Source organism: Oryx dammah, unplaced genomic scaffold, assembly GCF_014754425.2.
Source record: "Oryx dammah isolate SB20612 unplaced genomic scaffold, SCBI_Odam_1.1 HiC_scaffold_22, whole genome shotgun sequence".
Classification (NCBI taxonomy): domain Eukaryota; kingdom Metazoa; phylum Chordata; class Mammalia; order Artiodactyla; family Bovidae; genus Oryx; species Oryx dammah.
This window is the reverse complement of record NW_024070206.1, coordinates 8,223,928-8,295,789: the sequence shown is the minus strand read 5'-3', so window position 1 is coordinate 8,295,789 and position 71,862 is coordinate 8,223,928. Positions and strand designations below refer to the sequence as shown.

At 37.2% G+C, this 71,862-nt stretch overlaps 3 protein-coding genes across 5 annotated transcripts in view; 2 read left to right on the top strand and 1 right to left on the bottom strand.

Annotated features, from left to right (window-relative positions):
• Positions 1–20,674, top strand: part of POLI (DNA polymerase iota) — a 24,906-nt gene extending 4,232 nt beyond the window's left edge. The window contains exons 3-10 of one of the 2 annotated variants that reach the window (XM_040264455.1): positions 887–1,051; positions 4,815–4,967; positions 6,730–6,966; positions 7,873–8,051; positions 8,862–8,950; positions 11,285–11,415; positions 16,499–16,704; positions 18,277–20,674. In XM_040264455.1, coding sequence (XP_040120389.1) covers positions 887–1,051; positions 4,815–4,967; positions 6,730–6,966; positions 7,873–8,051; positions 8,862–8,950; positions 11,285–11,415; positions 16,499–16,704; positions 18,277–19,092 — 1,976 coding nt within the window. In that variant the 3' untranslated portion in view covers positions 19,093–20,674. The remainder of the gene's footprint in view (positions 1–886; positions 1,052–4,814; positions 4,968–6,729; positions 6,967–7,872; positions 8,052–8,861; positions 8,951–11,284; positions 11,416–16,498; positions 16,705–18,276) is intronic. The other variant, XM_040264456.1, reaches the window with a different exon arrangement.
• A 6,574-nt stretch (positions 20,675–27,248) lies between these two features.
• STARD6 (StAR related lipid transfer domain containing 6) lies at positions 27,249–44,343 on the bottom strand. The gene is made up of 6 exons (XM_040264216.1): positions 44,254–44,343; positions 44,012–44,061; positions 40,647–40,773; positions 37,131–37,248; positions 33,527–33,620; positions 27,249–27,450 (listed from the first exon to the last, which is right to left on the bottom strand). The coding sequence occupies exons 1-6, from the start codon at positions 44,341–44,343 to the stop codon at positions 27,249–27,251; spliced, it is 681 nt and encodes a 226-aa protein (XP_040120150.1).
• A 3,062-nt stretch (positions 44,344–47,405) lies between these two features.
• On the top strand, positions 47,406–69,204 carry CUNH18orf54 (chromosome unknown C18orf54 homolog). Of its 2 annotated transcripts, none has more exons than XM_040264453.1 (9): positions 47,406–47,612; positions 48,204–48,300; positions 50,362–50,684; positions 51,948–52,733; positions 53,072–53,222; positions 55,746–55,848; positions 62,040–62,171; positions 62,527–62,597; positions 67,739–69,204. In XM_040264453.1, the coding sequence occupies exons 3-9, from the start codon at positions 50,408–50,410 to the stop codon at positions 67,809–67,811; spliced, it is 1,593 nt and encodes a 530-aa protein (XP_040120387.1). In that variant the 5' UTR covers positions 47,406–47,612; positions 48,204–48,300; positions 50,362–50,407; the 3' UTR covers positions 67,812–69,204. The 2 variants fall into 2 exon arrangements, with proteins under 2 accessions (XP_040120387.1, XP_040120388.1); XM_040264454.1 differs by having other exon boundaries at positions 47,437–47,612; positions 48,234–48,300.
• Positions 69,205–71,862: the final 2,658 nt, after the last annotated feature.

Sequence of the window (71,862 nt, the reverse complement as noted above, 5' to 3'; positions counted from 1 at the left end):
TGAAATGTTCGTTTGCCTGTTTATAATGTGAGAATTTTAGAAAACAGTTTTAGCAATTATAAGTCACTGGTAAATTAGAAGTTTTAAGCAGTGTGTAGATGATCATAATTTAATCTTTTTGATAAGGAGGGGGCTCATAATGCCACTTCACTGTCTAATCTTTTCTGTAGGTTACTGTGAAGAGAAGTTCAGTCATTAGAACATTTACTGGGGGAGATTACTAATAACTGTTGTAGGTTGGCACTTGTAACAGAACATAGCTTTATATTAATTGGGAAGTTATTCAGAAGACAAGTTAGATTTTCTAGTAGTGACCAGTAGTTAATTGTACTCAGTTACTTTCATCTGCCTTACTTTTGGTAAAACATGGCCTAGAGTTATATATAAAGTTATATAGAGTTAATTCAATGTAATTTGGGTTTTTATTGTTGGAAAAAAATCCTGGAAGGACTTTATCTGTATCTTTTTGCTGAAGACTTCATAGAATTGTTGATTTGTGGTAAAAGTGAAAGTGTTAGTTGCTCAATCATATCTGATTCTTTGCAACTGCATGGACTATAGCTTGCCAGGCTTCTCTGTCCATGGAATTCTCCAGGCAAGAATACTGGAGTGGGTAGCCATTCTTTTCTCCAGATCATCTTCCCAACCCAGGGTTCGAACCCAGGTCTCCCACATTGCAGGCAGATTCTATGCTATCTGAGCCACCAGGGAAGCCCCTGATTTGTTAAATTGTACTTCATAGAACTTTGATGGATGAAGGCTATATTTTTTAACTGAGATAGAGCTTTTTATTCTTATCAAAACATTGTATTATAACTTACAATTGTAATATGGAATAAGTAAATTTTAATTTTCAATTTTCTCAAAAAATGTTTGTTTTTTATAGGGGTTCAGCAGAAATATTTGGTGGTTACCTGCAACTATGAAGCTAGGAAACTTGGAGTTAAGAAACTTATGAGTGTCAGAGATGCAAAAGAAAAATGTCCACAGCTAGTATTAGTTAATGGAGAAGACCTGACTCGTTACAGAGAGATGTCATACAAGGTTACAGGTACAGATTATGGGCAATATACTTTCAGCATTAAATTTAATATAGGATGCCTATTAACTACATGATCGTTCAGTAAGTGTAAAGTGCATAAGTCAGTTTTCTTATTTGGGGGCTTTCTCATTAAAAAAAATTTATATGAGAATGACTTAATATGTCATGAGTAAATGGTGAAAGAAACATATAGTTGGAAGGAATTGAACTCAGTCATGGGTGATGTTTATATAAATATGAGAAAATGTAAAAAAAATTTAAAGTGAGAAAATGGAAGAAGATAAACCGAAGAAAATCAGATAAATTTAAATGCAAGCTTGAATGAATTGTGAAGAAATATGCTGTACTCTAATGTACTAATGGTAGTTGAGAGAGACTTCTGTAACGTTTAACAAAAAACAATTTGTTAGGAACTGTTAGCAAAGATAATGAGTATATTAGTTTTTTTTTTTTTTTTTTTTTAGATTTTTATGTATGTATTAGATATTTCAGTGTGGATAAACTCCCCCTTACTAAGGTTTGGATTTGAATCTTGCTGTTTTAGTAAATTATAGGAAAAATGAAACCATACATGTACTGGCATATGGCAAATAGATATCATTTTAAAGTGTATAAGAATCAGCTTGTTACTTGTTTGCTATTATTTTTATTTGTTCTTTTGTTATTTGTAGCAGTTTTCAGATGCAAGGGTTAAATATACTATCCCAGAGCTCTTACAAATTAATGAGGGAACAAGTGAAATGGACAAAGGATATGAATAGGCAGTTGACAAAAAGCAAACTGGACAATGTGAAAATGGGATGCTTAAATTCATTGGTACTAAAAATAAGAAAGTGAGAAAAAGTAGAAACAAAGTATTACAGTCTTAAAAAAAGCAATCTAGCAGCATTTTTTGAAATTAAAGATACATACTATGTTCTTTAACCCAATAATATAACTGCTAGGGATTTATCAAATAGAAATAAAATGATAACATATATGTACAAAAATGTCTCATAGCATGATTCATAATTGCCAAAAATATGGAATGAGAACATGCTCATCAGGATGAAAGTGGCTAAATGAATTTAAGACTTCTCTATAATGGAATATTATATGGCCATTAAAAATAGCTCAAATGGTATCATTTCATTTGATTCATAGAGGTATGCCTTGTAGAGTGGGTAAAAAGCAAGATGCAAAAACCTGTTATCAGGTTTTTCCATATGTGTAAGACAGTGACCCAAACACCTTCCCCCACATATGTGTATGTGTCTATGTACACTTAGGAAGAGAAAGAAGAGAGGGTGTATACTAGGTATTTAACCCTGGGTAACTTCTGGAGGGGCAGAGGTGGTGCTGAAACAGGGGGATGAGGGAAGAAGGGATAGCCAAGCAAAAAAGACAAGACTGTACTCCCAAAATACCACTTGTGTATCTGTGCACGATTATATATATATATCTGAATATTCAGAAAATAATTTTTTCTGTACATAGAAGAGATGATGTAATACATATAGTTGTACATCTTTGTTCTTGGTGATCTTTCACATCATCCGTATAGCTCTTCCTCATTCTTTTTAATGCCTGCACAGTATTCTATTTTGTCCCAAACTTATTTAACCATTCCTTTACTGATTTGAAGACAGTATATCTCATTTTATGCCTGTTGTCCTTATGTAATCATTAACTGCATCTCCTTTCATTCAAAAGATATCTCATTTTGGATGATAAATTATGTGGTTTCTCTTATAGTGAGGGGTTATTAGGCTCTTACCAATTTTTTGCTCTTAAAAAAAAATCAATATGTGCTTCAGTAGACATTTTCATACAGAAATTTTCACATACTTTTGTGAAGCTATCCTTAAAGTGAGTTTCTAAAGGTTAACTGCTTGAGCAAAGATAATTTGCATTAGAAATTTGCATACTGCTCTATGGTGCACTTCAGGTTTTCCCAGCATATTGTTAGTATGTGTGAGAGTATTAGATATTCATAAAGATTTTGCCTGATAGTTGGAAAAAAAAAAGTAAATCATTGTTTTGATTTGCATTTCTCTATGAGAAGTTTGAGCATTTTTTTAATGTATTTTTTGGTCATTTATCTACATGTTTTGTCTTTTTTCCTTTATAATGTCAGACAAATCAGTCTAAATGATTTCTATACCACTGCAACTCTTCACAGTGAAAAGTATCATACTAGAAAATCAATGCATAAATCTCAGTTTTTACACTGATTCTTAATTTATAAGTTAGTATCTTGAAAGAATTAAAAATGCACTAATATAATAACAAGAAATATTCTAAGCATGATTTATACATTGATAAAAAGTTATTTTGTTAATTTTTTTCATGGTATTTTTGGAGTTGAAATAGGAATGTAGCCTAATAGTCCTATACTGAATTATCTCAGACCTATTTATGACATATAACCTTATTGTTTACTTCATACCTTTATTCTACAGTATTCCATTTTTTTCTGTAATTATAAACTCCTTTCTTTGGCTTGTGTAATCGTAAGGTTTAATAAATGCATCTTGTTTATGAAATTGACATATTGACAGCCAAAAAGGTTAACTTCACAAATGGATAAGTGATTTATTCCTGTGACCTAGTAATAGAACTGATGTAATCAGTCCATGTTCAGCAGTCCACCAGCTTTGTACATGATTCTGTATTTAACTTGCTTTTCTGCTTGGTAGTTAAAATTTGTCCTTTATTTTCCTTATTGTAGTATTGTTTTGATAAACTTTTATTTTTTACCTGTTACTGCTAGGCATCAGATATATACTTTTGGGAGAAAAAAAGCAGAAATTGGTGAGGGAAATTCAAAGAATTCTTTGATATGGTCAGACACAGTGTCAGTTTTCCCTCTGTTTCCTCTCAGTAGGTTGGAAGTGATTTTTGAAGGTGACTAGATCATACTGTTCCTTTATTAATTGTTTTACCCTGCTGTTATCAGTGTTAGCACCAATAAAACAGAGCTTTCATATTATAGGACTTTAAGAACATAAGCATTTTTGTATAATAAGTGACTAATAAGTTGTTTTCTGCCACCCAGCTGGTATCAGTAGATGATTCAGAGAGAAGTGAAAATTCTTCTTAATGGTTTCAAAGTTATTAGTTTTAATCCTAAAAATGAGACTTGATAGTCTTTTTGAACTTATTTCAAATCTTGGTTCAGTTCAATTTAGGAAACATTTGACATAAAGACTGGCATTTGTGCTAGAGGCTGGATGTTCAGATACATGTGAGTCACGATCCGTCTCTGTCCTTATGGAATGAGTTGGAGGGTGACTAGTCAGAATGTTGCATTGTAGTATATTTTGTATTAAGGAACTTTTCTTTTTGACTTAGTATTCATTGGAAATTTAGGTTTTATTTTGTTTCGCCTTTTTAAAATTCTAGTGAAAAATATAGCTTGAGTATATTATTACTTTACTTTTCTAAGCAGACTCTATGACCTACTGCTTCAAGATTATAATTAACTATGTTCATTGATATTTAATGTACTGCAGATAAATTATTGGTGTAGGAGATTGTGGTAAATATATTGCTATGAGTATCTGCCCAGGATGTTATTTTTGGACTTATTTTATTGGAAAATATTGCTTTTGTGTAGAATATGGCACAGAAAAAAAAAAAAATCCCAGTTAACTGACTGTATTCAAGATATTGTGTAATTGTGAATATACCTAAAACCTTTATTTTGTTATTTTTTAAGCATAAATAAAAGAGTTAAATCTATTCTAGTTATAATCAGTTACATCTGTGCTCCAATATTATTTTAATTTAGAGTTGTTGGAAGAATTTAGTCCAGTTGTTGAGAGACTTGGGTTTGATGAAAATTTTGTGGATCTAACAGAAATGGTTGAGAAGAGACTAGAGCAGCTTCAAAGTGATGAGCTCTCAGCACTGACTGTGTCGGGTCATGTATACAATAATCAACGTAAGTAGGTTCTTATGCACTCTATTTAGTAACTTAAAGTACCTGCATTTCTTAATGTTCAGTCAGTTCAGTGAGTTGACTGTGTCTTTCAAAAGTTTTATGGCTTTTGTTGCCATAGTTCAACCACCTAAGGTGATTAAAATTAGATATTGTTATTCAATATTAAACAGGCAGAAAATGGTATTTTGATAACATACAGCTCAGTGCTTTGTGCACTTTTCATTTCTCTGACACAGTCCTGTGTTAACCATTTTTAAGTGTCATACCTCTTTTAGGCCATCCTTAAGTTACAGGAGTTGGCTTCTTGGAGTAATTTTTGGTTTTCGTAAAACCATCTTAAGCAAAATTCTAGGTAGACTAAATTTGCCATTGTTGCCTCTTTGCTTGTTCGCTTCTATTCTCCCCGGGCACCAAGAGCCTCCCATGTTAGCCCTTGTGGGAGTTTCCTGGCCTGCCTACCGTCCTTTGCACGCTCATATTTAATCAGTTGAAATTCATCTACTTCACAATTGAAGTGCCAGTGACTGATGATATTTTCAGGGCAGTATTGTGTTTGAAAATAAGCTGCAGTCAGCTCCACTGAATATCTCCTTGGGCTGTCAAACATCTAATGATTGCTGGTGACTTCTAGACCCTACCACGTAGAAGGCAAGCTCTTGTGTTTCTGTGTGAGATTTGTCCTGATCTACTTGCTCCTGGGTCTCAGCCTGCCTGTGTTTCCTCTTACTCCCCTTTTCGAGATCTGTTGTGATCAATCTCCAGTCATTCTCCACCTCTCTGATATTAAAGAAGAAAAGAGGTGGAGCTACAGTTCTCTTTTATAAGAAAATATGAGGCTTTCATGTGTCCTTTGTATCTGTGCTCTTTTGTCACTTACAAGGTCTGGGTAACAAGAAGGTTCCAGGTGTGTTTCTGTATAATTTTTACAGCAAACTTGGAGTCTACTGGTTAGAACATATTATAGAGACCTTGGCTTTATGGCCTACAAAGTCTAATTCTTCATAATTCTTTTCTCTTTTGCATAAGATTTTGTTAATTTTTTTTTAAACCTACAGAGGAGTTGATGGAACAGTACAGTGAGAATAGTCATTATGCCGTTCCTTGTAGATACTCCTTTTGTATCATTTTACACATTTGTTTTATCTTATTGTTTATTAATCATTTGATAGATTGTTGAGCATTTGAAAGTAAATTATAGACATCGTGGCACTTCAGATGTAAATACTCCTGAGGATCAGGACTGTGTCATATAACTCTAGTGTCATTTTCACATCTAAAGAAATTTGTTTCCATATAGCAATTTCCCTATACTTTTAATAAAAGATGTCTTAAACTGTATACAAATCCAAAATTGTTTTTAGTAGCACATACCACTGGTGTGAAAACTTTAAATTCAAATCTTTGAAATGTTAGCTATATCATTAACGTAACATTTTTACTCTTAGGCTTACTTCCCAGTAAACATGAGTAAAAGTTCTGGCAATGCCAGTAGGAATTTTTTATGAGATCAGTTTTTGTAATCTGTTAATCATTCAGCACTCTCAGTATGTATTTGCTATCACAGGTCCTTGGAATTCACTTGTGATAGTTATTTTACAGAATTGCTGTGAAGAGCCAAAGAGATTAGTTAAGTGTGCAGCAGTGTGGTGGTGTTGAGGGGTAGGGTTGGATATAAATTAAGCCGTTTATCTTTTAAAAACTAATTTGTTGAAAAACAAACAACGTTTTGACGACTTTTAACAACATCGGCTGTTTTCTGTAGCTGTAAACCCACGTGACATGTTGCATATCAGACTCCTTGTTGGATCTCATATTGCGGCTGAGATGCGGGAAGCCATGTACCAACAGCTGGGTCTCACTGGCTGTGCTGGAGTGGCATCTAACAAATTATTGGCAAAATTAGTTTCTGGCGTCTTTAAACCAAATCAACAGACAGTCTTACTACATGAAAGTTCTCAAGATCTCATTCATAGTTTGAACCACATAAAGGAAATACCTGGTAAGACAAATATATTTGAAAAACATATATTGGTTTTACTGTATTTTTTTAAGTTTAAATATTACAGTTATGCATAATTAATTCTTATAGAGTCTGTGTACTTGGCTCTTGTGTGTGTTAGTTGCTCAGTCAGGTCCAACTCTTTGCAACCCCGTGGACTCCCGCCAGGCTCCTTTGTCCCTGGGATTCTCCAGGCAAGAACACTGGAGTGAGTTGCTATGCCCTCTTCCAAGGGATCTTCCCAACCCAGGGACTGAACCCGTGACTCCTGCACTGTGGGCAGATTCTTTACTGTCTGAACCATCAGGGAAGTGTACTTGGCTCTTGGTGAAAACCAAAAGCCCCCTAAAAACCTGATATTTTCTGGAGAGAATCTATATTAGGAATCTATATATATGAAAGTACTTTTCTAGTTTTACGTGCTTTTATATTGTTTCAACAGAAAGTTATAACCTGGAAACATATGGTCCTTTATTTTTAGTACCTGGTTCATACTTTAATACTGTCCCTTCACCTAGAGAATGGAATTGGTCTTTCAGTAACTCTATTTTGGGATTGTACATAAAATATTATGGCCACAAAGGATCTTCTCAAGCAGCTAGGTCCACTTTTTATTTTAAAGATGAGGAAACTGATTTTCTTGAGGGGTTCAATGACCTATTCATATCATTGGGCAAATTTGTATCTCTGAAGATCAAATGCTTACATTTTTATAGATTATCAGTAATGTATGTATTAAAATTCATTTCTGTGGCATTAAATTTTAAGTTTGGTCTCAAAAAAAATACCAATGGTATCCAAAATTATGGTATCAAAAGATGTGGTTGATATATTTATAGTATTTTAATTAGCTAATTTTAAAGAGAAAAGCTATTGTAACACCACATGCAGCTCTTTTTGCTTTAGGTATTGGCTATAAAATGACCAAACGTCTGGAAGCACTGGGCATCAGTAGTGTGCGTGATCTTCAGACCTTTTCATCCAAAATATTAGAAAAGGAATTAGGAATTTCAGTTGCTCAGCGTATCCAGAAGCTCAGTTTCGGAGAGGATGACTCTCCTGTGACTCCCTCAGGACCACCTCAGGTATATGAAGATGTTGCTTATTTTAATGGAGTACTGGTGGTCACATTATTTGAGATAAAGATTTCCAGTTCTACTACTGTATTCTTACCGTTCCAATTTGCTTATTAGGTTAGTACGTGATTGTTTTCCTGTGAGAAGGCTACTTATTATATTAAATTAATAAATATTATTAAATTGAATCTAAGAATTAGTATTTAAATCTCAAGTTAGCCACTTTGACTATTGCTTAATTTTAATAGCCTGTATTGTATATAGGAAGCAAAATAGTTTGTAAAAATATTGTTTTCAGAGTAGTCTAATGATTTAGAAAGTGCAGAAAGTTTATAATCACCCAGGTAACAGTGATTTTTTTTTTCCTGTGAGATGATAATATATATGTATTATCCCATAATCATCACCATAAACCTTTCATTTAGGTAGTATTAACGTTTGTTCATACCTTTCCCTCCCTCCCTCACTCCCTTTTCCTCCCGTAACTTTTTTTAAGACGAAGATACTGTATTTTAGAAAGGGTAAGTAACTTGCCCAAGATTAAACTGAGATTCAAGTCCTAGGAAATTAAGAGCCTCACTGTAATCACATATTAAAGCTTGGCATTGGTACTAGAGCTTTGTAATTTTCTTGATTTCCAATGCACTTTCTAGTGGAGTACAACTTGCAGATAAAAAGATTTAATATAAAAGTGAACTAAATGGCTCAAACTAAGCATAAGAGGTAAAGAAAGTGTTGATTATTTATTTGACATATACACTGATAATTGGATATGCTTATTTGGGTTTTTATTAACACTTACTTGTGCTTCTTTGGTAGTCCTTTAGTGAGGAAGATTCATTTAAATGTTCATCAGAAGTTGAAGCTAAAACTAAGATTGAAGAACTACTTGCTAGTCTTTTGAACAGGTGATTTTTCCATTTTGCCATATCCTCTTACAGATTCTGTGTACAGCACATGGAAATACTATATATTTACTATATATATACTATGTATAGTATATATATACTTGATGTTCTTTCTTGGAATTTGCAGGTTAACCGGAGACTAAACATGTAAAGATCGTCTATGAACCTCTCTACATTATAAAGTATTACACAGCTAGTAACATATGTCCTTAACTAAATTTAATTCATCTACTTCCACTGGTCTTAATATTAGTAACATTGTGGTTTACTGCAGATCTTAAGCTGCTGATCATTACCTAAGGGAGTTTTGTGGGTATCTCTGGAATCGCTACACTTAATAAATTTGTGATGATTGAGGATAGCAAATTGATGGAGAAAGCAGAAGAACCCTTTTATTTCCTGTGCCTCAGACTATAGAGTCAGACTAAGGAATAACTTAATGGGACTGTGTGTGAGCAGTGAGGGTGACTGTGTGTATGCTCAGGGTTACTGGCCTTTAAATACATGAAGAGTGTTAATTGGAATTATGAGTATACAAGTAGCATAGCATAAACTAAAAGATATTTCGTTTTCTGATGCTCCTTTGCCATCATATATCTATTTCTCAATACTCCATAGGAGAGTGTTACTTCCTTTCCTCCCATTTCTTTGATTTCTCAAAATGGGGTGTTAGGGGTCTAACAGCTTTGGGTAAGTGTGCTTCCGTAATGATGTTAGGATGGCCTCTGTGACTAAAAAAAATCGTTTTTGGATGACTACTCTCAGAAAACTGATAAAGTGAAATTTCCTTCAACTTTGCTGCCACATGCATTGCAATTCTCATGTCTTGAGCAAGGCCATGCAACTCATCATTTGCTGCACGCAGCTGGCTGACTGTATGACACAGCTTCAGGGATATGACTCAGGCTGAGCCTTCGAGAATGCTGGGGAAACTGGGTCATCTGCTTTGCTTCAGCTAAATGAGACTATTATGAAATGCCTAGCCACTGGAAACAGTTCTAGACAAAGGGAAACCACAAGAATTATACATTTTATAGGTTCCCTTGTTTGAAGAATCAACCCAGAAATGAGTCTTGATGCCCTAAACCTATGAAATACTATTAACCATATCTCCTTATCTTTGCTTGGCATGCTCTCTATTCTATACAGTGGCTTCTTATTTCAGTGACTTAAAAAAAAAGTATCTGAGTATGCGTGACTGTTCTTGAGCATATGATTATTAATACTATAGATATGTAAGAGGTATAAAATCATACGTTGTTTAATCCTTTCTCTAGGTACTGGCCTTAAGATTGCTTAGAATGTAACCCCTTTTTTTGTACATCTTAATTAGTTACAGGAGCCAAATTATACTCTTTGAATTGCATATTAACTTAACAGAACAAGTTTAACTGGAAGATGTTTAAACTAGTAACATGTTTATAGGAACCAGTTGAGATATTTTATTATCTTAATAAAACAGCAGTCAAGAAGTTTTGTGATTAAGCAATAAGGAAAAAATGCTTACTACAAAAATCTAAATATTCTAATTCAAAATCAATTTGATTATGCTTAATACTGTTTGTATTTCATGTTTGTGATCTTTTAGTGCATTGGCATACATATAGAAAGGTAAATGTTTTTCTTTGATGACATTTATTTTCTATTAGTGATTAGATTTTCTACTTTTTAAGCAGATTTTCCACGGCATTAAAACTTTTGCTTTCAACAACAAAAGCAAGATCGTTTGGATGGATCACTTTTTAAGATTCATGGACGAGTGCTTCCTTTCCTAAATATATTCTATAATTGACCTTTCACATTATTGCTCTAATATGCCATATAATGGTGATATTACTGACTCCCTTGGATGTATTGGAGAAGTGCTTTTTAACAAATAATTTCATTAAATATTTGTTTTCTTTTTGTAGTCTTTTTAACGTGTAAAAAATTTGTCATTTTTCATATATTTGCTTCTGTCAGTAAATGATTCTCAGTTTCTTAAATTTCCTGTTGATTTTAATATGTTACTTTTAGTTATGATTTGGATTTAGATAATAAAATGGCTTGTTATAGTTGTATCTTATTTCTGCTTTTTTCCTGATAGCACTCAATTCTGTGTGAGGCCTGAGAGCCTTACATTTAAAATTTCAAGAGTTTTATTATGAAGACTTTATGAAGTTTACTTGAGCTGTTCAAGGACCTTTATTGCCTACTGCCTGATTATCAACTATGTTTATAATTGTTACAGTTACTCAGTCTGGCACCTTTAAATAAATGAGGTAGAGTCGATCATCCAAAAAAAAAACCCAAACTTTTTCTAATTCCTTGTTTCCTCTTTCTCTTTATTTTTAGAGTCTGCCAAGATGGAAGGAAGCCACATACAATAAGATTAATAATCCGTCGGTATTCATCTGAGAAGCACTATAACCGTGAGAGTCGTCAGTGCCCAATTCCATCTCACATAATTCAGAAGTTAGGGGCAGGTAATGAATCGTTTAATTGGCATTCTGATCATTTCATTGGCAGGTTGAACTCTTAAAAAAACAAACTTTGAGTTAGAAAAATGATCCAAAAATGGGTAATCCTCACATGGAGTTAGTGAGCTATTAAGTACTTTTTTTCTACAAGAAATTTTCATTGGAAAACTTTTTTTGTTTCAATAGATAATAAAAGTAAATGCCCTGTTGAGAATGCTTCCCAACTCCAAAGAAAACACCAAACTATGATAATTAACTATATGGCGTGAGATAATTTCTTTATGAGCATTTAGATTGTTTCCATTTTTTGGCTGTTCTAAAAAATGGGGCTGTGAATGTTTGGGTGCAAGTCATCAGGCAGATATATGCTTTTGTTCATCTTCAGTAGACTACAAAGCATGGAATTTCTGGGCTGTAAGGTAGTTGAACTCTAAGAAACTGCCAGTTTTTTTTTCAAAGTAAGTATAACAAGGCAGATATTCAGCAACAGAGTATAGAGGCTTTCAGTTTTTTTCATATTCTCATTTATGTTTTAATACTATCATTTTCTTGACTCATTCTCATGACTGCGTAGTGGTCTTTCACTGTTTTTTCTTCTTTTATGGATATTACTTTTGATATCATATCTAAAAATTCTTTGCCTAATGCAAAGATTATAAATGTTTCCTATGCTTTTTTTTCAGAAATTTTATACTTTTAAGATTTATATTTAAATCCACTTTGAATTTTTATGTGTTGTGTAAAGTAAGAGTTTTAGTTTCTTCTTTTGCATATGAGTATCCACTTGCTCAGTAGAATTTGTTAACAGACTTTTCTTTCCCCATTAAATTGCTGTGGCATCTTTGTCAAAAACTAACTGACCATAATAAAAGTAAGGGTTTCTTTTTTACCTTTCTTATCCCATTGATCTGTATGTTTATCCTTATTCCAGTTCCACCCTGTCTTGATACTTTCTTGTAAGTTTTGAAATTAGGTGGTGTAAGTTCTCCAGCTTTGTTCTTTTATGAAGTTGTTTTGGCTATTCTTGGTCCTCGGCTTTGTTTGTGGAAAGATTTTTTTTTAAGGAATTTTATTTCTTTGTTATGAGTTTATTCTGATTTTCTATTCATTCTGAGTCAGTTTTGGTAATTTGTATCTTCTCAGAATGTATGCATTTCATCCAGGTTGTCTAACTTGTTATCACGAATTGTTAATATTCCCTTGTAATTCTTTTCATTTTTATAGGGTCTACAGTGATATCCTCTCTTTCATTCTTGATTTCGATAAGTTTTTTTCCTTTGTGATTCTAGTAAGGTTTATCAGTTTTGTTCATCTTTTTAAAGATTCAGCTTTTGGTGTTATTAATTTTTCAGTTTTCTTTCTACTTTGTATTTCATTTATTTCTACTCTGACCTTTGTTATTTCCTTCTTTCTGCTTGCTTTAGGTTTAATATGTCTTTTCCTCCTGGGTTCTTAAGATGGGCAGCTTACTTTATGTATTTTATGTTACCTGTTTTCTAATAATTCAGGTTTAAAGTTACACATTTCCTTTTAAGCAGTGCTCTCTTTAGCTGTATTCCATAAGTTGTGTTGTGTTTCTTATTCATTAAGCTCAGAATAGTTTCTAATATCTGCTGTGATTTCCTCCTTGACTTTCTAAACTTATTTAGAAATTTGGTGTTTAATTTACAAATATTTGATTATGTTTCAAATAACCTTTTATTGTTGGTTTCCAACTTGTCTTTATGTTGCCCAGAGAAGATACTTTGAGTAATTTCAATCCTCTTATATTTATTGAGCCTTTTTTTGTTGCCTTGCTTATGGTCTGTCCTGGAGCATGTTCCAGGATTTGCATTTGAAAAGAAGAGTTGAGCAACACTGTCATACCATTCTACCTAAAATTTATGGCCTCTTCCTCTAAAATAGCATTTTTTGAATGACAGTTTGTCTGGATATGTAAATTTTGATTGGTTTCTTCGCATACTTTGAGTATGGTATTCCATTCCTTTGTGTTCCGTTATTTTTGATGAAGAGGCAGCTGTTAAATAGTTTAATCAGTAGAGACTCCTGTCACTAGTTTCAATTAAGAAAGTTTAACCACACAGAAATTTGAACACTGAAGGTTTCAAAAATTACTAGACTATGATAGGGAGTAACTATAAAGGTATAAAGATACCCTTAAGAGGTGCCCTGGGGCTAGGGAAAAGTAGCCAAGGAAGAGCAGGCTTGGAAAGAGAGTCTTCCTCCCCTCCAGGAGAAGATGTGGTTGCGGAACACTGGATGCTGGAGAAATCCTTTGAGTTACCTGGCCCAGAGCTGCTCTGTAGTTACTGGGCCAAGAGAAACCACCCCCTGACCCCCCAGAGGAGCTGCGGCTGACTGGTGGGCACACGGGTGGCCTTGGGACGATGGGAGTTTGCTCCCTGGCAGGGCAGCGCGTGAGCTGGGGTACGCAGGTGTCTGTGTTGGGAGGGCTTCTGTTGACATTCCTCCAGGATGTGGGCAAGCTGAGATCAGTAGGTGTTCATACTGAAGAGATCTTCATTTTTCTGCTAGTACAAAGGTGGAGGGTATGGTGCCCGCATAGGAAGAGCTGGAGGAAACAACCCGCGTAGGCACGGCAAGCCTGTTAGATGGGTGTGTGGAAGGACTCCAGGCAAGGCACAGGCTTGCTGTGTGCAGTGTTTGAGTTGGTGGTGCCATGGGAACACGGTCACGAGGCTTGACTGGGGCTGGGGTTGCTGAGGGACTGAGCCTTCCACTCACATGTGGTGTGGCAGAGCACTAGTAGATATTTCCACACGTATGTACTGTATACAGACCAGGTTACAGAAGCAAGAAAGAGTAAAAAACAGTATACTGCAAAGGGAAGAGAAGCCCCCTCTCTAATTTGGTGATCCTCCAGTTCTCTCTACTGACAAAGCTTAAGAATTATGTTTAATGTAAAAAAAATTTCAGAGTCTACCCCATTGTCACAGCAGGTACTAAGTGTGCTTCAGAGTTGAGAGGCAGTACATTGTTACCCGGCATGCTCGTATCCTTGCTCTCCTTTATATGATGAGTCACTTACCTCTTTTTTAGCAGTTTGACTATATGTGTGTTAGTCCCTCAGTCATGTCTGACTCTTTGTGGCTCCATCTGAGTCTGCCAGATTTCTCTGTCCATGAAATTCTCCAGGCAAGAATACTGGAGTGGATAGCCATTCACTTCTCCAGTGGTTTTTGTGTTTATCTTACTTGGAATTTATTGAGGTTCTTGATTCTGTAGACTAAATTTTTAAATGAAATTTGGGAAGTTTGGGGCTCTTATTTCTTCAAATATTCTTTCCTTTTTCTTTCTCTTCCTTCTGAGTCTCTCATTGCACATATGCTTGATATTGTCCTATAGGTGTGTTAGCCGCAGGAGACGGGTTCGATCCTTGGGTTGGGAAGATACCTGGAAGAGGGTATGGAAACCCACTCTAGTATTCTTGCCTGGAAAATTCCATGGACAGAGGAGCCTGGTGGGCTACAGTCCATGGGGTTGTAACGAGTGGGACAAGACTAAAGCGACTTAGTGTGCATGTAGGCACGCTGATGGTCCAGTAGTTAAGAATCCACCTGCCATTGCAGGGGACATGGGCTCGATCCCTAGTCTGAGAGGATCCCGCATGTCATGAGGCCACTAAGCCCGTGCGCTCCAACTCCTGCGTACCCTAGAGCTGGCGCTCTGCAACAAGAGAAGCCACAGCAATGAGAAGCCCAGACACCACCACTCGAGAGTAGCCCCTGCTTACCACAACTAGAGGAAGCCCAAGCACAGCATTGAAGACCCAGTGCACCTGAAAATTTGAAAATGAAAATTTAAAAAAATCATGAGAAAAATAATAGCAACTTTGAAGTCTTTGCTAAATCATTCTTAAAGTCAGTTTCTATTGACTGGTCTCCTGCCCTGAGTGTGAATCACACTGCTGTTTCTTTGTATGTATTGTAATATTTTGTTGACGATTGGACATTTTAGATAATGTAAAACTCTCAATTTGGATTTTTTCCCCTGTGGGCGTTCTTTTCCTTTCCTTTGTTTGTAACTTGTCTGGACTTAAGCGGCATAATCTACCTCTCCTGCGATGTGTTGCCCTGATTTCTCTGCTTAGGTTCTTTTTGAAATTAAAAACATTTATTTTGGCTTCCTAGGAGGTTACCCTGTTGTCTGCATAGTTTGGTAGTTAGACAATAATTGGTCAAAAGTTTGCTCAAATACCACAGGCTGGAATTGTACAGGGAGATGTGCTTGGGTTGGAGGGCACTTTTGAGACTAGGCTGTTTTCAGGACTGCCTCGGCTTTTGTCTTCCGCTCCTCCCTCTTGCATCTCCCTGGTTTGCTTGTTCATTCTAGGCAGAGACACGTGGCGAGCTTAGGCCTTCTCTGCTCTCAGTCAGTTGTGGTTCTCTCATTTCCAGATCTCCTGGTTGAATGTTAGGTCTGGCCCACTGATCATTCACTCACCCCAGCCACAGTTGCAGTCCCGGGCTCAGGAGCCACATGATCTCATTTGTTTCCTAGCAAGTTTGCTCATTTTTCTGGCATCATTGCCGGTTGTGGGCTCTTGCCCTCTTCCTCCAATCAGGTCAGTCTTTGCTGGCAACAAAGCTGCTGGCTTTGACAGCCAGCCTCATCCTGGTGAAACTGCTATCCCAACCACCCTCTGTGAATGGGGGATACAAACGACCCCAGCCGAGAAGGCTGCTGTCCCCACTTTCTTGCCTAAGTTCTGGCTGTTTTTCATAAGTCAGTGCTTCTCAATTTTGTCACCTTTGGTTCATTCCAGAATTTCAAAATGATTATTTTTGACCATTTTGTTCAGTTTTAATTTTATGTGGAGATTTTCCAACCTCCCCATTCTCCCACAACTAAAAGTTCAACATTTCAAATCCTCTGGAAAGTTCAACTCATTTGGCAATTGGTGTTAATGTTGAGATGTCCCAGTTCAGTATATAATGTCACAGTGTCCCAATGATATCTACCTAGGATTTTAATTTCTTAATCTAGGCAATATAAATTAGATTAAGCTCTTAACATTAATTTATGACATAGTATGTTTAGATATTGTCTTCTTACATATTTTATTTAGGAAATTATGATGTGATGACCCCAATGGTTGATATCCTTATGAAACTTTTTCGAAACATGGTGAATGTGAAGATGCCATTTCATCTTACCCTATTAAGTGTGTGCTTCTGCAACCTTAAATCCCGAAATACTGCTAAGAAAGGGACTATTGATTATTATTTAACACCTTCATTATCAACAACTTCACACACTGGAAAGCGCAGTTTTGTAAGTACACTGTTATTGGATTTGACTAGTTAAATTACAAATATAAATTTGTGTTTAACTGATATAATTTAGAGATTTTGGGGGGATGAGATTTGAATGAGTTACTTATATATATTAGTAGTATCTTTCATATTATGGTTAGTAGCCTTAAGTATATTGTGCTGTGGTCTAAAAATAAAACATAAGCATCACTGGATAAAAGAGAAAACCTTGATAGAGGTACTCTGTTTTGGAACTGTTAAAACATTTTTTAACAGTATATAGGAATATGATGGTAAGCGCATAGGAAAGTGTTTTCAAATAACTAGAAATCGAATCTTGTTGTCAGTTTATACATAAGCCACCAGCAGCTCCCCCACACCAATGTTTTTGTTCAAGTATTTAAATTTTCTTGGTTTTGAAATTATATTGAATTCTGGTAGCAATATTGATAGAGTATGAATGCTCACTTTATAATTGTAGAAATTAAGAGTATGGTAATAGAGAGGCAGAGGTCAGTCTTAATTTCAAATGATTAAAGAAAATGCTATATAGATGGCCATTCTGTAAACTTTTGTTTACCAAATGTGGGATGATTTAAAAAATAATCTTTTACTAAATTATTTATGCCTACCATTAACTCTTAATTTAAATGTTTTTGTTATTTTCTTTATTTTTATTGTTAGTATAATTTTAGTAATATTTTTGATTACATTTAAGCCTATAGTGAGAACAGAATAGTGTTATGGAAATACTGAATTAGTGCCCTCTTCAAAGTACTTTTTTTCAGTGACGCTTATTATTAACTGAAATTTTAAAAGATGTTTACTTTTAAAAATTAGTCTGTAGAATGAGGATTAAAGGTCTTTAACACAAGTGGAAGTACCTTGTTCGTGTCTGGCACACAATAGGTGCTCAGTCAATACGTTGGCCCAAATCTCTTCTGCTTCTACTCTTTTGAAATTACTGTTTGCTGATGTTTCTTGAATTATATTTGACTATCTATACACTTTTTATGGTGCTTAAAACTAGAGGGAAAATTATGCACATTAAAATGGAAGATGTTTTAAAATTTTTATTTCAGGTACATATAGAAGAATGTTACATTTTATAAATGATACTGGATTTTTACCATAGGAGTATTTTTTTTCTTTCTGTTAAATGTTACACTTCAAAGTAGAGAATTTTACAAAACCAGTCCTTGATCCCATCTGTGCACATACATGTTTTAGATTGAGTCATTGGTGAGTCATCATTTGCATAGGCCACCATTCTGTTATCCTCACAATTGGAAGTTTGAATACATGATTGTTAAGGTCCTCTCCAGGTCTCCAGATACATACCTATCTTCTGGCTCAGTGCTGTCTAGGAAGGAAGCCCTCTTCCTGGAATAGTGAGCAAAGGTCCACAGAGCAGTGTGGCTAATTGTGGTGGCTTAATCATTTCTAGTTGTTTGGAACTGGCCGGAAGGACTGACATTATGGAGCAGGATAGTAGCATATTGGTCCCGTAAAAGCTACAGTTAGACGTCAGCAGCATGAATATTTAAAAGATATCAGACACCTAAATCACTCTGTTATCCTTACATTCTAGAAAATGAAAGACTGTCATATGGAGGATTTTTCTAAAGACAAGGAAACAAATCGGGATTTTCTACCAACTGGAAGGATTGAAAGTACAAGAACTGGGGAGTCTCCACCAGATCCCACAAATTCTTCTAAAGAAAAAGACAGTAATGAATTTCCCCTCTCCTTACTTCCTGAGGATATTGACCAAGAAGTCTTTAAGCAGCTTCCTGTAGATATTCAAGAAGAAATCCTCTCTGGAAAATCTCGAGAAAAAGTTCAAGGAAAAGGAAGTTTGAGTTGTCCATTACATGCTTCTAGAGGAGTATTGTCTTTCTTTTCTATGAAACAAAAACAGGATAGTTCCTTAAATCCTAAAGATCATGTACCCAATAGCAAACAGGTCTCCTCTGTATCTCCCTGTGAACCAGGAACGTCAGGCGGTAGCAGTTCCTCGTATGTGTCTAGCCAAAAAGATTATTCACATTATTTAGACAGCAGCTTAAAAGATGAACGAATGAGTCAAGGACCTAAAGAATCTCAAGGATTCCACTTTTCAAATACAAACCCTGCTGTATCTGTTTTCCATTCATTTCCAAATTTGCAGAGTGAGCAACTTTTCTCCAAAAACCGCATGACAGACAGCCATAAGCAACCAGTGGCCACAGTCTCTCGTCATGAAGGACTTAAAGAAGATAGAGAGCAAGAGTCTCCCAATGAGAAAATTACTTTTCCTTCTGACATTGATCCTGAAGTTTTCTATGAACTGCCTGAAGAGGTACAAAAAGAACTGTTGGCTGATTGGAAGAGAATGGGATCAGATTTCCACACTGTACATAAATGAGCATGCTCCAAAAAAGGGAAAGATCATTGTTCTCAGATTAACAGTTTATTAAGCTCTTCTAAATTAAACACTAATACTTTCAATAATGTAGAAACGTAATGTGAAATGTTCCAGATAAAGCAAACATAGTTATGGGAAGAAATTCTGGCACAAAGCATAAAAATATAACAGAAATAATGTAAAATATTACCTTCCTCTCATTCCTAACATGTTTTATATTGCTTTTCAATAAAAAGAATATCATGATCAGCATTAGTATATTTTCCATACATCATGGAAACATTGGGAGGAAGATATATATGACTGTGTATAAGGAATAGAGTAGCCAAATCATTGCTATACTAGAGCAAAGAACAGGGCTTTTTCCTATGAAGTACAGAGTTGCTCAAGAAATTCATCTCGTTAGGAAATAGCCATAAAAAAATTCTACTGCCAGCTAAGCTGCTAAAAATGCATAGGTCTTGGTACTATGTACCATTTGATAAGTTGATTTTTAAAAAAATACCAAAGCAGTGTATATTCAATTAATGCTCCTTAGTATACCTAGAACCTACCACAATGCCTAGCACACAGAGGGTGCTCAGTAAATATTGAATGAATGAGTTGTGTGGCACAGGCCCCATGAGGAATTGGGTGGTGGAATATATATGTTGTAAAGAACTAGAAAGAACTCTCCATACAAGTTGATTAAGGGAAGGATGACACCAGAAATTCAAAGTGCTCTGTCTTTAGGACTGTCAGATCATAGAAGTCCACTTCCTCTGGCCTGTCTGTAAGGTTTAAAAAAAGCAAGGGATTGGATGTGTTTGAATCTTCTTTGCAGTCTTGAAGATGAAGAATTAGAGATGAGATTAAGGCTATCAGACCCCAACAGATACGCACAGTGACTACATTGATGGTATCTGCCGTTCCCCATTGTTGTTGTCCCTTTTTGCCTTCCAGATTAAAAATTGGATATAAGATTGTGGACATTTTATAATTTGCAAGGCATAGAGGGTGTTTCTAGAAGACTCCAAAGTATGGCTCAGCACTGGTGTGGAGCAGTTCTGTGATCATGTAGGTTAACATCATATCAGTGTTAATCCACTGATTGAGATTTATTATGAGCATTTATTATCACATTTAGATTTATTATGAGCATCTGAGTATTATTCACTTTCAAATATGGGTAAGCATTCTTTCTAGATGTTACCAAGTTCCATTAGTCAAAGTATGCATTTGTAATTATTGCAAAGTAAAATGTTGCACTAATCAATAATTATGAAAGCTATATATTGGAGACAACAATTTTCAGTTATTGAGTAGGGAAAGGTATTGACAGTTAATATGAGTGTTGAAGTGGTGCAAATACTCGATAACTTTATGGTAAATATTCTTTGTGCGTCAACAAAAAATGTGTGGTTATTTGTTTTGTGGCATTATTTTGTTAATAGGTTACTACAAAATTCAAGAAGTGGGGAGTTGTCACCAACCAACAAATGCCTGAAAATGTGCTTTTGTCTTCAGTAGGGAATTGAGAAAACTGTTAGCTGAGGCTGGAAGAATGATGAGGAAGTTGCTTTATTAAAAAGCTTTTACGAAACGTTTGATAAAACAGCTGTGTATGGTATCTTGGAAAACAAAGCATACCCAATGAAAGGTCATGTATGGACATGAGAGTTGGACTGTGAAGAAGGCTGAGCGCCGAAGAATTGATGCTTTTGAACTGCGGTGTTGGAGAAGACTCTTGAGAGTCCCTTGGACTGCAAGGAGATCCAACCAGTCCATTCTGAAGGAGATCAGCCCTGGGATTTCTTTGGAAGGAATGATGCTAAAGCTGAAACTTCAGTACTTTGGCCACCTCATGCGAAGAGAGTTGACTCTTTGGAAAAGACTCTGATGCTGGGAGGGATTGGGGGCAGGAGGAGAAGGGGACGACCGAGGGTGAGATGGCTGGATGGCATCACGGACTCGATGGACGTGAGTCTGAGTGAACTCTGGGAGTTGGTGATGGACAGGGAGGCCTGGCATGCTGCGATTCATGGGGTCGCAAAGAGTCAGACACGACTGAGCGACTGAACTGAACTGAACTGAATGAAAGGTCGTCTCCAGGCAAAATGTCTAAAGCGCCACCTGGTGGCTTTCAGCTATATGGGTTAAAGTGCTACATGGAAGAAAAGAGTGGAGCTTTAGAGAGAGGAGAGATGGGTAGGTTGCAAGCAGAAATTAAAGGAAACACAGAGAACCAGAACTACTAAAGTGGAAAACTTGCCTTCTGACTCTCCAGCCACCCGGGTTAACAAGGTGGCAAAGTGAGCTGTGAGCGTATGTCAAACATCGAGATTAACGGTCTCACTTCCGCACCTCTTGCATTCGTGCTCCTTTACCACGTGACTTAACAGTTTCACTAAAAAGGCAGGTTTTATTTCCTTGCTTATGGATTATGAGTTTAGCCAAGTGACATGCTTTGCCAGTGGGATGTTAGGCTTGAAAAAGCACGTGAGGTTTTTTCCACTTCCTTCCTTGCTCCTTTGCCTTCGTTGTGAGAACAGCTCCATCCCCACTGGAGGATGGAGACTCAGGAAGCAGAGTGATGTCACTCCAGTTGTTCCAGCCCAGGCCATCCTTTTTCAGATGACCCACAGCCAGTGCCAGACTTGGGATAAATAAAGTTAATTGTATGCCTCTGAGGTGTTGTGATTGTCTGTTATACATCATTATTGTAGCAATTGATATAATTTACAGTAATGTACAGAAGTCACCTTAATTTATGAAAAAGATAAAGTATGTGAAGAAAGCATTAGTGAAAAAAAGTGGCAGTGGAAAACATTTTATTCAGTTAAATACTAAAACAACCTTCAAGTGGAGGACAAAGTTGAAAGCAACTTATTAAAACGATTATTATAGATTGCCATTTTTAAAAAAGGATTTTTTATATTTGTCAAAGACCCTAAATCAAAGTTCATTCTGAAGAAACTCATATAACTGAAAAAACTCCCAGATTTTATGTACAAGGAAGTTCAGTCACTCAGTTGTGTCCGACTCTCTCTGACCCCATGAATTGCAGTATGCCAGGCCTCCCTGTCCATCACCAACTCCCCGAGTTCGCTCAAACTCATGTCCATTGAGTCGGTGATGCCATCCAGCCATCTCATCCTCTGTCGTCCCCTTCTTCTCCTGCCCCCAATCCCTCCCAGCATCAGGGTCTTTTCCAATGAGTCAACTCTTCGCATGAGGTGGCAAAAATATTGGAGTTTCAGCCTCAGCATCAGTCCTTCCAATGAACACCCAGGACTGGTCTTCTTTAGAATGGACTGGTTGGATCTCCTTGCAGTCCAAGGGACTCTCAAGAGTCTTCTCCAACACCACAGTTCAAAAGCATCAATTCTCTGGCGCTCAACTTTCTTCACAGTCCAACTCTCACATCCATACATGACCACTGGAAAAACCATAGCCTTGACTAGACAGACCTTTGTTGGTAAAGTAATATCTCTGCTTTTGAATATGCTATCTAGGTTGGTCATAACTCTCCTTCCAAGGAGTTCAGTTCAGTCGCTCAGTTGTCTCTGACTCTTTGTGACCCCGTGAATCACAGCACGCCAGGCCTCCCTGTCCATTACCATCTCCCGGAGTTCACTCAGACTCACGTCCATTGAGTCCGTGATGCCATCGAGCCATCTCATCCTTGGTCGTCCCCTTCTCCTCCTGCCTCCAATCCCTCCCAGCATCAGAGTCTTTTCCAAAGAGTCAACTCTTCGCATGAGGTGGCCAAAGTACTGGAGCTTCAGCTTTAGCATCATTCCTTCCAAAGAAATCCCAGGGCTGATCTCCTTCAGAATGGACTGGTTGGATCTTGCAGTCCAAGGGACTCTCAAGAGTCTTCTCCAACACCACAGTTCAAAAGCATCTATTCTTTGGTGCTCAGCCTTCTTCACAGTCCAATTCACATCCGTACATGACTGCAGGAAAAATCATAGCCTTGACTAGACGGACCTTAGTTGGCAAAGTAATGTCTCTGCTTTTGAATATACTATCTAGGTTGGTCATAACTTTCCTTCCAAGGAGTAAGTGTCTTTTAATTTCATGGCTGCAGTCACCATCTGCAGTGATTTTGGAGCCCCCCAAAAATAAAGTCTGACACTGTTTCCACTGTTTCCCCATCTATCTCCCATGAAGTGATGAGACCGGATGCTATGATCTTCATTTTCTGAATGTTGAGCTTTAAGCCAACGTTTTTGCTCTCCTCTTTCACTTTCATCAAGAGGCTTTTTAGCTCCTCTTCACTTTCTTCCATAAGGGTGGTGTCATCTGCATATCTGAGGTGACTGATATTTCTCCTGGCAATCTTGATTCCAGCTTGTGTTTCTTCCAGTCCAGCGTTTCTCATGATGTACTCTGCATATAAGTTAAATAAGCAGGGTGACAATATACAGCCTTGATGTACTCCTTTTCCTATTTGGAACCAGTCTGTTGTTCCATGTCCAGTTCTAACTGTTGCTTCCTGACCTGCATACAGATTTCTCAAGAGGCAGGTGAGGTGGTCTGGTATTCCCGTCTCTTTCAGAATTTTCCACAGTTCATTGTGATCCACACAGTCCAAGGCTTTGGCATAGTCATTTTCATCAAGAGGCTTTTTAGTTCCTCTTCACTTTCTGCCATAAGGGTGGTGTCATCTGCATATCTGAGGTGATTGATATTTCTCCTGGGAATCTTGATTCCAGCTTGTGCTTCTTCCAGCCCAGCGTTTCTCATGATGTACTCTGCATAGAAGTTAAATAAGCAGGGTGACAATATGCAGCCTTGACGTATCATATGTGCCACTTGAACCTGTGTGGTGAAAGTGTACAATATAGTGTCTGCAGGTATCTTCTAGAAGCTGACAAAACTGAGAAATTATTTTTTCCTGCACCCTGTCAAACTTTAAAATGTGGACTTCAGAAAAATTTAAGCAAAATTATAATATCTTTTGATAAAACTTCAGATTTATCCTTCTATCCCAGTTCATCCTACGATGGTGATAATAGGAGGGACCTTGATTTGGACAGATACTGATTTTAATACTCATCTATTTGATTAAAATGTATATTTAGTTCAATGTACTTATATTTTTATAGAATTTAAAATTATAAATTTATTCTGTTCAGTATCTCTAGATGTGAAAGACATCTAGGGTGAAACTCTTGTTGATAGTGGATGCAATTTTATATTTCACAGAGTCTTGGTACTTTTTCTGGCTTGTGAGATTAACTGCATACACTGGTATTGTTTGCTTTCTGATGTTGCAGAGAGCTCACGTTAGTGAAATGTCAGCTCTGCTGTATTGTTTTTGCTTTCATTATTTGCATTTTCAGTCCTTAGTTGCTTTATAGAAATCTTTTAAAGTCATTTCTCCATTTTCCAAGGATGTTTTTCCTTCATTAAAACTGTCAATTTAAACATACCCATAGAAAACCCAATTTTCAAAATAAACTGAAAGCCAACAGTCACTTTCAGAACTTCCACATTGTGGAACTTGTTCTTACTCCTCAGAATGACATGTACGATGTATGTGTCTCAGGACTCTTTCATAAAGGGCCAGGTATGACACTGGAGTCAAAGCACACAGTATATATTAGTAATTACTGATTCACTTTTTTGAAAAAAGAATATAAATAGAAGCTGCACTATTTTATTGCTGCACTCCAGTGGAACCCCACCCCCACCCCTTTTGCTTTTTCTACCACAGGTGCTGGAATACCTTTAAATAGCAAGCATGTGTTTCACATGTTCCACTCTTGGCTAATGAGATGTGAGCATCTTTGACTAAATGAGGGGGTTTCCAAAAAAGCTACCGTAACAGGGTGAAATCAAGTAAAATGTCTTAGCTTTTACCCTTCTTTGTCCTGCTCGTAACACTGGGGCAGAAAGGAGCTGCAAGCAAAGCAGAATTGATGTAGAGAGCCTCCCCGGTCTCAATTATCACTAGTTTTGTACTGTGCGTTCCCAGACTTCTTGTATGAGAGCTGACTGGTGAGCAGCCCTTCCTTGAACTAGCTGGTAATTCATGGTGCTGCCAGGTGGGGCTGAAAACTCATTTTGCCACTGGCTGTCACTGCCACCACCCCGGCCGGGATACCAAGGCTCCGAACCTGCCTCTGCCGGTGAAGGTGGACAGGGACCTCCTGCTCAACCTTGCAGATGCCAGGAGGCGGGGCGGCTGTGGTTTTCAGGTTGCTCTTTGGCTACAGTTCTATGGACCAGCCTTCTGAGTGTGGACACTGCTCTGTGAGGAGCAGGGCAACAGGCTCTTTCCTAAAGCCTCCCCACCCTCTTCTGATTTCTACCTGCCGTGCAGCACTGCCAGGTTGGAGGCTTCTGCAGCGCCCCGTCTTGAATATACAGACGGTAATAGGGGAACCAGAGAACTCTCTGCTAGGACGTTCCTCAGGTGCCCAGGTCCTTGACCAGTTTACAGCCTTCTTTCCATCTAAGCTGGAGTCTTCCTATGCTTGTCTGGTGAGTGCACAGTCTTCTAGTTTTAGGAGGAAAGACTTGGGAGGAATGGCCTGCTACATTCTGGCCAGACCAGAAATTGATTCATGATTCAGGATTCAGCTCCTGATGCCAGATTGTTGTTGTTGTTTGGTCACTGTTGGGGTCCTTTAATGGACCGGGACCTGGTGGTCTGGAGGCAACGATAAGAAAGTGAAAGAAAGAGGCTGATACTCCCTGTTTTATGCAGAAAACTGACAAAGTCCTTGACACAGGACGTAAGTCTCTCATGAAGGCACTGGGTGCCCTCTCGAGGAGGGGTGAAGGCACAGGGCGCCTTCTCGAGAGAATCTTAGAAGCCCGGGCAGGAGAGTGAGCAAGATGGGTCTCTGCGCTCCAAGGAATCAGCCGAAGAGAGAGAGAGAGAAAGAAAGACACGGGGACCCAAGCTCTGATGGAGCAAAGTTTCTTTAATGATTTTTCTGAGTATATATAGGCTGTAGTACAAGAAGTTTCTTTCATCAATGATAAAGATCAGAAAACCACACGTACAGTAACCGTTACCAAGGGAAGAAGGGGTGATGATGATCACAAGGTCAGGAGACAATCCCTATCTCAAGAAAGAGGATCAGGACTAAGCAGTTTTGTCGTAAAGAGAATGTTGACTAAAGGAGATTCAAGCCTGTCTCACACAATGACCCCAGGTCCTGGGAGCAGCATGTTGTTCCGCTTAAAAAGAAACAAAGGACTTGTGAGAAACAGCACGCAGGATCCTCCTGTTAAACATTCCCCGACGGGTCACTAAGAGGTGTCCGAGATTTCTGTGACCCCATGAATAGCAGCCCGCCAGGCTTTTCTGTCCATAGGATTTCCCAGGCAAGAAAACTGGAGTGGGTTGCCATGCAGTCCTCCAGGGGATCTACCTGACCCAGGGATCGAACCTGCATCTCCTGTATTGGTAGGTGGATTCTTTACCACTGATTCAGTAGGGAAGCCTGCACATTCCAGACATCAACTGTCAGACATTCTAGCGGCTTCTTTTCAATTTTTACGTTCATGTTTCCTACAGTTATTGGTTTATGCAGTAAGTAAAACAATTTAACGGAGAAGGCGATGGCACCCCACTCCAGCACTCTTGCCGGGAAAATCCCATGGACGGAGGAGCCTGGTGGGCTGCAGTCTATGGGGTCGCGAAGAGTCAGACACGACAGAACGACTTCCCTTTCACTTTTCAATTCATGCATTGGAGAAGGAAATGGCAACCCACTCCAGTGTTCTTGCCTGGAGAATCCCAGGGACGGGGGAGCCTGGTGGGCTGCCATCTATGGGGTTGCACAGAGTCGGACACAACTGAAGCGACTTAGCAGCAGCAATAGCAGCAAAACAATTTAAAATATATTTTAATCTTTAATTAATGCTGACTTCTGATTGTATATGCTTTCTTATTGATGCTTTCTGCAGAGAATTTTCCAGGGGAAAAAGCAAAAGATAAAAGTGCATTAAGAACCCTTGTTATTTAACATTATTCTTATATGAGATTAAAAACTATATTTAATGCTGTTGTCTTGTACAACTGTGTGGTCTTATTTTCACGAAGTACCTTCAGTAATTTGTTCAAGAATACTGTTTAGAAGAGCGTCACAGTATTTATGCATATTGACTTAAAAGCAAAAGGCTGTAACTGCCACACATGATTTTAAGTGGCCTCATTTCTTCTTTAGGAATGATGAATGCCCATTATGATGATATCCACGTCTTGATGGAATTTTTTGTGTCTTTATTCCATCTTTTACATTGAGCATGAAGCTTACTAAATTGGAAGGCATGGTTGCTTCAATTATTGATGGGGCCAATTTTCCTCTCATTTCTGTCTGAACAAACATCACTAGTTTGGAATATGCTGGATTCCTGTAAACAAAGGAAGGGTTTAAAAATATAAAGAATTATTAAGTTTATCTATTGAATTTACAAGTTTATAAGGAGCAGGATTCTTATTTACCATTGATTGCCAACACTGTGCTTATGACAGGGGAAATAGTACTGAAGGAAGGAAAAAACGTGGAATGATTTGCACACTCAAAATTATTTTACGTAAAAATATTAAGTAGTCAAACTGTATCTTAAAGTCTTCAGTTTTAGTTCTTTCTTGTCATTTATCGACTTTTTAAAATGATAAAAGTAATGTATGCTTATGAAAATTTAAACAGTAGAGCATTTTCATAATGCCCCTTCATTCTGTTTTCCCAGTCACTATTTACAGTGTTGACTGTATCTTTTCAGATTATTATCTATGGATATACAAAGAGAACGTGTGTACACATATGTTTATGTACCCTATATACATGTACATATACATTCTTACTTTTGCAAAAATGAGACATTTATTTTTCTGGAACTAGTTGCATTTTCCTCTTAGTATGATACCATGTACCTCTGTGTCTATACAGATCAGCTTATTGTTTTTAGTGATTGCATATGATATTTCATATTCTATTAACCAGTCCTCTGTTGACTATCGTGGAGTTATTTCTTACTTTTTGCCACAATAAATAAAGCTGTAATAAAACATCTTGTAATATATCCATTTGCACCTCTAGAAATATTTATATTGAGTTTCTAGGTCAATGTTTTTGTGTATTTAACATTTTGAAATGTTATCTCCAAGACTGTAGTATTTTATATTCTAACCCAGTGAACTTCAAACTAGAGGATACGAAGACTTTCCAAGGGGTATGAGAGGCTGAATAACATTGAAGGGAATAAGTTTTCAAATCTCTGACTTCCATATACCTTTTCTTTAAACTAATCTGAGAATATATCTCTGATGGACATGCCTGCTTTTGTTCCACCAGCCTGATCACAACAGCCTTCTTTATAGAACCTTCTGCTTTATAGAACCAAGGGATGTCTGTCATCTCCCCCAACTAAGACTGAATAGTACTAAGGTGCTTTACCTTGGCATATAAACATGAGTTGCTAAAGGAAAAATTCAATCAATTGGAAGTGAGTTAAGAAAGTGAATGATGGATGACGGTAATAAAACCTTACCATATCAATTCTTTGCTTTCAATAAAATTTAAGGATCTAATTGAGTTGTCAGCTGATAAGTCATTACAAACAATTTTTGGTTATAGGTCACTACGTAATATGGAATATAATTCAAAAGAATGTCAAGGGATTGCATGATGGCACTAGCGTTCTACTCTCCATTTTAACCCACCTGTTCATGTGAGCAAAGTTTCCTACACTTATGTTCATAAAAATGCAAAGTAGAAGTAGACTTGAGGTTGTTCTTTCTGATGGGATATCTCGAGTAGGCCTTTTGTCCCACGTTTTTTAGTTAAGTGAGTGTAAGTGATAGAAGCATGGACTCTCAAACCAGAATGCATAGTTTGAAGCTGAGCTTTGCTGTTACCTATGTGTAACCTTGAGAAAGTTACTTAATTTCTCTGGGTTTCCATTTTCTTTTCTGAAAAATGGGGATAGTAAGAGGACTACTTTATGGAGTTCTTGTGAGGATCAAATAGTTGACACTTGGTATCTGTAAACTGTAACAATGTCTCAGTTCAGTTCAGTTCAGTTCAGTCTCTCAGTGGTGTCTGACTCTTTGCGACCCCATGAATTGCCGCACGCCAGGCCTCCCTGTCCATCACCAACTCCTGGGGTTTATCCTAACTCATGTCCATTGAGTTGGTGATGACATCCAACCATCTCATCCTCTGTCGTCCCCTTCTCCTCCTGCCCTCAATCTTTCCCAGCATCAGGGTCTTTCCAAATGAGTCAGCTCTTCGTTCACGGCCAAGTATTGGAGTTTCAGCTTCAACATCATTCCTTCCAATGAACACCCAAGACTGATCTCCTTTAGGATGGACTGGTTGGATCTCCTTGCAGTCCAGGCAACTCTCAAGAGTCTTCTCCTGCACCACAGTTCAAAAGCATCAATTCTTCAGTGCTCAGCTTTCTTTATAGTCCAACTCTCACATCCATACATGACCACTGGAAAAACCATAGCCTTGACTAGACGGACCTTTGTTGGCAAAGTAACGTCTCTGCTTTTCAATATGCTGTCTAGGTTGGTCATAACTTTCCTTCCAAGGAGTAAGCGTCTTTTAATTTCATGGCTGCAATCACCGTCTGCAGTGATTTTGGAGCCCCCCAAAATAAAGTCTGACACTGTTTCCACTGTTTCCCCATCTATTTGCCATGAAGTGATGGGACCAGATGCCATGATCTTCGTATTCTGAATGTTGAGCTTTAAGCCAACTTTTCACTCTCCTCTTTCACTTTCATCAAGAGGTTCTTTAGTTCTTCTTCACTTTCTGCCATAAGGGTGATGTCATCTGCATATCTGAGGTGATTGATATTTCTACTGGCAGTCTTGATTCCAGCTTGTGCTTCCTCCAGCCCAGCATTTCTCTTGATGTACTCTGCATAGAAGTTAAATAAGCAGGGTGACAATCTACAGGCTTGATGTACTCCTTTTCCTATTTGGAACCAGTCTGTTGTTCCATGTCCAGTTCTAATTGTTTCCTCCTAACCTGCATACAGGTTTCTCAAAAGACAGGTCAGGTGGTCTGATATGCCCATCTCTTTCAGAATTTTCCACAGTTTGTTGTGATTCACACAGTCAAAGGCTTTGGCATAGTCAATAAAGCAGAAATAGATGTTTTTCTGGAATTCTCTTGCTTTTTCAATCATCCAGCAGATGTTGGCAATTTTATCTCAGGTTCCTTTGCCTTTTCTAAAACCAGCTTGAACATCAGGAAGTTCACGGTTCACGTATTGCTAAAGCCTGGCTTGGAGAATTTTGAGCATTACTTTACTAGCGTGTGAGATGAGTGCAACTGTGTGGTAGTTTGAACATTCTTTGGCATTGCCTTTCTTTGGGACTGGAATGAAAACTGACCTTTTCCAGTCCTGTGGCCAATGCTGAGTTTTCCAAATTTGCTGGCATATTGAGTGCAGCACTTTCACAGCATCATCTTTTAGGATTTGAAATAGCTCAACTGGAATTCCATCACCTCCACTAGCTTTGTTTGTAGTGATGCTTCCTAATACCCACCTCACTTCACATTCCAGGATGTCTGGCTCAAGGTGAGTGATCACACCGTTGTAATTGTCTGGGTTGTGAAGATCTTTTTTGTACAGTTCTTCTGTGTATTCTTGCCGCATCTTCTTAATATCTTCTGCTTCTTTTAGGCTTTGCTGTTTCTGTCCTTATCAAGCCCATCTTTGCATGAAATGTTCCCTTGGTATCTCTAATTTTCTTGAAGAGCTGTCAAGTCTTTCCTAGTCTATTGTTTTCCTCTATTTCTTTGCACTGATCACTGAGGAAGGCTTTCTTACCTCTCCTTGCTATTCTTTGGAACTCTGCATTCAAATGGGTTTATCTTTCCTTTCCTCCTTTGCTTTTCACTTCTCTTCTTTTCACAGCTATTTGTAAGGCCTCCTCAGACAGCCATTTTGCTTTTTTGCATTTCTTTTTCTTGGGGATGGTCTTGATCCCTGTCTCCTGTACAGTGTCACGAACCTCATTCCATAGTTCATCAGGCACTCTGTCTATCAGATGTAGGCCCTTAAATCTATTTCTCACTTCTACTGTATAATCATAAGGGATTTGATTTAGGTCATACCTGAATGGTCTAGCGGTTTTCCCTACTTTCTTCAATTTAAGTCTGAATTTTGGAATAAGGAGTTCATGATCCAAGCCACAGTCAGCTCCCGGTCTTGTTTTTGCTGACTGTATAGAGCTTCTCCATCTTTGGCTAAAAAGAATACAATCAATCTGATTTCAGTGTTGACCATCTGGTGATGTCCATGTGTAGAGTCTTCTCTTGTGTTGTTGGAAGACGGTGTTTGCTTTGACTAGTGTGTTTTCTTGGCAAAACTCTATTAGCCTTTGCCCTGCTTCATTCTGTACTCCAAGGCCAAATTTGCCTGTTACTCCAGGCATTTCTTGACTTCCTACTTTTGCATTCCAGTCCCCTATAATGAAAAGGACATCGTTTTTGGGTGTTAGTTCTAAAAGGTCTTGTAGGTCTTCACAGGACTGTTCAGCTTCTTCAGCGTTAGATACTTAGGTCACAGAAATTAAAACAAATTTTAAAAATTAGGTACTTATAGAGGTATGAGAGAAAATAAACAGTGATTGATAAAAGAACCCAAAGCATAAACACTGATTGATAAAAGAACCCAAAGCATAAACAATGATTGATGAAAGAACCCAAAGCATAAAATATATTTTATTCAGATAAAATTATGCAAGGGAAAAAGAGTAAAAATATCAGATCGAGGAGAAAAGAAATGATATAATATTTCTGACTATTAAAGGTTATATGTACTTTGAAACTGATAATGTAGTGGTAGGTTTCAAGTTGTTATGGTATTTAGTTTCTGATGAATGCACTTAAAAGGGTGATACAAACATTTTTTAAAAGTGTCAAGATTTATAGTATGCTGGAAATTTCACCCTCTTGATATAATGCTATGTAAAATTTTAATATCAACTTAAAAATGTGCAAGGCAATATAAGATTTTACAAAATTCTCTTAGAGGGGTTTGAAGACCACTGCTCCAACCAACCATATGAGCATCTATTTTCTTAAACCCTTTTCCATGCAGAGTTTAGACTATTTTACATTGTCGCAAATGGCTGGACTCATTAGCAATTTGTATGACCTTAAATCTCTATGTGAATTTACTAGGGCTTTACACACTTAACAAAGCTTTTTCAAGATTTATGGGAGAGTACATTTACTGTAGATAATATGTTTCATAAATTTACTACAGGACTTGAGCTGCACAGAAGGAAAAGGTACAGAAAAATCACTTTTTTGTCAGTATCCTTCTCCAGCAGGTTGCTAGGCAGAGTTCCCAGTCTGGGTAGAATATCTAAATTAGTTTCTCTCTCTTTTTTTTTTTTTTTGCAGTGGAAAGGGAATGGTGACAAGGTGCAAGAAGGGGACGTTGCCCGTGAAGCACACTTTAGGTTGTGTAACTTCCCAACCAGAGTCCCCACTAGCAGCTGATTCACCTACCTGATACGGAGTAATAATTTTTCCCTTGTTTTATCCTTTTCTGCTGTGGAGAATACAGTCTTGGCTATATAAACAAAATTGATAGATGGGGAGAAAGACTACATTGTCATCATCATCTGAACCAATGATCCTGTCTATCAATGTAAATATTTGTGGATTTCTTTTAGTTCTCTAATTCAGTAGAAAATATTAAGGAATATGGGTCTAAATGTCATTTTATTTTGACTTCCTTCACATACATATTTTTCTCCTACTGAGTGGTTTACATCTGACCAATATAAAGTTTTACATGTTGTTTTCTGTGCCAGTATCTTTTATTTAATATAAAGTCATTTAGCAAATATGTAAGGAAGTTGTAGAATGATATATAATGAATTGATATATATATGCATTTACAGAATATGTGTATTGGATGTCACCATCTTATCCAGTGGCTGGCCACCTGTGGGCAGAGACTTATCTCTAATTTCTCCAGCTCTTCCCTCTCTGAATTTACCTACTGGGTGGCTTATTCTGCAGGTATCTGTTCACAGTAAGTAGTCCATTGGAAAGAATATATTCAAAGTAAAGCATGATTCATTGCTGATAAATGGAACTATTATAGTTCTAGAGATTTATTTTTCATTTGCAAAAATCCTTTAATAATTCACAGAAGTGACTAATGGAGAAACATAAAGCATCAAGGTAAGGTTAACTGGAGGGCACGATGATGTCTGTGAACATGTGACTAGTGCCAGAAACTGCAAATTATACTTTACAGGGAATTATCTATTCTGATTATACTTAAGATGAAAAATACTTGAAAAATTATTTTAAAAATTGTATTTAGGGGCATTTTTTTCCCCCACAACAGGATATACCAGAAAATATTTCTGGTGAGTTAGTTAGCAAGTTACAAACTGAACTAAAAAATGGTTAAACAATAAATATATGGAAATAACACTTACTCTTGCACAGGTAAACATATATAGCCACAAGCATGGTTATAACCTCGGATGTAACTTGAGGATGGAGGAAATGCTGGAAAATCCACACTAGTAGCTAAGTGATCAAAAGAAAAATTAAAATAAAACCTATGTCACAAAGATGAAAGATTCTGTTTCCAGTAGCATATTTTCAAAAATGCATGACATAGCATTTGATTTGACACTGACATTAATTTTAACATAGGTATGTACGTTTGCACACTTGAGTGTGTACACAGGCCAAAAATGAAAAAGTATCATGCTACAAGTACTAGCATGAAAAAAGATCACTGCTGTCCTCTCCAACTTTTTCATGCTAGTACTTCTAAAGATGCTGCTACCTTTTTCATACAAGAAGAACTGTTAAAAGTATAATTTATTTACTTTCTGAGATCTGAAGCAGAAGTTACAAAGAAAAAGACTAATCTACTAGGATAGATTGTTTTGGTTTATCATTTTTTAAATAAAATATTTGATGTGTTATTTAGCCTGTCAATGGAGGCAGTTTAAATGCTCTTTTCTGCCAATTCCCTGTAGCTAACTTCACTGTATGATTAAAAATCAGTAGATTTTGTTTTAGGAATTATGCAGTGTAGCTGCAATACGGCATGTGAAGGTAGAAGGGAGAAGATCTGATTATCATCACGTTTATGATAATTATAGATACTCTTCCTAAAACCACTTTAAAATATGTATTTCTTTAGTCTGTGCAACTGAATCCTGCTCATCAGAGAATTTTCCTATATGATTTTAATATACATAATCACTTTGGTAGGAAATACAACATTAAGCTCTAGTTAGGAGACAAAATGGGAAATGTGTATGCATTTCCCATTTTCATGATCTGTTCCATCATCTTAATAGAGCCAGTTATGTTGGCAAAATGGTACTGCCAGAATTGATATTAACATATTTTTTCTCTGTTTAAAATACGGAGATTATATTTGTCTTTTTTTTTTAATATTTTGTTACATTCCACAAACAAGTATGGGTCTTTTGTGAGGCACACAGTGTGGTAGTTAGCACAGATTCCAGAAAATCAGAAAGACTTGAGCTGCTGATTAGCTATGTAACTTGATTTCTGTGAATTTCAGTTTCCTCACTGGTGAGAAAATGAATGCAAAACATTTAGCTAAAAGCAAAGTACACAGTAAGCTAAACAACAGTGGAAACATTGAGAAGAAAACTATCAGTGTTCATCAAAAACTCATTCAAAGGAAATCACTTAAAAGCAAATTCAGTAGTGATCACTGAATGACTGATTATAACTCTTCATGGATTTTATCCTCTATACTTCTTTTTGACCTTCCCTCTGACCATCAAAAATGAGACACAAATAGAATGGTTTCAAGATAGACCATAAGAGATCAATAAGACATTTGACCATATGGATCACAATAACTGTGGAAAATTCTGAGAGAGATGGGAATACCAGACCACCTGACCTGCCTCTTGAGAAATCTGTATGCAGGTCAGGAAGCAACAGTTAGAACTGGACATGGAACAACAGACTGGTTCCAAATAGGAAAAGGAGTACATCAAGGCTGTATATTGTCACCCTGCTTATTTAACTTCTATGCAGAGTACATCATGAGAAACGCTGGACTGGAAGAAACACAAGCTGGAATCAAGATTGCTGGGAGAAATATCAATCACCTCAGATATGCAGATGACACCACCCTTATGGCAGAAAGTGAAGAGGAACTAAAAAGCCTCTTGATGAAAGTGAAAGAGGAGAGTGAAAAAGTTGGCTTAAAGCTCAACATTCAGAAAACAAAGATCATGGCATCCGGTCCCATCACTTCATGGGAAATAAATGGGGAAACAGTGGAAACAGTGTCAGACTTTATTTTTGGGGGCTCCAAAATCACTGCAGATGGTGATTGCAGCCATGAAATTAAAAGACGCTTACTCCTTTGAAGAAAAGTTATGACCAACCTAGATAGCATATTCAAAAGCAGAGACATTACTTTGCTGACTAAAGTCCATCTAGTCAAGGCTGTGGTTTTTCCAGTAGTCATGTATGGATGTGAGAGTTGGACTGTGAAGAAGGCTGAGTGCTGAAGAATTGATGCTTTTGAACTGTGGTGTTGGAGAAGACTCTTGAGAGTCCCTTGGACTGTAAGGAGATCCAACCAGTCCATTCTGAAGGAGATCAGCCCTGGGATTTCTTTGGAAGGAATGATGCTAAAGCTGAAGCTCCAGTACTTTGGCCACCTCATGCGAAGAGTTGACTCTTTGGAAAAGACTCTGATGCTGGGAGGGATTTGGGGCAGGAGAAGGGGATGACAGAGGATGAGATGGCTGGATGGCATCACGGACTCGATGGACGTGAGTCTGAGTGAACTCCAGGAGTTGCTTATGGACAGGGAGGCCTGGCGTGCTGCTATTCATGGGGTCGCAAAGAGTCGGAGACAACTGAGCGACTGAACTAAACTGAACTGAAGAGATCTCTGATTCAAATGGACAGTATTTTGTGTTATAGGCAGTGAATAAGTTTTTATGTGCCCTCATTTGAAAATGAGATGATTAATGAAAGCTGTATGAAAATATGTGAGACAAATATGCGAAAGTGATGAACATCAGTTCCCAGTGGTATATACGGTCAACAGAGCTAATTGTGCGCGTGAGTGCTATTAGCAGAGCTATTACTCAGACTTGTGTTTCGAAGCTTAAAGAGTCCTACAAGTGGAAAAGAGTAATTAGCAACAGTTAACTGTCCCTGTCCCCAAGTAGTTACAGTAGGGGAAACTATTCACATAGGAATAGCGAGATTAAATTGAATTGCAGAGGAAAGAAAAGGGCTCTAGGCTACTACTGTCCTACCAAAGTTCCTTCACCATAAATTATCTTGAGTTCTAGGAGTCCAGAGATCTCTGGGGTGTAAACTGGTATGTTTTAAGTGAATAATGCAAATAGGAAGTGGTTACACATTTGCATTTTACAGAGTGACACATTTTTGGCTGGGGGTAAGGTGTAGGATAAGGCCTGGAGAAGTAAATGGCAACCCACTCCAGTTTTCTTGCCTGGGAAATCCCACGGACAGAGGAGCCTGGTGGGCTACAGTCCATGGGATCACGAAGAGTTGGACACAACTTAGCGACTGAGCAACAAGCAATGGATAAGAGTATGTTAAAACTTTCAGTTTTTAAAAGAACTGTAAGCATATGTATGAAAAGAGCTATCTAGTGGAATTTTCTTCTGGAGTTTTATCAGTTTTTAGATATACCCATTCTACATATTCAAATATAGAAGTATATATCCAAAGATCCATTTTGTTTCTTGGTAGTTTTGTGATGTGCTGTGAAGGTTTAGCCTGCAAGTATCTATCTATATTCAGTGCTGCAGGGTATATGCTGCAAAAAGGCCAGGAGATGCCACAGTCATTGGCTATGATGTAAATGGCACCTCCAGAATTAGGTTAAAAACTTCAGGCTTACCTGCATTACACATGTATTTATTGGACTCACCAAATAAATACAAGAATAATTAATTGAAAATATTCTTCCAAACTGTGCGTTAAAAGAAAAAAAATTATTAATGACTCATAGTAATTCCCAAGGGTGGGCAAATTGTTTCAACTTACAACTGATGACATCCATATTTCTTTCGTAGTGCTTCAAAGAGACTAAGTCGATAAAGTCTCTGGGGGAAATTGAGCCCATGGCAAAACTTTGTGTGATGGTATGACACAGGAATGTATCCTGAAATAAATCAAATCATAAAGATTGCAACAATTATTTAATATCTGTTCTTTGTACTGCTCCCCAAAGAATTTCACTGCCTAAGGTTGGCCTGTTTTTGGAAAAAGCAGGGCTTTGAGGTTTTAAGAATTTACCACCAAGTCAGCTTGCATTTTCAATGTTAAAGAAATATTAGATGTGTAATTATAAATGCAAGGCAACAAAAGCAAAAATAAAAGAGTGGGACTGCATTAAACTAAAATGCCTCTGCATAGCAAAGGAAACCATTAACAAAATGAAAAGGCGACCCAAAGAGTGGGAGAAAATATTTGCAAATCACATATCTAACAAGGGGTTAATATAAATTACAAATACAATAAATTTAGAAAAGAATCTTGATATTAGCTAATATTTGAATTTTTAGATGAAGAAATTGAAGCCTAACATTAAGTTACATGTAGAACTAGAGAGATGTACAGAACTAGAACCCAGGTTTCCAGATTTCCAGTACAATAGTGTGTCTGCTACTCCACACTGACTAGGTAATATATTCAGAATAATATATTGACTTAGCAGCCTGTGGTGTAAAGCCTAAAATTAAAGACCAGTATATTGCTGCTTTGACATCTGTTAAAATTGGGTCTTGAATGGCCAAACTGCAAGATCCTCTCTTCACTCTGTTCCCATAGATAAGAGCCCTTAGTCCAACAACCCTCCTTATCAGCAGGACAAGACACAGTTCCTACTTATACCTGGGTAGTGGGTTTTAGTTCCCTGCTACCCTGTAGGATTAGTCCAACAACGAAGCAGCTCCTCCTGCAAGAATCAGGGGTCACCTCAGCTTCTTGATACTACAAGGCCTGCCGTGCACAACCCCTGGTTACTCACTCTGCTACTGAATGCCACTCCCCTGTCACACTGCGGGGCATGGTGTGTCCTGGAGAGCTTAGCTGAGCTACTCCATGTACTGCTGCCCCAGCATCCATTTTGTTTGGCCAAGCAGCCTGCGGGGGATTAAACTAACACCAGCTCTCTCACGTTTAAGCATAGCCTAGATAATAGCCTACAGAGTCACAAGCAAATGTAAGTTCCTGATATGACTTCCCCAACAGCCCTTCTGATCAGCAGTCTCCCACACTTCCCAGGGCCTTCCCCTTGTGAGCCCCTTAGAGCAGACCCCCTGTGTTTATGAAAATCCTGCCCTGTTTGGTTCCAAATGATCAATCTGGCCTTAGCCTAGGAACCCCAAAGCACTCTACCCACAGACCCTCATAAAGGCGTGAGTCCACCTCTGTCTGCACCCTGCCTTGACCTCCCCACACGGGGCCCTTGACGTGTGCTGTGCACTTCCTCCAGGACTGTAATAAACTTCTCTATTTCAATTTCTTTTGTGGTCATTTGTTGAACCTGGCTCACCACTGGCATCTTGTGGCCCACCAGCAAATGTTAGTTTAACAACGTCTTCACGGTCTTCCTTTGCTGAGCTGTGATTAGTATTAGTAACAGGCTGTCGATCTTATTTGTCTAAGTGCTGGTGTCAAGTGTTTGTTTGGCCACCGCCATAACCCTAGAGCAAGAATGCCTTCCTCACCAATGGGGTGAATGAGTCAATTAAAATGCACCCTTGCAAAATGAATGCTACAAACATTCATAAGAAGGCAGGAAAATTCTTCTCATTATGTAATGTGATTCAGAGATATTATGGTGTACTGAAAAAGACATAAATCTGAATCAGGAGATCAGTGTAAGTCCTGGTTCTACCATACACTGTTTCTGTTGACCTTGGGCAAATCTAAATTTCTCTGGCCACCTGATGTGAAGAACTGACTCATTTGAAAAGACCCTGATGCTGGGAAAGATTGAAGGCGGGGGGAGAAGGAGACGACAGAGGATGAGATGGTTGGGTGTCATCACCGACTCAATGGACGTGAGTTTAAGTAAACTCTGGGAATTGGTGATGGACAGGGAGGCCTGGCATGCTGCGATTCATGGGGTGGCAAAGAGTCAGACACAACTGAGCAACTGAACTGAACTGAAATTTCTTTGAATATGTTTCCAAGTCTTTTGATGCCAAAATCTACTATACTTTCCATTATTGTAGCTGACTTGCAGCAAAAACTGAATATCTGAAAAAAAACAGAAATATCTGAAATGCTAATGAAACCGTATAATCAGTATCATACAATTATGAATGAAACAATACAGTGTTTGCATTTTCATTTGTGATAGACCAAGTTCAAATCCCAAGAGGGTCACAGACATGTGTTCTCTGTGGACAAGAACTCCAGAGCCTTTCTACAAGATGAAACTACTTTACCTTCCCGGGGTTTTCTACAACCTCACCCTCATCCCACATTTTAAAATCAGTTTAATAGAAGGAGGTACAGTTAACCTACAGAGTTCTAAATAAACGGTAAAGTGATGGCAGTTATGTGGGACATTTGTCTGATGAGTGAAATGGGCTTGGAGACTTGAAGAATCAGACTCAGTAATCTAGAATATTACAAATGCAACTGTTTCTAAAAATCATAAAAGTTTGCATTCCACCAACATTCTTCACCTTTACCATTTCCTTCTAATAAAATTATTATTAGCCAAAATATAGAAGTCACTTTTTAAAAACAGTCTACTAAGGTGTAATTTACGTATCGTGACGTCTAGCAGTCTTCATAAGTACTGGAGTGACAAGGTACTGCAGCAGAGTTCCGAGTCCCTCAGCCGACTCCCATCTTCTGTGTCTCCCCCTTCCTGCCACATCTCAGTCTCTCTCCTTTCACCCATTTCCTCTCCTGTGCTCTCAGTGTGGCCTCGCCTCACCCTGCTCTCTGCACTTCTATGCCCTATTTGCCTCTTGCATTCTGTCTTCCTTCTCTTACCTCTAGGACTTTAACTTCCTACTCCATTACCTCTATTTTTCTTTTCTCTGTTTTTATTCTTCCCCTTCATCTCTGAGATAATGTATTTGAAAGTGTTTCTAAAACCACAACCATCATAATGTTATTTCACACATGCTTTTAAAAAGTTACATGTTATTTGTTCTTAAGTCCTTAATAGTATCTACAATGTTATCTAGTGTGTTATGACTATGATAAATCTACTGACTTCTATCAACAAGGCATGCGGAATTTTTTTTCCCCTTGATGGAGGAGACAAATCCATGAGTTCAGTCCTCTCAATAACCAAAGGCACACATGTGCAGGAGAGCTGACCAGTTTCAGAATGTGGTATGCACTAAAAATAGAATAAAGCTAACTGGAACTGAACTCTCAATTGATAAAGAAAAAAGTTTTAAGCTTTTTATAAAGATTTCAACTTGATTTGAATATATAAAATACAGATGTAATAAACTGAAATCACTAAGATATAAAAGCTAAAACTGCATTAATACAGTAAAAGTCCAACATTAAACAATAAATTACCGAATCAATCTTTAGTACCATGTTGTACATTTTCAATGAATTGTCCCATCTGACTCTGTTTTCAGGTTTGAAGAGGAAATCAGATAGTTTAGATGTCAATTCTGGAATCATTCCTTCAACACGATATCTATGGTTAACAAAATAAAGAAAATTCAAAATTTAACTGAATTTAGCCTAAGTTGAAAATATGGTATCACAGTATAAAGCATACTAATTTAACAATATAAAGAAAATTTGAAGGTAATATTAGCAATTTAAAATACTAATATTCAATTGTAAGTTGTTGCTTAGTTGCTAAGTCATGTCTAACTCTTTTGTGACCCCATGGACTGTAGCCGGTCAGACTCCTCTGTCCATGGAATTCTCCAGGCAAGAATACTGGAGCAAGTTGCCATTCCCTTCTCCAGGGGATCTTCCTGACCCAGAGATTAAGCCTGTGTCTCCTGCATTGGGAGGCGGATTCTTTACCACTGAGCCACCAGGGAAGCCAGTAACAGTTTTATTTAAATATGCATTGCAGTAGTTAATATAAATTATTTGAAAATTCATTTTCAACAAATTTTGTACTGTTTCTATAGTTGTCTTTTTTAAAAATTATTTGGCTGCACCGTGTCTTAGTCGCAGCACCCAGGTGGGCTCTTTGTTGCTGTGTGCGTGTGGGCTTCCTTCTAGGTCTGGCTTGTCTCCAGAGTGCACATGCTCAGTGGTCGTGGGGAGTGAGTGTAGTTGCCCTATGGCTTGTGGGATCTCAGTTCCCCAAACAGGGATTGAACCATGTCCCCTGTATAGGGCAGTGGATGCTTAACCACTGGACCATTAGGGAAGTCCCTATCATTGTCTTTTTAAAGGGACTACTTTCATTTACAATTTTTCTAAATTCTTTCTCATAAACTTTTACATGCTCTATTTATCATAAGCCTCAAGTAACTGATGCTTGTGTGGTTGTACAGCATCTTGGGGCCTTAATTCTTAATTTAAGAATGTAATATGATATAAGCAGAGGTCAGAAAACTTTTCAGTAAAGAGCCAGATGGTAAATAATTTGGCTCTGCAGACTTCATGTTCTATGTTGCAATTATTCAACTTTATTAGTGCAGCAGGGAAAGAGCCATAGACAATATATATAATAAATGGGCCTGTCTGTATTATAATTAAACTGTCAGTTTTCACTCCAATCCCAAAGAAAGGCAATGCCAAAGAATGTTCAAACTACCATACAATTGCACTCATTTCACGTGCTAGCAAGGTAATGCTCAAAATCCCTCAAACTAGGCTTCAACAGTATGTGAACCGAGAACTTTAGATTTACAAGCTGGATTTAGAAAATGCAGGGTTTTAGAAAACCAGAGATCAAATTGCCAACATCTGTTGCATCAGAGAAAAAGCAAGGGAATTACAGAAGAACATCTATTTCTGCCTCATTGCTGCTGCTACTAAGTCGCTGCAGTCATGTCTGACTGTGTGCGACCCCACAGACGGCAACCCACCAGGCTCCCCCGTCCCTGGGATTCTCCAGGCAAGAACACTGGAGAGGGGTTGCCATTTCCTTCTCCAGTTTTCTGCTTCACTGACTTCTGCTAAAGGCTTTGACTGTGTGGATCACAACAAACTGTGGAAAATCTTTAAAGAGATGGGAATACCAGACCACCTTACCTGTCTCCTGAGAAATCTGTATGCAGGACAAGAATCAACAGTTAGAACTGGACATGAAATGATGGACTGCTTTAAAGTTGGGAAAGGAATAAGGCAACGCTGTATGTATATTGTCACCCGGCTTATTTAACTTCTATGCAGAGTACATCATGTGAAATGCTGGGCTGAATGACTCACAAGCTCTAATCAAGATTGCTGGGAGAAATATCAACAACCTCAGATATGCAGATGATACCACTCTAGAGGAAATTAACCCTGAATAGTCATTGGAAGGATTGATGCTCAATCTGAAGCTCCAAAACTTTGGCCACCTGATGGGAAGAACTGACTCATTAGAAAAGACCCTGATGCTGGGAAAGATTGAAGGCAAGAGAAGAAGGAGGTGACAGAGGATGAGATGGTTGAATGGCCTCAGTATGAGCAAGCTCCGGGAGATGGTGAAGGACCGGGAAGCCTCGCATGCTGCGGTCCATGGGGTTGGAAAGAGTAGGACACGACTGAGCTACTGAACAACAACCGCCTCCCACCGCCCCCCCCCCGGCCCCGCCCCGCCCCGCCCCGCCCCGCCCCGCCGCCCCCGCAACCCCCACCGCCCCCACCACGCCCGCCACCAAAAGAAACTGAATCAAATTTGGTTTTCTAAATAACATATCATAATCAATAAATGAACAACTCTTAAAAATACGGTTTAAAAAATGTCTGCACAATTTCCCTTAGTGTATTTGAATTTGAAACAACAGGTTCCTAAAAAATATCCTTAAAAGCAGCTTACAGAAAAAATTATAAAACAATCTGCCTGCCAATGCAAGAGACTCAGAAGACATGAGTTCGATCTCTGGGTCAGGAAGATCCCCTGGAGGAGGAAATGGCAACCCACTTCAGTATTCTTGCCAGGAAAATTCCAGGGACAGAGGAGCCTAGAGGGTTACAGTTCATGGCATTGCAAAGAGTTGGATACAACAGCGCAACTAAATGTGCAAACATGTGTACACACATACATACCCAATATCCTTAAAAGCACTTACAGAAAAAATAATATATATTTGCAAGAGAAACATATTGGGGAAATAAACTTTAAGTGGTTCACTTAATGGAAAGGTGAAATGTTAAAAGACCATAAAATACTCTAAGAAAATACCAATCTATTTTTACAGTAATTAGTTCTTGAAGTGTAAATTTCTTAGCTTTGTGAAGTATTCACTAGAAGTGATTTTTTTTCTGCCTTCAAGTTTGAAAATTCGATGGCACATATTAGTCTATTTTTATTAATCCACGTTTCAACAAAGTGACTTTATAAGTAATTTCTATTTCCTGTTCACTATCAAATAATGTCTTATAACTAATGGAGTAGCACTGAATTCTTGGAGAAGGCACTGGCAACCCACTCCAGTACTCTTGCCCGGAAAATCCCATCAACAGGCGAGCCTGGTGGGCTGCAGTCCATGGGGTCGCTAAGAGTCAGGCATGACTGAGCAACTTCACTTTCACTTTTCACTTTCATGCACTGGAGAAGGAAATGGCAACCCACTCCAGTGTTCTTGCCTGGAGAATCCCAGGGATGGGGGAGCCTGGTGGGCTGCCGTCTATGGGGCTGCACAGAGTCGGACACGACTGAAGTGATTTAGCAGCAGCAGCAGCAGCAGCACTGAATTCTAGATACATCAATGTCATTGAATTCAAAACCATGATTATAAATAGGAAATTGTACTCACAGATTTCCATGGAATTTTTTAGAAGCCTTGCTGGAAACAGTTATTTTTTTCTCAAAGAGGAATAAAAAATCCACAAATAAATTAGCTGTCAGATACAGAAAGAAATGAAATATAAAAAACAAAAAAATGAAAGTAAATTTTTTTTTGGTTTGTAAAAGAAAATATTTTAAAAAATGTCTTTGCAATGATTTGTTTTCCATTAAAAAACAAACTCTTGAAATATATTTAACTTGTTTTCTTACTGAATTCTTAACCACCTTCCAGCCTGATGTATCTTGATAGTAACCTAAAATTTCTTGAGCAGTTTGTTGGGCAAGTGCCTTATAGTCCATCTACCTGCAAATATGCAAAGTATTAAAAGCAAATGACTGGTGAGAAAGAAATCATACAAAGATTTTTTAAAATGCTGTATTTCATTTTAATACTATTTCTAAATGTCTGTCACATAGCAATGAACAATAATTCTATTTTGAATGCATGTATGCATGCATCTCTTCTTTTTTATTCAGTATTTCAAATGAGAAAATGTGATATATTACAAAGAGCAGGCTTTAGCTTTGGAGTCAGAGACTGGAGTCAAATCCTGTCTCTGCCACTGACAAATTGTAAACCACGTTATTTAAATATTTCTCTTTCCCCATTTTATCAAACTGTAAAACTGGGATAATACCTAACTCAGTAGAACTGATGTGAGGATTAAATGAAACAATGCACTTAAACATTTTACCCCTTTACCTGGCACATATTATTTCTAAGAAAGTCTTGCTTCCTTTCTCCTGTGAAGCAACATAATCTGTTGATCAGGGGTTACTGGGGCTTTATCTCTTTTAAAGTGAGTGGCAGAGGCACTGAAGGACCTGACCCCTGGCTTCCTCTGCAAAGTCAACTTCTTCCTGTTTCCTTCTCTCCCTCTTAGCACCAATCATATTGAGCTTCCTGGTTGTTCCTCAGATACAACCAAGCAACTTCCTACCTCAGGGTCTTTGTACTTGCTGTTCCCTGTGCTTGTAATGTTCTTCCTCAGTGTGTTCACAACTGACTCCTCCTCATTAGTGTCTTTGCTTAAATATTCTCTTCAGAGAGGATCAAGTTCATATCCATTCAGATCAAACAGATGTACTGAACTCTTGCTAAGGGTTAAATATTGTGGTATCTGTGGCAAAAGCAGTTGAGTATGATCCTGTTTCTGCTTTGAATGAGCTCAGGAAGGTGGTGTCTCATTGGTCCTTTGGCCCATCACCCAGTTTTCAGTTAAGGGAAGATGGCTGGTGTGGTGGAAAGAATGACAACACAGAACTGGATTCAAATCTTGGCTTTGCCATTTACCGCCAACTTTATAATTTAGGGTAAACTGCTTAGCCTTTGGACTTCAATTTTCATTTCTATAGATGCGGGATCGTAATACCTGTCTCATGGGGTTATTATGAGGATTAAGTGATTTAATATATGTAGAAGTGGTTGAAACAGTGTCAGGCCCTTCTTGGTGAGCAAAGGTTAGTTTTTGCTTTTTCTTTAAGTGGACATATTTAAATCTAGCTAAAAACAACCAACCAAAAACTCTCCTAAGAGCTGCCTGAATAAACCTTCTCACAGTTTAATTATCAGCACATGTCTTCCAGCTCTCACCTAAAGCCTTTAGGTTGGATCATAAATCTACTTTTCTCTTGTTTTAGTTCTTCAGCAAGGCGTAGCACCTAATTGACATCTATACTTGAAAAATGTTGGTAAACTGTTATAATTCCTTCTTCTTAGGAGACTCTTGGTTTCTTTACCTTTCCTAGTAGATCTAATCCAGACTCTTAATAACTACTGGGACTCTTCTCCAAATCCTGATGGATATCTCCATATCATTTAACCTGTGAAGGAACAAAAGTGGAAGCAGAATTATTTTGATCCATGAATTAGAAAATATATTTGATAATTTCCTTAATATTTTTTCAGTGTCTTTGATTTGTACTTTATGTACTCATTTGGAAACATATACTATATGTTTCCTCAATGTAAGAAAAAGGTAGTAAGAACATAAAGATAATGTTTATGAAAAGAATTTTTAAGAAATTATCTTTTAAAAGGACAGGTTTAAAAGACACTTAAGTGTGAAATGTGGATTAAAATGTCTAAGTTTTTAAGCTCATGCCACTAACAATCCTTGGTTGGTCCCTGACCTGGGCTTCTCCCAGCGTATATATCACAGTCCTTTATTTCCTACCAACAACATACTTGATACTGAAGGATCATGAAATTGCAGATTTTTTACAACATATCACTAGAATATAAGCTTTCTGCAAGGACTTTGTCTTATTCATTTTCAAATCGCTAGCACTGCTTACTGCCACAACAAACATGTGCTTAACTGAACCACTCAGCTAAATTTTATAGCTTCTGGACCTTCTCGTTTGCCAAGAAAAAAAAAAAAAGCGGGGGCGGGGGGGGGGGGGGGTGGTTAAGCCTAGTGGGCTAGAGAGGATGACGAGATGAAAAGAGCCAACGACAAGACTCCAGTTGGACAGTATTACCTGGTGGTGTAACACTGGCTGAGCAGGAACATGTTCAGATGGGGTAATGATCAAGGATATCTTCACCCACAGGGTCAGCGGAAAATAAACAGAAACCAATATTGAGATGGCATCTTTTTCTGATAACACCACTCGGTTGAAACTGGATTCTTTGCACCTCACATCCTGTCCCAGCCTTGTAAACAGGTTTCCATATGTTGTTAGGTGGCTCTTTACATCTTTTTGTATAATCTCCCTCTTTCTGGGCTGCCTGAGTGGGTCCCCAATCCGTGCTGGGTCACTGCCATTCTTCTCTGGGAATCAAGGTCCCCAAGGACTTTGTTAAGTCCCATCGCGGGCCCAACTCCCTCCTCCAATTCCGCGTCTGCTTTGAACGCGAGGGAACTGGTGGGGAGACCAGGGGAGCCGGGTTCACTGAAGGGAAGGGGAAGGCGCAGAGAGAGGGAGGGAAGAACGTGGTCTGGGGAGCGTCCCCCCGGGCCGAGTGGCTGTCTTATCCTGGGAGCGGGTTTCTGAAAGCAGGGAGGCCGAGCGTGTAGGGAGGACTGGAATGGAGGGGCTAGCTCTCAAAAGACTGAAACAGAAGCCGCCAGGGTTCCAGGTCCCCCTTTCTGCCCAGTCCCCTCTTGAAGCCTCGGGAAACTGGCCGAAGGAAGCTCAGCCTGTCATGCGTGGAGACCGGCCGCACCGAGCCGTAACCAAGACGGGGAGGACCTAGCGCGTGCAGGTCAGCAACACTGAGGTAGCCTGGGATCTCCGCACCCAGGAAGGGAAAACTACATTTCCCAGAGGCGATCGCGATCCGGCCCCTTTCTTTCCGCCCCGCCCCTCGCCCCGCCCTCTTCCGAGCACCACGCATGCGCACCGCAAGCCAGCGCCATGTTGGGTAAGTTTGAAAGCGAGCGCGGGCGTAGCGCTGGGCTGTGACGGCGGAGGGCGATCCGAGCGAGCTGAGGCGGAGGCGGGGCGGCAACCCGGTCGGGATGTTTTGTTGCGTCTCCCATCCGGTGACAGCTCAAGGCTTTCAGTGGAGAGTTGTGGACGTGTGCGCTTTTCTCGTTTTTCTTTTTTTTGGCCCTTCGTCGGTGAGTTCGGCCCATTCCTTGACAGCCTGAAGGGACGGGAGGGGAGGGCTAAGGGAAGGATAGTGGGGTGGGAGAGGGACGGCGTCTCCCGAGGCAAGGCGCGGGCTGAGAGGCCGGGTGGAAAGCGGGCAGCTACAAGAGGAGAGGCTCGGAATGGGACGGAGGGCGCCTGACCTGGCCCTCGGGCGCTTCCGGAGGCTGAAGCGGGCGGGGAGGGAGGCTCTCGGGCTTCGGGTGCCGCCGCCTCGCAAAGACTCGGCCCGCCCACTCCTGTTGTCTGATAACGGTTTAGAGAAACTGTGTCTGTGACCGCGGCGCTGGGTGGGTGGGTGGGTGGGCGGGCGGGGGATGCTGGAATCCCCGAGGGAGGTGGGTCCTAGTTCATTCAGGGCGCAAGCTTTGAACCCGAAGATGCCCCTCAGCAGGGGCGCCAGCGATCTTCGCTTTCCAGGGTCATTAAGTCTTGTTTTTTCGGCAACTACAAACGTTCATTTTCCTAACATAAATCACAGAGCCGTTCAGTCGTTTATTTCCTGTGAGCTATTACCATATTGGTTGGTTAACGCTGTACGTTCTGCGTTTGAATCAGAGGTAGTTGAAACCACTGGCCACTCGTTTCAGCATTATATTCGTCGGAATGATGGATTTCCTTTTGGAGCGGCATGCTGAAATGTTTACGGAAGAAACGGTAAGAGACAGCGAATTTGCTTCCAAAGAATTCTGTGGCGGACGTGAGGAAAAGTGGGTGGATAAAGAGTGTGGTTGTGTTGGTCATTGATGCAGAATGATGGGTGCCCAGGAGTTGACTTAAACTTTTTTCTTTTGTGTACTTTTGGAAACTTTGCCCAGTAATAATTCAGTCTTGGGTTTTCTTTTTGCTTCCTGTGAAGCAAAATAAATATAATTATTATTAAAAATAAAATAAATATAAAATTATTATAAATATAAATAAATATAAATATTATTACCCACTCACCGAGAACTGTAATCCAAGAGCTTTCCCTTTTAGGGTTTTGTTTTTGTTTTTAAGATTTTGTAAAATAAAATATAAAATTGGTAATCTGTGCTGTGTTGGAATAAGGGAGGAAACGTTTGGTCAGGTTTGTCATCCAAGCAATATTTACTTGAGATTTAAAATCATTAGGGGTGAAGAAAGGGCAAAGCTGACTTGGTCTAGCCAGTCTATAGAAGGTATACCAGTAGTATCAGAGCATTCAGGGAAATAACAATTATCTTATGTTCTACTGATGCTTCGGTTGACTACTGTAAACTCTGACCTTTTTCTCGTCTTAAACTGAAGACTTTCTCAGTGTTCTAAGATCAAATTTGACAGCTATTAAGATTACATTAAATATTGTTATAACTTAAACATTCCCAAAATTATAACCCCCGATTGAGGGCGGGAGGAGAAGGGGACGACAGAGGATGAGATGATTGAATGGCATCACTGAATCAATGGATATGAATTTGAGTAAACTCCAGGAGTTGGTGATGGAAGGGGAAGCCTGGCCTGCTGCAGTCTGTGGGGTAGCAAAGAGTTGGACATGACTGAGCGACTGAACTGAAACATGTTATAATATCATAGCATATGATAAGTCCTAGACATTAAGCTTTCATTTTTACTTCAGAAAATCCATTGATTTAACTAAAAGAATATTATGTTATTTACTGAAGTAGTCCTTGTTCATTCTGTTGCTTCTTAGGTTTTCAAATATAGATACTGTTGTTGCTAGATTAATGTAGACTGAAATTCTCTCAATTTTAATAATGGAAAAAAAGATGAGTGCATTGAGGCAATTTTTCCATACTGTTAAGTCTCCTTCAAGAGGAGGGCTGAATCTGTTTTACATGAGAATTGAAAATAGGGTAGTATCAAAAAACGAATGTCAGAAAAGGATTGTTAAAACTGCATTATTTTAGGAAAAGAACATTTTGCCAGCTTATTTCTCGGTAAGACTTGCAGTTTATTTCTTTATCGATGAATATTGTAAATTATTTTGTTTGCTTAAGTTTTTGGGGAAAAAGTTGCCTAAAGTTACATATTGGCATTTAAAATGTTGAAAGTGGATAATTAGTCTCCATTTTTCCTTCTTGTTTCAACTGTGTCATTTGATGCCTTTTAAAAGTTTATCAGGCACCTACTGTATGTAGTGTATGGTGGTGGGCTTATGAGTTGAACAATATTTTGTATAGGAGAATGTTACGTATTGTGATGTCATAGAGTGTATCAGCATAAGAAAAGAGTACATCAGTAGTTTATAGGACTTTAAAAAAGTGAGTATTCTTCCCTTGACACTTTCTATATAGTCTTAGATGATGTTTTAAAAAATGTATTTGTTTTTAGTTGGAGGATAATTACAATATTGTGTTAGTTTCTGCCATATCAACATGAATCAGCCATGCATATGTCCCCTCCTTCTTAAATCCCCTCCCACCTTCCACCCCATCTCATACCTCTAGGTTATCACAGAGCAGCAGATCTGAGCTCCCTGCATCATTCATCAGAAGATTTTTGTATATATAATTGAGCATATATTAGGTGCTCAGTACATGTTTTCTAAATCGATGATGAAAGAATTTACAGTAATTAAAATGGAAAATATATAATGTGCATTGCCTAAAAATAATTTAAGATAATGGCTTTTATTTTTTAAAGTTGTAAAAAGTTTATACAAATTTAGTAGTTTCTCTGTGTGTGGCCTATTACTCATTTTAATTGGAACTTTAATCTTTTCTTTTTGTATTATAGTTGTTTTTAGGAGAAATGAATAGAAATAACCAATTTTGAGGAAGCCATGGCAAAATCAAATACAAAACACAGAATTTGTTCTCGGCAATCTTCAGTATCTTCTCTGTTAAGCTGCAGCCTGAATGGCAGTAATTCCTCTAACTCTGGCTCTTTTCACTATAAGGATAAACTGTACAGTTCTGCATCTCAGGCTCTACAGGCCTATATTGATGATTTTGATCTAAGCCAAATGTGTCTTGGGGCAAGCACTGGAAAGATTAACATTGATAAGTGTCCTGCTGATATGCCGGAATTCTCCAACTACATTTGTAAACCAAACAATGGTATGCTTTTATCCTTTGTTTTCTTTTTGCCTGTTGATTTAAAGCATTTTGAGAGATGTATAGTAGTCTTAGAAAACTAAATGCTTCATTTTGTTCTTTTGGAGTAAAAAATAACTTGTAATGTTGTGATCTGTATATATTTCTTAAATGATTCTGTGATTTTTTGGTTCTCTGGAGTTTTGGGGTAAACATCCTCTTTTGACTTTGGAGTAGAAGCTCATAAAATGCAGCTAGTAATAGCAGATGGCTGATTCTAAACCCTTAGGCCATTCTGTTACAGTGTAATGGAAAGAACATTGACTTGGTGGTTCTAGCTTCCATTACCTAGCTTAATGACTTTAAACAAATCTCAGCCTTTCAGAATTTATACTTGATCAGTTCAGTTGAGAGGATAGGGCTGTATTAGTCTTCTTGTCTGTATTCTTGGGGCAGTAACATTCACAGGATGTTAAGGATTTTTCCTTGGTCAGAGGTCCATTGGGGCTTCCCTGGTAGATCAGTTGGTAAAGATTCCACCTACAATGCGTGAGACCTGGGTTCAGTCCCTTGGTTGGGAAGATCCCCTGGAAGAGGACATGGCAACCCACTCCACTGTTCTTGCCTAGAGAATCCCCGTGGACAGAGGAGCCTGGCAGGCTGCAGTCCATGGGGTTGCTAAGAGTCGGACGTGACTAAGCACAGCACGGTGTCGAGGTCCATGAAAACAAGTTTGGAAAATGCATCTGTTGATAACCCAGTTAACACTTGACTGACCCCTAGGGTGAAAAAAGTTTACATCAACTGTTAGAAAGAAGTGGGCAGTATATTCCAGAAGAGGAGAATTAGAACAGCTGTTCTGTGTGTGTGAATGCTATTTCAGGGTTAGCAAGCAAGAAAGCAAGTTATTTTTTCACCTAGTTTAATGACTTGTTTTTTTCCTGTGTTGCAGCCAGTTGAGTGACTGGTATTCATGTGAGTGTATTAGTGCTTTGGCTGTGTCTAGATGAAGAAACTGTAAATTAAAGAATATGTGAATATTTAGGAGGCTGGAGAGAAAAAAATTTAGCAAGTAGTTAAATTGAAGAGATGTGAAGAAAAAAACCATATCCTATTACATAAACCTATACCTTTCAGGCTTTTAATCAAAGCTTGAGTAAAGATTAAGGAAGAACAGCAAACATGATTCTTAATTCTCAATTCTCAATTCTCATTTACTGTTGAATATTATGAAGTATTTTTATATGTGATATAGGAAGATAAACAGAATTCTGCTTTGTTTTTCAGCTTTTGAAAATCGTGATGACAAAAGACATTTATCCTTATCCTATAGAGGACAGACTCTTAATGACATAGACTCCATTAGTCTAACAACTGATGATCTATTAAAGCTTCCAGCAGATGGATCATTTTCTTTCACTTATTTTGAATCAGGTCACGGAAGTAGCAAGAAAAACAGGAAACACATTGGAAGACTTAGTTCATCTGATAGAGAAAAGAATCAGAATTTTCGAGAACCAACTGCTCTCCAGGGCAAGGATAACTTAGTTACCCCACTTGTATACACAAATATAAAAGGAAGGCATTGTGGCAGGCTAAAAAACCCAAAACTCATGAATAATAAGGCTAGTAAAAGCATTTCTGTACCATCTTTATCTTTTTCCAAAAAATTATCTTTTAGGGACAGTTCAGAACACAATCTTGAAAAGAATTACCCAAGATGGCTCACTAGCCAGAAGTCTGACCTTAATATTTCAGGGATAACTAGTATACCGGACTTCAATTACCCAGTCTGGCTCTACAATCAAGACTTGTTACCTGATACAGATAGTCAAAGAATACATCAAATGTGTAAAGAAGATCAGTGTTCTCCTAGGCATAGTTACCAGGCACAAAGAACTTCTCGGCTAATGAATAAATTAGATTGTTTTGAATATTCTTTTGAACCTTCAAACATCGCACATTCCTTGAGTGAGCATAAAGGATTACTGAATGAATATAAATGTGGTCCTGAACCTAGCCAGTGTCTGTGTGAGAATCCGCTTCTTCCAGGATCCAAAAAGCCATTCAGTGGTAATTGTTCTGTTTTTTTGTGTGTTTTTACTGTTTTTAAGAACCAAAGAAAGTGCTGTAAATTTGACTAGCATCTAGGATCTGTTATATTCTTGATATAATGCTCAAGTGATATTTTTGTTTTGAACTCTTATCACCTTTATTTATGTAGTATTCTGTGACTAGAATAGTGTCTTATTTTTTCCTTTGTGTCATAACAAATGTCACATTTTAACATAGCTTGCTATTGTGGATATCTTTATATTCCAAATAATGTAAATTCTTGTTGCCTTTATAAGATTTTACTCTGCTTTGCATTTATTTTTTTCTTAAAGAATTAATGTAATCTTTTAAATTAGGTGACAAAATTGAATTGCTTATCCTGAAGGCCAAGAGAAATCTAGAGCATTGTACTGAAGAGTTACCAAAGTCTGTGAAAAAGGATGACAGTCCTTGTTCATTAGATAAACTTGAAGCGGAAAGATCATGGGAAAATATTCCTGTTACTTTGTAAGTTAAAATGCAGCATTCAGTTTTCCAAATGAAGAATGCCATGTGCACACCTGATTTCATCTTTAAGTAACTTAATGATAATTAACAATGGTAGTATCATGGTTTTTTTATAGAGCATAACTTTCAGTGTTGTTTGCTTTAGATCGCATTTTTCATTAGTTACCACAAGATGGTGATAACTTTAGGTACCTTATATAACTTTTAGTCTTTGTTACATGATCCTTTCGGTGTACTATAAAATATTGATATATGTTTAATAGGAATTAGAACCAAAAGCAACTATTTTGCAAGTGGAGAAGGCTATTAAAATTTTACTGCTTTCTTTTTTTACTTTTAAGTTTTTTTGTTTTTTTTTTTACTTTTAAGTTTTATCTCCCTCTATTCTGTTTATATTTTAGAATATTCATTTCTCTTCATTTACATTTTAATATTTTTCAATCATTATTTTCCATAAATGATGATACAATTTTTGTGTGGTAAATGTTTGAAGTTTCTAAAAGTGTTTTCATTTGTGTGCTAAACCTCTCTGTGATATAGTTGCTCAGAATAATTTAAAAAGTGTTTACCCATGAATGTGTGTAGAGGAAGAATCTAGGAAAGCTTCTTTTCTCAGTGATATTAATTCCATGTCAGAAATGCATTCTTTGTAATCCTATATCCTGTCCTAAGCTCTGATAATTTAATATCTTCAGTTGTCTAAACCTTCATTCTGTTCAGAGTTTATTTCCTGACTCCTTCTTCGATTTCTTCTCAGTTGAGCATCTTGTTTTCTTAAATGTGGACATTGATTGTAATTGCAGTTTAGAATCTTGATTCTGTCATTTCCTCGCTGAGATTTTGTACAGGTTGCTTCTACTTTGGGATTGTGAGGATTCGGTTGATTAGAAAATAAATATGAGGTACTTAGGACAGTTTCTGATTTATGACACTCCCTTGTAAATTGTAATAGTGGTGGTGATCATCCGGAATATTTTTTGTTTGTTCAGCTTCATTTCTCAACTGTTGGTTCATTAATGTGTTTAAAAAACAACAGCAACAAGTAGGATTAATAATTAGTTCACTTAATTCTTACAGTTCTCTTATTTTTCATATTTACTAATTTCTTATTATCAGTTGGTTTTATTGTGTCTGTATTTGTAAAATCCTATAGGGTGAGCAAATATCGGTGGTGTTTAAACTGAGTAAAGTTTTTGAATATACTAGATGTATTTTGTCATTAGATACTATGACTTCTGACTTGTATAATTATTGTTAATGGTTTGCCCTAGTACCATCATATTATGATGGATATGTTTTACATAAAATTATTGAAGGTATGATAAGGTATATATCTGACTTCAGTGTGATATTGACAAATTATTAATCTGTCATCAAAACCAAAATTGACTAGGTAATAGTGTGCTAAAAGAATAACCACAGCCAGAAAGTTGTTTTTGTTTTTTTGGTTTAACTTTCTGTAATAGAAAATGTCAAACACATACAAAAGTAGAGGAATAGTATGATGATTCCATATATATCCAGCACTTGTTTTTTATAATCAGATAAATGCTTTTTTGATGATAGTTGGTGGATGTACAAACTCTTTGGTAAAGAATGGGAGAAAAAACTACTTGGGAACAAGAAAAAGTTCATAGTAAAATACAAATCAGATGAGTGAATAATGAAGAACTGCTAATTACTGAGAAAAAAATTTGCATTATGATGTTTAAGTGTTTTAAGAGTCTTAGATATGTGACTACTTGAGTTAGATACACATATTGATATATAAATGAGAGAGATAGAATGAGTTTATTCTCTGCAGCTAATGGAATTTTGTTTTGAGGAAATTTTTACTTTTGCTGGGGATGCACTTTTCTTCGCCTTGAACATTAAGAAAAAAACATTTATTTATTGAACTTCTTTTAAATGTGCCAGGTATGGAGAGTTAAATTTATGTAGTGTATGAGATAAGGACTGCAAATGTAGAAACTGAGTGAAGGTAAAGTTTTGTGAAGTCATACAATGAGTGGGATTGGGATTTGCACAGGAATTTTAATTTCAGAATTAATCCTTCTCCCACTTTGATCTGTCCTTAGTGCCAGTTCTGGAGGAGAAGTCTCTCCTGTTGCTTTGATGTAGAAGCATGTAGTTCCATCTTAATAGAAACTTATAAATTTGTGGGGACTTTGTGTATTAATATTGAGTGACCAAAAATGTTTAATGGGAAAAATGTACTGCTTGTTTCAAACAAATGTGCTTTTGGAGGATACATATATTTGAAGGCTCATTTATTTAATTAAAGACTAATGTCTTCAGTTTCTTTATCTTTTTCCTTAAAGCTTTACAGGAGAAGCAAGGAGATAGGGAGTGATGAAGGAGGAAGTTTAGGGAGAAGATAAAGGAATTATCAAGCAACATCCATAGGAATCCTGTCTATAATGGTTATTTCATGGTGACCATTTAAAATGATAAGTCAGTTATATACTGTCTAATTTTTATCAATTGGGAACTTATATGCTGTCTTGTATCCTTAAATCCTAGCAAATCTCCTGTTCCTGTTAACACTGATGATAGTCCTCAAGAAATTCCAAAGACAAAGTATGCTAATGAATTCCTTGAAGATTTTTTAAATGATGATAATCAGGTGGGTGACATTAAATCTTTTTATCTTATTAAAGGAATAGTTATGACTAATTAATTAATTTCTTTAAGTTATTTGGATATTATAAAACAAAAAATGGCTCAAATCCTCTTTTCCCCAGCACATATCCATGAGACCATCACTCCTAGAATTACTGATAATTTTAGTATTCTGAAGTAGAGGGACCTGGGATTGAACTCTCTGGGGAGCCTAAATTGTCATTACAGTGATTTCTTCCCCCACCCCCCCCCGGAAAACATGTAAAACAGCACCTTACAGAGTAAATTATATTTTCCCATAGGGCAGTTGCTTATTGAGAGTTGTGTTTCTAAGATACAATTATACATCTGTTTAATTTAAAATGAGAAATTTATCACTCAGCTTTAAAAAGAATCAGCACATGTACATCTTGCAAGTAATCCTGAAACTGTAAATGTTTATATATGTACATAAGGAATGATTATAATATTTATAATTTTAATTCATGGCTGTTAAATATTGAATATACTTTTGAGATACTGACATCTGGAAGATTTGAGAGATTGAACATTCCAGACAAAAATTAGCTAAAAATTTTAATATATATCTTTTCCTTCAGTGAAATTTACTAGAGAAAGTAGAGAAAGTAGTTGTCAGAACATGTCTGACCTTAGTGCTCTAATAAGATATTATAGCAAATGCTGGGTAAGTGAAACTTAATTATCAAATATTTATTTGCCAGATAAATTTGAGTACCAAATACTTTTCTAGGAATTGTATTCCTAATAGTGAATAAGAGAAGAATCCTTGCCTCTTGGATTTTTTATTCCAAGTTGGACAGAGGAGCTATATCAAAATGAAATAGGTAATGGTGACTGAATAACAACAGCAAACAGTGATACATAAGTGCTGTGCTCAGACATGTCTGACTCTTTGCAGCCCGGTGAACTACAGCCCACCCGTCTCCTCTGTTCATGGGATTTCTCAGGCAAGAATACTGGAGTGGGTTGCCATTTCCTACTCCAGGGGATCTTCCTAACCCGGGGATTGAACCTGTGTCTCCTGCATTGGCAGATGGATTCTTTACACCATTGTGCTACCTGGGAAGCCCATGTATAAAGGAGAGTCTTACAGATGTTGTGAAGAAAAACTGATTGAGACAGAGAAACGAGGGCAGAGAAATTTTAGCTGGAGTGGGCAGGAACGGCCTCTCTTGTGAGGTGATGTTTGCACCCAAACCTAAAATGAGTGAGTAAGTCATACATGTACTCATAGGGAAATAACTTTTCGTTTAGAGGGAATCGTAAGTGCAGAAACCCCAAGGCAGAAAAAGGTTCAAGGAAAATCAGAGTCCAGTCAGTGTAGCTCAGTCAGAATGAGCAAGGAAGAATGGTTAAGAGATAAGATGGTAACCAGGAGTCAGATCGTGTAGGTATGTAAGCAATGGAATGAAGATTTTACATTTTAAGTGAGATGGAAAGTGCCTGGAGTACTTTGGAGGAATGAAATGAGCAGATCTACATTTTACAATATAAAGTGGCAGTGGTATGCAACATAGACTTGAGAGGAGCTGGGGAAGGACAAAGAACCCAGTTAGGAGGCTTTAGCCATCTTCCAGAATAGGGATTGTAAAGGCTTGGGTTAGGTGGGGACGTTAGAAGTGGTCAGAAATAGACTTGTGATGTGTTCTTAACTGGGTAGGATGGAGACAGAAGATTCAAAGAGTGAGTCCAAGATGTTTGAGCCAAACAACTAAAGCAGTGGGTGGTACAGTTTACTTAGTTGAAGTGAACCCTGGTAAAGGAACAGATCTGCGTAAATTTTGTAAAGTTTGAGATGGGTGACCATTAAATACTAACCGGCCAATTCCTTTTCTTCTGCCTTTACACACACACCACCTCACTACCACTGTGTTTTTAAATTTTTAAATAGTTTTAAATTTATAGAAGGTTGCAAAAATAATACAGATAGTTCCTGCCACCCTTCTCTCAGCTTCTCTAATGTTAACATCTCACTGACCATAGTGTAATTTTCACATTGGCATAATACTGTTACTGAAACCACAGACCTTATTCTGATTTCACCAGTTTTCCTGCCAATGTCCTGTTGCAAGATGTAGCATTGCATTTAGTTGTCATATCTCCTCAATCTGCTTCAGTCTTGACAATTCCTCAGTCTTGTCTGTCATGATCTTGACACTTTTGAAGACTTAATAGTTAGTTGGTTTTTTTCTGTAGATTGTTCCTCAGTGGGGTTTATCAAGTTTTCTCATGATTAGACTGGGGTTATGAATTTTTGGCAAGAATGCAACAGAAATCATGCTGTGCCCTTCTCAGTGCATCATATCAGAGGGGTCATGATGTCACTGATAATACTGATGATGTGTCTTCGTTCAGGCTACTGTAGTAAATATGCTGTAGACCAGGTGGCTTAATAGCAGACATTTGTTTCTCACGTTTCTGGAGGCTGAGAAGTTCAGATGAAGGTGTCTGATGAGATCCTGCTTCCTTGTCTTCAGGTGGCCATCTTCTGGTATGCTCATGTGGCAGAGAGCAGAGAGGGAGCAAGCTTTCTGTGTCTTTCCCTGTAAAGTCACTAATACCGCTCTTGAGAATTCCACCTTCATGACCTAGTTCCTTCATAGAAGCCCCTCCTCCAAGTGCCGTCACATTGGGATTAATTCAAATTGCACATTTGAATTGTAGGGGGCACACACATTCAGTCCAGAGCAGTATACTGATATGATAATATGTAATTATGATAGAAATTTATTTTTATATTTATTTATGGATAATTTATATTTATTATAGATAAAACTATAATCATATGTTAGTACTGGTGATATTAGTCTTGAACATATGGTGCCTACTGGCTTTCATTTTAGTAAAATTACAGTTTCCCCTTGTAATTAATAAATATCTTAGAGGAGATGCTATGAGACTGTGCAAGTATTAATAGTCTCAAACTTCCATCCACTGTTTTTAGCATCATTGGTGGATCTTGTTTCTTCGTCTGAATTATTAGTTGAAATTCTTGTGTAATGAGCTCTTCCTCCCCTCCCCATTTATTAAACTGTTTTTATTGGGACTCAAGATTTTTTTTAAACTTCTTATTTTGTATTGGGGTATAGCTGATTAACAATTTTGTGAAAGTTTCAGGTGACCGGCAAAGGGACGCAGCCATATATATACACGTATCCATTCTCCCCCAAATTCCCCTCCCATCCAGGCTGTTACATAACATTGAGCAGAGTTCCATGTGCTGTACAATAGGTCCTTGTTGGTTATCTGTTTTAAATAGATAGTGTGTACATGTCCATCCAAACTCCCTAACTATCCCTTCCCCCCAACATCCCCCCCCAACCCCCCAAGCAACCATAAGTTCGTTCTCTAAATCTGGGGACTTACAGATATTTAATTCTCAGTTTGAAGGAAAGAAAAGTGAAAGTGAAGTTGCTCAGTCGTGTCCGACTCTCTGTTACCCCATGGACTGTAACTTGCCAGGCTCCTTTGTCCATGGGATTTTCCAAGCAAGAATACTGGAGTGAGTTGCCATTTCCTTCGTCAGGGGATCTTCCCTACCCAGGGATCGAACCTGGATCTCCCACACTGAAGGCAGATGCTTTACCGTCTGAGCTACCAGGGAAGCCTGGTATTATTTTCTAGGTTTACAATATAATAATATTATTTTGCTGCTTAAATTGTTCCAGTTTAGGCCATAAGAGTTGCTTCAGGTTGGCTCTTGTGTCCTTTCGACATGTCCCTATCATTTTTTGAGGAGTTCTTTGAGGAGCCATGGTTTCTCTTTATTTGGAAACTGTGTTTAGAAACTAAGATCCAGGCGTGAGTTGTGCTTATTGCTCCTGGGTTGTTCTTTATGCTAGACTTTCTCAGCAGGCAGACTTAGAAAACATGTTTAGTAACCCACATATACATGTATACATGTTTCTATATCTATTTATATATGTATTAATATATTTTATGTGTAGGTATAAAATCATGAGTTCATACTAATACTAATTCCAGTTCAATACCACGGTATTAGTTTTAGCCCTTTCTGTTCTTTATTTGTAACTTCTTTCTCCTCTGGTAAGAATCTCTGCCCTTATTATCTATAATAGATTTACTTGTTTTTTTCAGGCTTAGCATATGCATAGTTTCAGAATTGCTGTAAGAAATAGATTTACTAGCTATGTTATATTGTTTATGTGTGATTCTTTTTGTCTTGGAGGCTTCCCTAGTAGCTCAGACAGTAAAGCATCTGCCTGCAATGGAGAAGACCTAGGTTTAATTCCTGGGTCGGGAAAATCCCCTGGAGAAGGAAATGGCAACCCACTCCAGTATTCTTGCCTGGAGAATTCCATGGACAGAGGAGCCTGGTGCGCTGTAGTCCATGGGGTCTCAAAGAGTCGGACACGACTGAGCGACTAACACACACACACACTTTTTGTCTTTAGCCGTATGATATCCAGTCAAAGTATTCTTTTCCAAAGTTACCTTGGTTAATTATTTTCTGCTCAGCTCCTTTCAGTGTGGTCATGTTGTTCATTTGTAATACTGTTAGGTCATTTTCTTATTGTGTAAATTGGGTTATTCCCACATTTTGTGTGGTTTAAATGGTTGTTTTTTGAATATGTGAAACAGTACTATAGTTCTAAGAGTCAAAGCTATACCAAAAGATGTACTCAGAGGCATTCACTCCCAGCATTTTATGCCAAGTCTCAGAACAAATTCTATCAAACGTACTGAACAGCATTTATTAAACATTTATTCATGAATGACACATAATAGTTCATACAATCTGTTTTTTTTAGTTTTCTTGTTTTTGGTTCTCTGACCACAATTTTGCCTGAAAGGTTCACTCAAGGCAGACACCAAATTTCAGAGGGAAGCTTTTGTAACTTTTATGATTAGCATTAGGCAACTAGAATTTCTTCTAAACCAGTGACTGGATGCATATCATTTAGAGATAACGCCTCAAGTGCTGTCTCCAAGGTTGTAGGAGTATAAACCAAACTGAATCCTTATGCTGTTTCTTTTTCTTCTTCTTTTTTAAAATTTTGGTAAAGTATTCATAATATTTTGACCATTTTTAAGGGTATAGTATATAGTTCCGTGTGGTAAGTATCTTTACATTGTTGTGTACCCATCACCTCTATCTGTTGCTAGGACTTTTTCATCTTTACCCACTGAGACTCTGTATACATTAAACACTTAACTACCCATGCCTGTTTACCCCCATGCCTATTTACTACCCTCTGCTGGCACCGTTCTACTTTCTCTTGATAAAGTTGATTATTCTGGAAACCATGTATGTTTTAGTCTGCTGAGGCTTCCATAACAAAATGCCATAGGCTAGATGGCTTAAACAACAGATACTCAGTTCTCACAGTTTTGGGGGTGGGATTATCTCAGATAAAGATGCTAGCTTCTTATTTTGCTGGTGAAGGCCCTTTCCCTAACTTGCAGACAAACCACCTTCCCACTTGTCCTCACATGGCCTTTCCTTGGTCTCTTAATCCTATAGTTATCAGAGTCCCACCTTTATGACCTCACTAAACTTAATTACCTCCTTATAGCCCTATCTCTCAATACAGCCACATTCAGAGTTAGGTTTTGTCATGAATTTCGGGGGTGGGGTGGGGTGGGGTGGCGGGGAGGACACAGATTGAATCCATAGCATAGTGTAAGATGAATCATATTATATTTTTCTTTTTGTTATCGACTTATTTCATTTAGTGTAATGTCAAGGTTCCCTTGTTCCCTGTTGTATCAGAATTTCCTTCCTTTCTTAGAATGAAGAGTACACCATTGTGTATTTGAAATGCTAGTTCTTGTTCAGTTGATATCAGCTTCATTTACACACTTGAAAGGAGCATGTTGGCTTACCTGCTTCTAAGGACCTTTCACTTGTAAAAATCTATGATTTTAAATGTGGTAAAAGAATGTGTTGCAGATGTAAACATGCACCATTCATTGTAAAAGAACAAGGGCTAGAAAGGATATGCCAACATTTTGATAATGATTGTCTTTAAGTGACTCCATCTGGGGACTGGGAAAGAGGAAGTTGAGTTACAGTTTTGATTTGGTAAAACACTTTATTGACATGTATTATTTGGATTTTGCATTAAGTTTATATTGTGGGGAAATAATGCAGAATATAACTTTTCCCCTTGTGAATTTGAGTGGTTTATTATTCATGTGTTTTAACTTTAGAGTGGTACCCTTTCTGGAGGGAAACATCATGGACCTGTTGAAGCCCTGAAGCAAATGTTATTTAATCTTCAGGCAGTGCAAGAAAGTTTCAATCAGAATAAAACTGCAGAGCCAAAAGGAGAAATTAAACAAGTGAGCATAAACTTAATTTATGAATTGAAATCTATGAATGCAAATTGAGATCTGTGAAGGATAGGATTTCCTCCTAGATCTTTTTGTAGATTTTCCCTCTAGTTTTTAATAAGCATGGTATATAGTGAACAAACATTTAGAGGCATACTTTAGGACCGTTGCAAAATAGTTATATTTTTAGAATTAAAAGTATATATATTTAAGCTTTACTGAAAATTATTTACTAGATTTATTTCCTTGGGAATACAGATGATATTTTTAATGTGTTCTTATTAATCACATATTAAATAGCATTTATGTTTGTAATTATATAATATTTTCACTATTTCATTATATTTGGTGTTTTCAATAATAGATCTCAGAAGATGATCTCTCTAAATTACAGTTGAAGGAAAGTATGGCTCCTATTACTAGGTCACTTCAAAAGTAAGTGTTCTCTGTTAATTTCTGAGTATGCTATGAATACAAATCTGTTTTAGTCATTGCTCTGATTGAAATCAGAAGGTTACAGGATGGAATTAAGTAGCTCTAAGAAGGAAGACATGTACTAGGTATATTTAAGCTTCCTAGAGCATGTTGTTTAACCCTGAGACTTTTCTCTTAAACGTGTGCTATTTTCTATTTAAAATATTCTTAGGGCTTAATGAGATAACTGGACACTTAAAATATAATAGATGGGAATGGCCTGGAGAAATTTTCTTTTTCCCTTCTGAGTAACATCAACAGTTTGAGAGAGCATTGGTGTGGGTATTCTGGATGAACAGCTTGTGCTTGAAACATGTTGTCCTGTGTTCTCTCTAGAAGAGATAAGTAATCATATCGTTGTTTGATAATGTCTCTGAAGAAATCTAAAGGGAATATAATGGCCTGGATGTAAAGATAGGTCCAGATGCCCTAAGGTGTTAATCTACTTATTTTCTTAGTTACATTATCTTAAAAGTTGGAAAGAATGCAGTCTTTCCTATAGTCATGATGTTGATAGACGAGAAAGTTATATTTTATGGATTTGGTTATGTGAATATGAAGTGCCCTCAAAAGATGGAATATGCAGCTTAGTAAACACTAAGATTAAAATTTTTTACTTTGTAACATTATTTTGCTTGGCTGTAAGTGGGCTAGACAAATACTGACTACCTTTTGTCCTTTCAGAATTGCTTAGGATTCTCTTATGTAAGGAAGCAGTAAAAAAGTGAAACCCTAGACATGTAAATTTACAATTGTCATGAGAAAGATATGTATATCATTTTTGTTTTCATATAATCCCTCTTTCTTTGTTGCTTGCCATAGTCTTGGCTATAATGTTTCATATCTAATAGGATTCAGTGAGTAATGATACTAATAACTAACCTTTATTGGACATTTACCAAGTGTCAATGTTCTTAGTGCTTTTGTGTGTAATTCATGTGATTTTTTTCAAGCCTGTGAGGTAAGTACTATTATTTGTTTCATAATACAGATCAAGTAATAAAGTAACTTGCCCAAGGCTGCCTGGCTAGTAAAACAGCACTGGAATTCAAACCAGACAGATTCTAGTCTGTGTCCCTAATACTACTCTCATTAATGATAGTGGTGCATTATCCTTTTAGTCTCCATGCAGTGCCTCAGTTGATTATCTTGGATAAAGATAAAATTCTGCTTTAAAATTTAAAGTAGATGACCTCAAGCTTTCCAAAGTTCTTAAAAACATTGATATTGAACTTGTGTCACAAGACTTAAGTGTATTTTCTGAGTTAAAGTACATAGCCCAGAAGATGTTTTTCTTGGTGGAAATAAACTCTTAACCATATGTAATTAACCACAAAAATTGATAATGATTGTACAGGACCATTTTCTATAATTTTTTTTATAGTAATAACTTTTTTCTAGCTTAGATCATTAGTAATCTTGTCTACAGAAGGCCAATTTTAGAGAGTAAGAGTACAGTTTTGTTAGATGAGTCTTAGATGTTGATTCTTTTGGATTAGCTGAAGCAACCTTAATTTGGCTTTTATTTTACATTTTGAAAGTATTATCAGTAAAGCATTTGTAGTATTATGAAGTAAGTTTAGATTTATGAAGAAAGCATGTCATTTCCCCTCTCCCCCTTATTTTCAGTCTTTAGATAAGACTGATTTAAGGACAAGTTAAAATTAATTCAGTCTCAGAATTCCTCTTACTAGACTGCAAAATATTGTTTCAGATGATGGTCATCTTTTCATACTTTAAAGGAACCCAACTTTTGCAGAAGTTATAGGTTGTATTTTAGGTGCTTTAATTACTTTTCTAGGGTGTTTCTCCCCAATCCTCAAATAACTGGATTTTCTTTCTAACAGTTTGGATTGCTAACCAGTTCATTAAAATATCTTTTCTAACTTTAGAAAACTCCAAGATCTTAGTATGGGTTCTGTTTACTCCCCTGGACACAGTTTTCTTAGGTTCCTATTAGAAATAACAGAGACAAGGATTCACTGGAACTGAAGTATAAATGGCTGATACAGCTTAAGATGTTATTTTTTCCAGAAAGATTTTGCTTTTAGTAGGAATCACAGTTATATTTGTTTTGTATCCCTATAATACTTACTTTTGTCTTATGTATTTGCATATTAAAATTATCATCTTTAAGCAAATGAAAGAATTGGGTTTTGAGCCAGTACCTTTTCTAAGATCTTTTATTATGTCATATAAGCTTAGGCTGATTGTAAAAAATGAGCAGTTGCATATTGTTCACACGCTATAAAGGTGAGCAATGGTGGATGATTACAGAATTATCAGTCCTCCAAAAATAATTTGGTTTTGGCCTCAGGACATGTAGTTTTATATATTAATTGGAGATGAATGTGTAAGAATTCTCAATAATAAAGGTCATGCTGTGAAGACCATGCTTAATGATAGCTGGAAAATTGTCTTGTTTCTCAGATCTCCTCTCCTGCTCAGTTTTCTGGTGTTCGTTCTATACTAGGGATAGACAGAATTAGCTCTCAGACTTGCAAAACATGACCCTAAAGCAAAGATTTTTCTTTATTCTAATGTGCTCGTGTGTTACTCAGATCTAGAAAATAGTAGGCAGTTTGTCCTGAAAAGCCTTTTGTTCAGTTCTTGCTGAATACTAGGCTGAATATTGGTCAGTAAACATAGTATTTAAGAGAACAACCAATATAGTAGTACTAATAGAAAAGCAAATGCAAGATATCAATCAGTAAATTAAAATATAGCTGAATTGTCATCATATAATCAGTGTTGCTGAGTTTCTGGGGGTTGATTTGTATGTATTTGAATGGTCATTGGTAGATGCATTGTCACAATAAGAAATAAGTTTTTAAATTTCAATTTTTAAGGTGAGTGATTATTCAGTGTTGTAATATAATCCTTAAGTTGATCTTTTCCCATTAACCTGTTTTTTCACTTTTTAACAAAGAAAATCAAGAAAAATTTCCTTTTGTAATTTTATCCTTCCCTTCTCCCTTACTTACCTTTGAAATACCAATCACTTTTGATAGTCTCTTTTCTAAGTAAATGGCTTTATTCTCAAAAGAGTTAGATGAAAGGAACTGCCAACTGGTTGTATAACTGAGGTAGAGCGACTAAAGGTTTCGTATTTCTACTTAGCTTTTTTATTCCTTTCCATTATTACCCATCACCCCCCCTTTCTACCTGACATTGTGTTTTAAAGGCATAAAATATACTACATGGGATTAGAAAGGAAACCAGTTATAGTGAATTAATTATCAAAATATTTAAATATATTTCTGATTAGTAATAATATATGCTTCTCTATTGGACTTAAAATAAGACAATACATTTAAAATACAGGTAAGTTAAAATTCATTTTGTAAAAACATGTATTATTGTGAAGGTCTTTTGCATAACTTGAATAAAAGCATTAAACAATTGTGTGGTCTTTTACTTAACCTTTCACATGTTGATCAGCAAACAGTTAAAGAGAATATTGGAAGACATTGATGTCTAGGTCACCACTGAGACTTCGCTGTTTGGTGGATGAACAAATAGACTTAAGATTTTCTAATAGTTACCTAGTTATGTCATATGAACTTTTGGACTGAGACAGAAAGAATGAGAGTACCTGTGTTATAGCAGTGGATTTAATAACTTGTAATTTTGTAACTATTATATAACTTGTAATTTTGGAATAGTCATGAGTATAGAACATACCTGCAATGCCTATGTGATATGAAAATATCTCTGACTTCTGTAGCATATGAGATCACTTTGGTCTGTTGCTTACATTCATAATGGAAGGAAATGCTAATATAGCATTTAGTGAAAATAAAGATAATCCCCCCCCATCCCTTTGTATAGATCCTTAAAATCTAAAGAATCTGTGGTCCTCCAATTTGTAAACAATAAGATCGGATTCTAGCCACTTGTCTTTCAGTCTCTTGAATCACAGCCTGAAAAGAAAAAGGAAGATAAGCCCCAAGTATTATATTTACAGGTTATATTCTTCCTTATAAATGTGTGTCTAGGAAGAAGAAAATTCTTTAAGTAGAGAGGGATTACTATAGGATGTAGAAATAATAAAGTCTAGTTTGACCTGTAATTGCTTAGTAATAACCCTGGGTGAGTTATTGTCATTTAGTTAATGAAGATGACAATCTCAAAAATTAACAGAAGCTGTTGAATGGGTGCCAGAATTCAGATTCTTATTACATTTGAGTGTCTGAGAAGTAGAGTACGGGGAAATAGATGTGATGTAATATAGTAATTAACACTACTAGTTTTCTCCATCTTACTCTTGGTAAAGTGGAGTATGTATTTGATTTATTATACAGCATTGTAACTTTTCACAAATTTTTCACCTTAAAGATTACTGCACCTCTCATAATTGTTTTATTATTTCTGTTTTTCTTAGTCTCTTGTTTATCAGAGACATATTTTTGGATGGTTGATTAACTTATATTTTCTGAGTGATCCTCAAGGATCTGAAGGGTAGGGGAGAGGGAAAACTGGAAGAATACTTTCAGTGGAATACTGGAAAGTTAAGGGTCCCTGTCTTGTTGGTTTGTCTGAGGAATGATTGGGAAGACCAGGTTGCTGGTGTTATTCAATGTAATTATCATTTGTTTTCCCCATGCTCAATAAAAATGAGTTTTCCTCAATTGTAACTGATTATTTAGTGCTATTTTTAAAATTTTAGCTGCCTTGAATAATGTATATGTTAAAAATGAATTATGTCCTTTATTCCTAAATGCTATACATAGTATATCAAAAGGCATCATCTCACTCTGAAAATCACATGGAAAAGATGTTTTAAGTGTGATACAAAGGATACCTGTTATTGTTTTTATTAGCCTACTTGGTACACTTAAAAAGAAAATCTTTAAATGTCATACATAAGTTTTTATGTGTTTATAGAATTTTAGGTGAGTTATTTTAGCCCTGAGTAACTCAGATTGCAAGGTCTTGTAAAGAAAAACTTTCATAGTTTTGATGCTAAACATTTTCCATAACTTTATCTCTCATACTGATTTTGAAGTTAATAAACAATGTAATGACCCTTTCTTACTGTCTGCATTACCTATGCAGTCCTTGATGTTGGTTGATAATGTGTTTTATACTTTTTAATGAAGGGCTTTGCACCATTTATCTCGCCTGAGAGACCTGGTTGATGATACCAGTGGGAAACAGTCACCGAAAATATGAAGAGGAAAATAAAAGTTTAACCAATAAATAGTCACCACAGAACAAAATGTATTTTTTTCATATCGCTTAAACTGACAGTTAACTATAAGCCATATGTTATTCTGTGATTGGTTCAAGTATTACATATTTTTTAAAAACCAGACTTGAAAACGTCCGTATATTTTTTTGTGACCTCTCCTCATTTTATGCCAAAATACCAGAGGTGAATTGGGAGGACGCATAGTCCTAGTCTGACTTTGGTCTTCAGGTTGTCATATGTCGAACAGTCAAAGATGGATGATTTCTGTTCTTGAAGCTTACATGGACTTAAACCTTCTTCAGCATCCTCATGATTTTATTATCTGATTCTGGATCATTTAGAAGCTTTTCTTGGTTTCTGTCCAAAATCTTTTAAGTTAAATAGACTCATAAAGGTAACATCCAATGTAAGGAACTTAAGGAATATCAAAATTGTTGATGTATCTTATCCATATGGAAATATGTTACTTTCAAGTTTCATAAAGCAAACATTTAAGAATATGTTGTATTTGCAAATAACATTAATTGATACAGTGCTAAAAGGAATTTTTTTTTGAGAGCACATACATTTTATTTACAAGTAATAACTATACATTTTTGTTATATATGGCATTTATATACAATAGCATAAATATTTTATAAATATACACATATGCACTTAAGATTTTTTTACTGATAAAATGCACAACCAACAAACTTTGGAGAGGCCTGCTCTAAAATAAGCAGCAAGGCAAGCACTGGTGGGTAGCATGTTCAGTTTTATACGTGGAGATCCAGGAGCCAGCCAAGGGTGGTGAACTCAACCCTCGGCCTGACCAAGGGTCATGTGAGTTACACATGATATATGGCTCTCTGCTATACGGGTTATACTGTAACAAATCCGGTTGCTGGGCGCTGCCAGGAATGTTGTTTTATATTATGAATTCCAGGAAAACCTCATTTAATTAATGCTTTGATTTTATGTGAGAATATTTGACAGTACTTGACAGTTTTTAAAACATTTTGCGAGGGGATATTTAAGAATTTAACATTTTGATATTTCTTAGATTTAAATTTTGAGGTTAGCTCAAACTAGTAAAAACTGTATTTGACCGATTGCTTTATGAAATTTGGTAACTGAAATGACGGTGGAAAATCAGTAACTATATTAAAGCTATTTTGTAAATGCTGAACTTTAAAGCAATCTGTAGTCTTGAAGATTTGTCACTAGCTAGAACTAAACAGAGCTCTCTAATTTTGCAACTTCTATCAAGTGGACTTCTGATAAGCAGGAGCCATGTTTACTCACAAAATGAAGAAATGTCATAATACGTGGCAAAGTATATTTAAAGAGCCTGATGAGCTTAAAGAGTATGTTTGTATGTATACAAATTAACACTACTCAGATTTTGGAGCATTTTTTGCTAGTACCTTTACTGTCAAATAAGAATTTCGAAGCATATTGGGTGAAAGAATTTCTGCCCCCCACCCCCACCACCTCAATTTAAAACACCACATAAAGACCTTTGTTGCAGAAATTACATGTCAAAGACGGTAGAGTGAATCCTGTCTTTTTTCCCTTGCCTGGTGAATCAGTCACTACTGTTCTTTTTGCCCAGTTTGAGAGTCACTTGCTAGTAAGTTTGTTTTGTTTACTCTGGATGTGTTTTTGCCACCGACATTCAATTTTCTGATTATGGTCTTTTGCTTCACAGCAAATAGTTTGCATACAATGAAACAAGACATTGCTTTGATGATTGTAATGTGGTTGGCTGGTAAGTGTGGATGGGTTGATTTTAAGTTGGATGAATTGAGCTTTTTAAGTGGATGAATGAATGGATCCGAGTTGAGCATGTTTCAGGGAAATCCAGGATTTGACGAATTCTAAAGGCACAGCAGATACCAGATAATTATGTATTACATGTTGATCAGACGTGATATATTTAGTGTACATAGAAGGAATCTGCAAAGGGACTGTGCTTAAAGACTCTGTAACACTGATTTGGTTAGTGCTTCATTTGCAAAAACATATCTCCAATACTAAATAAGATAAACTTGTTCTAGAATTTTAACTAATATTTTAAGAAACTTGATGATACTTATCCCAAAGTGTTTTTTGTACTAAATATGGAAGTTTTAAGTTTTTAGCAAAAAAGAGAAAACTTTAAATGATTAATTGTAACATTTAAAAAAATATATCAGTGATTGAATAATAAAAATGTAAATGATAAATGTTCAATAAATTATTTAAGGAATTTAATTAATTAAATATTTTAGCATTTATTATTTTGAAATTTCCAAAGGAAAAAAGAAGACAACAGTATTGAGACAACTGAGTTGGGAATTTAAGGCAATTAGATGGCATTGTGAATATAAGGCTTTATCAACCTTTTTCTCTTTTAGGTGTATTGGAAAATATTGAATAGAAAAAGTGATAAAACTTTAATGACATTTCAAGTTTTTAATTGAGTATGAAAAAATTGAACAAACCTAATTACAAAAATTATCTGAGATCCAGGGGTAAAACTGTGATGAATATGTGAAGACTTGAACTTAACTACATTTTCTTTATTATCAGTAGGAACTCTTCAGTTTTTTCTGGGATAATTTATTTCAGATTTGTAGAGATTTCTGACCATGTTGAGGAACTCTGTGTTGGGTTAATTTGGGTTATGTGTTTCTCTCTAGTTTTGTTATTTTTTGTTGAAGTTTATAAATGTGGGTTTTGGTGGGTATTTTGTATATTTAATGTTTGGGATAATGTTAAATCATATGTAGTTATACCAAAATGTTGCCTGAAGTTAAGTCATGGCAAGATTTTCTTCCCCCAATGTTTTGAATATGTGGAATCGCTCATAGTTTTGATTTTATGTTTCCTCTTTTTCTGTCCCGCTTTTCACAATGTCTCAAAATCTCTTTGGTAGAAGTCCTCTCAGAAGTAAACTTGCCAAGGGGGTGGGCTGAATTGGGGGATTGGGATTGACCTGTGTAATACATTGTGTTGTGCTGTGCTTAGTCGCTCAGTCATGTCTGACTCTCTGTGGCTCCATGGACTGTAGCCTGCCAGGCTTCTCTGTCCATGGGGATTCTCCAGACAAGAATATTGGATGGGTTGTCATGCCCCCTCCAGGGGATCTTCCCAACCCAGGGATCAAACCCAGGTCTCCCACACTGCAGGTGGATTCAGTACCTTCGGAGCTACCAGGGAAGCCCAGGAATAATGAAGTGGGTAGTCTATCTCATCTTCAAGGGATCTTCTGACCCAGGAATGGAATGGGAGTCTCCTGCATTGCAGGCAGATTCTTTACCAGCTGAGCTACCAGGGAAGCCCATATAATTACAATGTATAAAGTAGGTAACTAATGAAAACCTACTATATAGCACAGGGAAACTACTCAGTGCTCTGTGGTGACCTAAAGGGGAAGGAAATCCAAAAAAGAGGGGATATGTACAGTTGATTCATTTTGCTGTTCAGCAGAATCTTGTACAACATTGTAAAGCAACTTTTCCAATAAAACTAATTAAAAATAAATGGCTAAAAGGCAAGTAGCATGAAAGGGAGCAAAACTGATCTATGGCTAAGATCTTTTTTGAACAAAAACTAGTTTTTTATCTTCCCAGTTTATTCTACATTGTCCTTACTGTAAACCAGACCTGACCAATTCACAGTGTAGCAGCCTATTTGCTGAGACTAGTCCATTTGCCTCCTAGTAGCTGTTTCAACCTTAACCATTCTTCCCCTCATTTTTGGTTCAAAGATATCCTGACTAGTCTTTGCAAGACACTGTTATACATACCACTATTATAATCTTACTGATTTATTTCAGCAAGTTTGCTGTAGCTAAATTGCTTTACTCAGATTCTCCCAAACTTCATAAGTGTGTTTTCATTTTCACCTTTGTGCATATTGTTTCCCATACTTGAAATACTGTGCCATTTCTTTAAAGCTCTGACAGGGCTTATCCTTTATTCCCCAGACACTTTAACCTTCCAAACTGGTAGACTGGCTCTCCTTTTTCTTTCCCTATCACGTTTAACTGTTAGATTTCTTATT

Excerpts from the sequence above, each read along its gene's own strand:
- STARD6 (XM_040264216.1), bottom strand. The coding sequence starts at position 44,343 with ATGGACTATAAGGCACTTGCCCAACAAACTGCTCAAGAAATTTTAGGT. Across the intron at positions 40,774-44,011 it reads AAAAAATTCCATGGAAATCT|ATATCGTGTTGAAGGAATGA; the intron begins GTGAGTACAATT and ends TGTTAACCATAG. Across the intron at positions 33,621-37,130 it reads AAATATGGATGTCATCAGTT|CTACTAGTGTGGATTTTCCA; the intron begins GTAAGTTGAAAC and ends TTGATCACTTAG.
- CUNH18orf54 (XM_040264453.1), top strand. The coding sequence starts at position 50,408 with ATGGCAAAATCAAATACAAAACACAGAATTTGTTCTCGGCAATCTTCA. Across the intron at positions 50,685-51,947 it reads CATTTGTAAACCAAACAATG|CTTTTGAAAATCGTGATGAC; the intron begins GTATGCTTTTAT and ends TTTGTTTTTCAG. Across the intron at positions 62,598-67,738 it reads ATTACTAGGTCACTTCAAAA|GGCTTTGCACCATTTATCTC; the intron begins GTAAGTGTTCTC and ends TTTTTAATGAAG.